General features: G+C 32.8%; 8 protein-coding genes across 15 annotated transcripts; 5 read left to right on the plus strand and 3 right to left on the minus strand.

The window, feature by feature from the left end:
* Positions 1–11,823: 11,823 nt before the first annotated feature.
* LOC114746594 (ethylene-responsive transcription factor RAP2-7-like) lies at positions 11,824–16,304 on the plus strand. 2 transcript variants are annotated; one of them, XM_028934819.1, is made up of 9 exons: positions 11,824–12,754; positions 13,150–13,175; positions 13,277–13,307; positions 13,393–13,480; positions 13,625–13,770; positions 14,070–14,167; positions 14,275–14,405; positions 14,548–14,664; positions 15,780–16,304. In XM_028934819.1, exons 1-9 carry the CDS (start codon positions 12,291–12,293, stop codon positions 16,047–16,049), a joined length of 1,371 nt encoding a protein of 456 aa, XP_028790652.1. In that variant the 5' UTR covers positions 11,824–12,290; the 3' UTR covers positions 16,050–16,304. The 2 variants fall into 2 exon arrangements, with proteins under 2 accessions (XP_028790652.1, XP_028790653.1); XM_028934820.1 differs by having other exon boundaries at positions 15,766–15,876.
* A 3,968-nt stretch (positions 16,305–20,272) lies between these two features.
* Positions 20,273–26,309, plus strand: LOC114746595 (uncharacterized). The gene is made up of 8 exons (XM_028934821.1): positions 20,273–20,750; positions 21,032–21,140; positions 21,652–21,696; positions 22,475–22,637; positions 23,406–23,554; positions 23,642–23,793; positions 25,699–25,813; positions 25,908–26,309. Exons 1-8 carry the CDS (start codon positions 20,341–20,343, stop codon positions 26,043–26,045), a joined length of 1,281 nt encoding a protein of 426 aa, XP_028790654.1. The 5' UTR covers positions 20,273–20,340; the 3' UTR covers positions 26,046–26,309.
* An 898-nt stretch (positions 26,310–27,207) lies between these two features.
* LOC114746601 (uncharacterized) lies at positions 27,208–28,845 on the minus strand. Its single transcript, XM_028934829.1, has 2 exons — positions 28,103–28,845; positions 27,208–27,457 (listed from the first exon to the last, which is right to left on the minus strand). The coding sequence occupies exons 1-2, from the start codon at positions 28,843–28,845 to the stop codon at positions 27,208–27,210; spliced, it is 993 nt and encodes a 330-aa protein (XP_028790662.1).
* A 3,504-nt stretch (positions 28,846–32,349) lies between these two features.
* Positions 32,350–36,623, plus strand: LOC114746606 (uncharacterized). Of its 3 annotated transcripts, none has more exons than XM_028934835.1 (10): positions 32,413–32,430; positions 33,141–33,306; positions 33,382–33,479; positions 33,594–34,068; positions 34,430–34,547; positions 34,659–34,762; positions 35,178–35,263; positions 35,444–35,553; positions 35,829–35,861; positions 36,353–36,623. In XM_028934835.1, the coding sequence occupies exons 3-10, from the start codon at positions 33,389–33,391 to the stop codon at positions 36,434–36,436; spliced, it is 1,101 nt and encodes a 366-aa protein (XP_028790668.1). In that variant the 5' UTR covers positions 32,413–32,430; positions 33,141–33,306; positions 33,382–33,388; the 3' UTR covers positions 36,437–36,623. The 3 variants fall into 3 exon arrangements, with proteins under 3 accessions (XP_028790667.1, XP_028790668.1, XP_028790669.1); XM_028934836.1 differs by having other exon boundaries at positions 33,141–33,269; XM_028934834.1 differs by lacking the exon at positions 33,141–33,306 and having other exon boundaries at positions 32,350–32,430.
* Positions 36,624–38,253: 1,630 nt separating this feature from the next.
* On the plus strand, positions 38,254–40,233 carry LOC114746602 (uncharacterized). Its single transcript, XM_028934830.1, has 3 exons — positions 38,254–38,805; positions 39,671–40,206; positions 40,230–40,233. Exons 1-3 carry the CDS (start codon positions 38,293–38,295, stop codon positions 40,231–40,233), a joined length of 1,053 nt encoding a protein of 350 aa, XP_028790663.1. The 5' UTR covers positions 38,254–38,292.
* On the plus strand, positions 40,200–42,029 carry LOC114746608 (uncharacterized). The gene is made up of 3 exons (XM_028934838.1): positions 40,200–40,903; positions 40,981–41,048; positions 41,446–42,029. Exons 1-3 carry the CDS (start codon positions 40,280–40,282, stop codon positions 41,789–41,791), a joined length of 1,038 nt encoding a protein of 345 aa, XP_028790671.1. The 5' UTR covers positions 40,200–40,279; the 3' UTR covers positions 41,792–42,029.
* Positions 42,030–43,710: 1,681 nt separating this feature from the next.
* LOC114746597 (uncharacterized) lies at positions 43,711–49,373 on the minus strand. Of its 3 annotated transcripts, XM_028934824.1 has the most exons (4): positions 47,946–49,372; positions 47,678–47,798; positions 44,742–47,100; positions 43,711–44,234 (listed from the first exon to the last, which is right to left on the minus strand). In XM_028934824.1, exons 1-3 carry the CDS (start codon positions 49,182–49,184, stop codon positions 44,750–44,752), a joined length of 3,711 nt encoding a protein of 1,236 aa, XP_028790657.1. In that variant the 5' UTR covers positions 49,185–49,372; the 3' UTR covers positions 43,711–44,234; positions 44,742–44,749. The 3 variants fall into 3 exon arrangements, with proteins under 3 accessions (XP_028790657.1, XP_028790656.1, XP_028790655.1); XM_028934823.1 differs by having other exon boundaries at positions 43,711–44,232; positions 44,725–47,100; positions 47,678–49,373; XM_028934822.1 differs by having other exon boundaries at positions 47,678–49,372.
* Positions 49,374–62,038: 12,665 nt separating this feature from the next.
* On the minus strand, positions 62,039–65,379 carry LOC114746592 (probable RNA-binding protein ARP1). 3 transcript variants are annotated; one of them, XR_003740293.1, is made up of 7 exons: positions 65,161–65,379; positions 64,835–64,979; positions 63,901–64,036; positions 63,743–63,785; positions 62,863–63,082; positions 62,236–62,321; positions 62,039–62,101 (listed from the first exon to the last, which is right to left on the minus strand). XR_003740293.1 is itself a non-coding variant. In XM_028934818.1 (6 exons), the coding sequence occupies exons 1-6, from the start codon at positions 65,377–65,379 to the stop codon at positions 62,296–62,298; spliced, it is 789 nt and encodes a 262-aa protein (XP_028790651.1). In that variant the 3' UTR covers positions 62,199–62,295. The 3 variants fall into 3 exon arrangements, 1 of the variants encoding a protein (XP_028790651.1); XR_003740294.1 differs by having other exon boundaries at positions 62,236–62,341; XM_028934818.1 differs by lacking the exon at positions 62,039–62,101 and having other exon boundaries at positions 62,199–62,321.
* Positions 65,380–70,067: the final 4,688 nt, after the last annotated feature.

Raw genomic sequence — 70,067 nt, forward strand, 5'->3', positions numbered from 1 at the left:
AATATCTTTATTTACTAAGAGAGTGGGTGAGCATAAGTGGATAATTAATATCATGAGATTAAGTAATACTCCTCCATCCCTTATTATAATAAACAACTATCAAAATCACGCTATCCAAAATGTTAGTTAAATTTAGTTAAAAATAATAAATATGTAAAATATATGTTAATTATATATATACTCTTATTTATAAAGAGAGACATGAGAGATGAGTAAAAACTTATTGTAAAAAAATAGTAAGTGGCATGTGTTTAACAGGGATAAAAAGTATAAAGACTAATTTAGGATTTATTTTATTATTTCTTATAAAATGAAATGGATGGATTAATGAATAGAAGATTATAATAAATGGCATACGTTATAGATTGCTAGTCGGCCATGAAGAACAGAAAACTGAGCTTAAAAAATAGGCCTTTCTTAAAAAAAATCCCTTGTGTACCAAGCCAGAGGGAGTTTGTTATATATACAATTCAAGAGAATTATTTTTAATAATATATAAATAATGAGGTTTATTTCTCAAATTTCATGTAATTATTTTTTTCCAACAAATTTCATGTTATTAAAACCATAGGCTCATTCATGGGCAACTATGGAAGGAAGTTTTTCTTTTTTGGGTCAAGGAAGGGAGTTTAATCCTCTGTAGTAGTTTAAACATGATGTTTTGAGTTTAAATTAATATTTTCTCAATTACATTTTGAGATGAGATATATAAATAAATGAGTTTGACATCTATTCTTAAACAAATCTTTACATCATTATTCTCGTAAATCCTTGGGTTAATATAATCCTTAGTCTCTCAAATTTCAAAACATAGGTTTTGATCCCTCTAGAGACAAAATAGTCTAGATTTTTATTGTATTGTAGAGACTAATATTTTAAATTAAAAGAAATTTGAGAAATTAAAGCCAGTAGTTTAAAATTTGATGGACCAAAATCAAAATGAGAATAAACTTAAATGATAAAAAATTATATTAACCGTAAATCTTTTTCCCCCGACATATTTCTATTTTGGTCCAAATTTAATGTCATAAAACTTTTTTCACTCTTTTGATAAATTCACACTTCTTTTTTTCAAAAAAGTCAATGATTAGTTACTATTATGAAAAATTAATCTGCAAGTTTCTATAGTTTTCACCTTATTGTAATCATATCTATAAAATATTTTTTGCCTTTCTACTAGTAGTTCCTTATTATTATTGTTGTTGTCATTCATGTTAATGCGATTTGATGTAGAATCTGATTATTAGTCATACGCAATAAACGTCACTATAGGGCCTTGTCAGACATGATTTGGGACCTATGATAAAAGTATTTGGCTAAATCATGTTGGATAATACGTACACTTATAAGCTTCCCTTCATAAACATTCATATTCATAATTATTATAAAAGTTGTGCACATAAAGACAGTGAAAATGTCTCTTTTTTTTGTTAAAAAAAAGTTTAACAAAATATTAAAAATTAACCAAATAATTACTTAGTGACTCCTGCTAATAAATCAGTATCATTGATATACGTAATCCACCGATTTATAAAAAGGTTAATAAAATATTTGTTCTTTATTTGATCAATATAAGAGGCAAAATAATTCAAATTCTTATTAAAATATAGAAATTAAAGTTTTAGATGAAATAAAATTTAAGAAACCAAAAGGAGAATAAATTATAAACGCCAGACATAATACTAACTCATTTACAAGTAATGAATAATATGATTTATTTTTAAAATTGATAAAAAATACATGTTTAATCATTTAACTTTATATAAGATTTTGATTTGGTTTCTTAATTTTATACATTAGACATTTAGGAGGTGTGTAGGAAGCTGTAAAAGTGTTTCTCAAAAGCACTTTTTTGTAAATTGAGACAAATTTCTCTATATATTTACTTCATATACCATAAAATCACTTTTAAAACCGTGGTTTCATTTCCATCCAAGTACTCCCTTAGTCACCTTAATATTGTTAATCTCATATAATAATTTTTGTAATAATCATTATTATTTTAAAAATTAAAATTAACATGTTATTATTTGTTAGTTTTTTGTCAATATTTAAAATTTTTATATTAGTATTATTAAGAAAAATAGCTTTATAAAAAATAAAATTTTGTGTAGTGTTAAAAGATTAAATTTGTACTTTTGCTTTTTAAGTTTGATTCTATCACAATTTAACATCAAATTTAATTTCAATAATTATTTTGAAAAATTGAAAAGATATTTTTTTCTCTAAGTTAGAAGGGCAATGAAAAGTGTGCAAGTGGAGAATGAAGGATAGAGTTGTAAATAAATAAAAGAAGTAAGGGCTCTTTGGGGTAAGAGAATTATTGGTGGGGCCTACTAAAAGATTCAATATGGAAAGTGGGCAAAACACTGATTAATTAAAAATATAAATATGTGGTTTTTGATGTTTGATCGTATGGCCATTCCCACACTTCCACATTTTAAATTATTCAATTTTCTCTTCTTCTTTTTTTTTTGTAAAAATGATATATATATATATATATATATATTAGACAGTGGACTAAATTGGTTGACATAACCATAAATTTGCATAATCTTGACCTACCAAATTAGATAGAGAACCCATTAAAGCAACCCCTTAACGATTCAACCACATTTGGTATATAGGAAAGTTAAGATTTAATCTTAATTACTATTTCAAATAAAAAAAAATATTGAATTACATTAGAAACTTAGAGACTCCCATTAGAAGTAATTGTTTGTGACAGCACCTAAATTCTCTAAAAAATTAGCAGATCTTTCAATTTCTCAATAATGCTATGAAAATCTTATTGACGACAGTAACTACAGAAAATAGCTAATTTGAATTGTATCATGTGGACACTGTCCTTAAAAACTACTCCTCCGGTCCTTAATATAAGACTCATTTAATTAATATGATTATATTAAGGAAGTTATGTAAGTTAGTTAATTCTAAGAAATATAACATGTTTTTCCTAAAATACCATAATCATCTTTCTTAATACCTCCTCTTCCTCTTTTATTTGATTATGGTTGAGGGAGTATCTATAGGGGTAATTTAGAGAAAATTAATAAATATGAGAAATGGGTGTTATATTTAAGACCAAAACCAACTCAATAATTAGGTCCTATATTAAGGACCGGAGAAGTATTTCATAACTACCAGCAAAGTAAGAAGTGACACTCCACAGGATTAAACTGATTTTTCTTATAAGAACATGGTGAGCAAAATAGCTAAAGATAAAAAAATTCAGCCAGGTAGAATATTAGAGGAGGGAAGAGAGTTATCTAAAAGTTTAGAGCTCAAGGGTCCTTTGAACTTTGATCTCATGCCTTCTTATAGGTTGGGAATTACAATACCATTGGGCACATTTAAAAACATTTAATGACAATTAATTCATCAATTAATAGTCATGAACACAATTAAATGAGCCATTTTAAGTAGTAATAAACTTAGTTGATGACTATTTAAGATGAATAAAACCTTGGATTATGAATATTGAAGAGGCATAATTGTAATTAAAATGACATATTAATTAGACAAATATTTTTTTATAAAAGTGTTCGATATTGCATTTGACATGTGCATAAGTGATGCGGGGAAATTGGCAAATTTGTTTCTAGTAGCCCATTATATGTGTGGGCTCGTCCCTCCTCTTGGCACATTTAGTAACTCAAGATCACTTAGTACTTGAACTCTATAATTCCAAGCAATTTGGGACTCTTCTTTTGACACATCCGCACATATTATTTACAACAATAATGTTCTCAATGTTATTTTTTTTTATCTACAACATTCAAATTCTTAGACTTAATTAAAGAGAATCAAATTCCTCCTACTCAATCCAATCATTGTTGATTGATCTCAACATTTCAAGTTAAAGATCAAAGAGAAAATTTTATTTGGAGATTTATCCTTTTATTTAAAGTGTAATAATGTTTGAATTTAATTTAATCGATAATATATTATAATTATACACTATCATATGCTTGTCAAATCAAAATGTACTAAAGAAAATGAAAAGTTAAACAGGCGAAGAGAATCTAAAGTAGCACATGCTTGAACCCCACGGGGTTAGGTCAGCTGGTTGGGGCTGTCCTAGCTTAACCACGGATTTCGGGTTCGAAACGTGGGAACGCAACACTCCAAGGGGTCAGGGGGCGCCGTCTGAAAGGATCCTTGCAAGCCCCCGAATCCGGACTAGTCTGGGGTCGCTGTCACAGCTGAAAGACGTCTATTACCCTGGGATACCGAATGGAGTAATCCAAAAAAAAAAAAAAAATAGCACATGCTTGAAACAACATTGTGCTCCTCTAACGTAACACATGTTTAACCAAAAACTAAAATAATATCTTCAGTTCAACAATAATGGAGGCAAAGGGGGAATATTATTATAATGGTTTTGATTTTTAAAAAAAATAGAAATGAGGGATGAAAAGTTTTTAATTGATTTTTCTTATTATTTTTTCTTACGTTTTCTTCTTATAAAAATTTTATAATCCCAATTATTCTTCTTTTTAAAAATCAAACTCGGTAATATTTTCCTCTCTTTCCATTATCCCTCAACCAAATAGAGGATAAAAGAAAAGCTGTCCAAAAGCAAAAATAAACTTTGCTTGCCAAACAGGCGTGTGATAAAAAAAACATAGAAACAAACATGTTAAGTTGATGGTTGTTTCAACTTTAATCAATATATCTCTTTTATATTGCAAGAACTAATTAGGTTCTTAATAAAAGTGGCTAAATAATTAATATTATCGACAAAGTAGTTTCATTAACAAAAATAAATTATAACAGTGCAAGGCGTAATTTTGAAGTAAAATATCACATATGATTTGGAGAAATTTAAAAGAAATTAATGTAGTTCACACCTTCTTTTGGGTCATATAAGGCTTTAAAAGATACTAGCGCGATTTGGTTGTTGAAAAGTAGGTGCAGCTAAATTATGATATTAAATGTTTCTGCAAGTGAAAAAGCTATAAGATTTATTGATAAAAAAAATGAAAGAAAATATTGTCAACAAAAATGAAGTGAAAGAAAATATTTAATTACATGACTATAATTCACATCCACACACACACACTGAATTTTAAATCACCAGGCTATACATTTTTATTTTCAATATTTAATAATAAAAATACGTAATATTCAACTCTATGCAAACTTGTACACAATGAGCATATAAAAATACATTTTTTGTGAAAATGGCAAAATGATAATATATAAAAGCAATAAAGTCTACGTGGTCATGCATCTATGTTGAAATTAATTTCAATACTTTATTATTCATTTATTTTTATAATAATTTAGAATTTTAATTTGAGAGTTAAAAGAGAAGGGAAAAGTGGGTTGGAAGGGAAGAGAAGAAACTCCTTTCCCTTTAATAAAGTAGAAATCAAAACCCCAATAAATTTAGTTAGGTATGTTATTATTATTTATATATAACTACCTCGTCGGGTTAAAGTCGAGCGAGACCTGAGTCTAATTAGAGTTTATTCTTTGAAAAACGTCTTTTTTCTTAATTTAGTGTCATTATTTTTTCTTATGGTTTTTCTTAGTCATTTTCCGTTAAGAATTTGAACAAGACAAGATTGAATTCCGTATGGTTTCCATGTTTAAACAGGATCCAGAGGTGAGAGAAGGAAGGATCATGTGTTGCTTGTGCGTGGTGATTGGAATTTGGCAGGAAAGGAAAGGAAAGGAAATGCCTCATTTATTAGGGATAGTCAACGGTGTCCAGCTATGCCTGTGCCGGCGCCTCCCGCCTTATCACCTCATTTTCTCTCTCCGTCTTCTTTGGCTCGTTCTCAACCTTTCATTCCCCTTTTTTTTTTAAAATTTCTTTTCCAACAATTGACATCATAAACATAATATATATATATATGTGTGTGTGTATTTAGTGCGTGTTAATAAGCTATTCCTGTGGTCTTATTTATAAAGCAGAGAAAGAAGAATTTTTTTATCCTATTTATAATTCATTTCATAAAATTTTTAGCGTAAATAGATTATTTCATCCTTCATTTATTATAGCGTAGATGATTATCTTTTTTGAAATATGTATTTATTAAATAGGGATAAAGTTGAAAAGTTATTATATTTTAATGAAGAGTTAAATGTATTTTAGATTTTTCTTTATCTGTATAAAATATGTTGGAAGTATCTTATAAATAAGACTAGAAAGAGTACTTCTTTGATCCTATTTATAAATCACTTCTAACATGTTTCACACGGACAAAAAAAACTTTAAATTTTATTAACTTTCACTTAAAATTCAACAACATTTTAACTTTATTCCTATTTAATATATATTATACCTTATGCAAATAAAGTCAATATAATAATAAATCAAGGGTAAAATTACATATCCATATAAAAAATTTCTCTGTGTCCTATAAATAGGACAAAAAATGTCTTCTCTCTCTGCTTTATAAATAGAATTAGAGGAGGTATCAACAACCATGTTAGGTAGATTAAGAAATCATTTTAAATTGGTTAAAATTAGTAAATATATGAGATATGCACTTAACTTTTCAAATATATATCCTTATTCAAACAGAAGGTGAGGGAAAGAAAATTAGTGAGAAAAGAAGATGAGAAGGAATGGAAGTGAAAAAAATACGAGTAGGACATATAAATAATTAGGAATAAAAATAAAAAATGCATTAAATGTTTATTTATCTCTAAAATTTAGCTTATAAGAAGACATGAGCGAATACAATTTTCTTTTTTCTTGCTACAATATTTTACTCCTTTAATTTATCTTTACACATCTCAATAGTCAATAAACTCCACGCACACGTATATGAATGTGTGTATAATAACTCTTTTTCCTTTCCTCCTCCACTTGTTTGGATTTTAAACATTGTTGTCTTTCAAAAATAAATTATGTTATTTATGATTAATTAAAATTAAATAGTTTTCTTTCTTGTACTTGTCATTGCCTTATGGTCTTTCTTCTCCTCCCTATGATCATCATTGGGTGCAGAAATATGAAGAATGTAAAAGCAGTTCATTCAATTTATAAGACCTCGATAATTTGCCTTCTAACAAATCTAATTAAGCATTAATCTCTCGATTAGTGCATAAGAATCGGAGAGAAATCTGAGGGGAAGAAAAGCAAAACCTGGGTGGGGTCAGCATGTAATTAGCTGATGTGGATAAGATTTGCAGAAATCTGAGACTGACAAAAGCATTTTCTTTTCTTTTCTTTTCTTCTCTTCTCTTTTTTTCTTGGCCATACGACAAAAGCATTTTCTAACTTGAGCTTAATTCTTTTTTTTTTCCCCCCCCTGAACTAAGTCAGTCAAAAAAGAAGGCTCCTGCAGAAGTGAGGAAGGCACAAGGTGTCAGCTAAAAGGCAATTGCATGGCTTCAATGGAATTCGTGTGAAATTTCACCCATCTCAAGCATAAGTTTTTGGAAAGATTGCATTAACATCCCATTCAAAAAAATTAAATGCAAAAAGCTCTCTTAAGATCGTTAAATTGATATGAAATACTAAGAGAATTCATTGCAAGATATTTCACTTGTTCAGTTATTAAATTGCCCTCACTTTTTTACATATGTATTGACAATAGAAAGAGCAGTCATTAACAACTTAAGGTACAACGATTAACATTTATATGGTAGGTATTAGCAACCCATGTATTAAATCTTAGCTCTGTGATGCACTAATAAAATGTATTGTTAATACATATTGTCGTAGTTGTTACTCGTTGCATCTTAAATTGTTAACGACAGTCTTTTTTCAGTTGTCAATATGTACTTTAAAAAAATGAAGATAATTTAATAATTGAACAAGTGAAATATCTTGTAATAAGTTCTCTTAGGACTTCAAATTAATTTTATAATTTTAAGGGATTTGTTTGCATTGAATTCTCTTAAGTGGGGCTTTAGTAAAATTGTTCCTAAGTTTTTCTGCAAAGCTCTAGTCTTACTTTTATACCATGAATCCTAATTCTTTTTTTTTTTTCTTGAGTAGGCAAGCAGAGCTTGCAGGCAGGAATCGAACCCAGTTAAAAGCTGCTAACATGTGGTTACCATGCCACTGTGCCACACAAGCGCCAGCCCAATTCTTTTATATTTTAATAACTAATTAATATTATGCACTTATGTATTTTTATCGAGAATTTTATTGTTGTTTCAAAATTCAATTGACTTGATATGGTTGGTAAAGAAATTGTTGTTTGAAAATTTTATTAACTTGATATGTTTTTTTGGCAAAAAAATGACTTGGTACAATTTTTATATAGAAAGTATGAGTGCCATACTGCTATGCAACAGGAACTTTTTACTCTTTTTTTCTTCTCAGAATTTCACTGCACTCTTACGGTAGTCAAATAACTTCCATTATATGGGTGTCCTTCAGGCCCAAAAAAAAAAAAAAAATATATATATATATATATTGGTGTCCTTGATATCTTTCTTAAAAAGAATTCAACCATCACCTGTTGCCAAAATTCCAGAAGAAGTGACAAGGAGTGTTTGAATCCATAACTCTTACCTTACTTGGACTAAGAGAAAATTAGGGAGGAAAAAAATTTAGAGAGAAAAACATGATGAGAAATGAGTTTTCTTTTGCTTCAATGGGAAAACAAATATGAGATGAGGGAAAAGTAGGAGAGAAAATAAGGTAAGCCCATGCCTTATTTTCTCTTTAAATTTTCTCTTCATAAATGGAGAGATCTAGAAAGAAAAACAAGATTTCTGTGATAACCCCTTCTCTTTCTTCCTCTTCATATTTATTTTCTTTTATTATATTTAAAAAATTATTCACCTTTTATTTTTTATCTTAAAAAATATTTTTATTAAATAATTTGGTGTTAAAATATAATAATATGAAAATATATATAAAGCAAATAACTTGATTTTAAGTTATTCGATGATGCTAATGTTAGTATAACATTCCTATTGCAATATTTAATTTGATATAATTTTGAATATGATATATGTTTATTTTCTTTCCTCACTATTTTCTCTCATCTATCCAAACAAGAGGGGTGATAACATTTTTTTTTTAAAGTTTTCTCTTCTTTCTATTTTCTCTCCTTCTATTTTCTTTCCTCTCAATTACTTTGCTTCCCATCCAAACATAACATTGTCTGAAACCCTAATAAATTAATGGCCATCAACCCATCAAACCCGTTTAAGCATATAGTGCAGGAAAAAAAGAAAGTAACAATCTGAAGTTTCCACGACTTTACATCATAGCAAGGGTATATGGAGGTGTGGTCTAGCAATCTAGAACTCATATCCCATCAATTTGTATCCAAGTCAATTTTGAACATTCTCAATTGATTTTCTTTACTCTAACAACGAAATTCTTATTTCAAACAATCTAACAAAATTAAAGGTAATTAGACATTTAGTGTGAGGAGGGGTTATATTATTAAATAAGATTAATTTTAATGTAATTTTTAATTAAGAAAGTATATTTTTATAATTTTAAAAAATATTTTTAATTATGTTAACTATTAAAACTAAGATGTACGAGTAGGTTTCCAAAATTAAGAAAAGTTTGAGTAATTAAAATAAAAATAAAAGGAAATTACAGTATCTTACTCAAATTTTATTAAAATTAAAAACTCTTCTTCCTTTCTCCTCTTTCTCATCTCTTCTCTCTCCCCTTGTCATTGTCTTCTTTCTCTCCTCGCTCATCTCTCTCTTCCATCCTCTTTTTCTTCTCTCTTTTTAACTAGAAGTGTTCATGAAACAGAATAGGATTGTGTTTCATCTCATCCCAATTGTCCCGATTCCAATTGGAACGGGAGGAATTGGGACGTGTTACGGAAATTTTATTTTTACATTCAATAGGAAAAATCATATCATTATTTTGATTTTAATTTTTTTAACTAAAAATAATTAACCAAAAGCATATTCCTTCCAAATATAGTTATAAATATTCGAATAACATGTAATTAAGTAATAATAGTGAATGTTTAATTTAACTAGCAAAAAAGTCATGCCATTTTTTTAGTCTAAATATATGTTGACTAAAATGTATTATCGTATTTTATTTAGTTGACCCTTGTTTAATTTAAATTTTTAAAAACATCTTTTTGTTTTTATAAATATCAAAAGTAAAAAACTTATTTAAATCTGTGATTTCTATTTACTTTTTTAAACTTAGTTTTTTTTTGTTATTAGAATATACAAACAAAAATAATCTATAACAACAATTTTAAAAAAATATGCTTATATATTCCAGGACAAGACAAGACGGGGTGAGGTCATCCCGCTCCCATCCCAACTTCATCTTCTTCATCCTGATTTTGCCCCGTGTTATTATAAATGAGACTGGGGGTGTTTGGGAATGCTTAAAAGTGCTTTTAAGAAGCATTTTTCTGCAAAACGAAATAAATTCCTCTACATATTTATTTCGTAAACCGTAAAAGTATTTTTAAAACCATAATTTAGTTTATATCCAAACACTTCTTGAGACAATCAATATGAACAACCCTACCTCTAACTCCCATTTTCCTCTCATTCTATGTCCTATCTTCTCTCTCTCCTCTATGCCCTCTTACTAATTTTCAATTAGTTTTACTTTTAGGGACATTCTTGTCTTTTTATCATCTTCTTTGCCAATCATTCTTGTCTTTTCATATCTTAGGCATTCATTTTCGTCTGTTGAATTCCATTTGTTTATTTCTTTATATTCCAACTGTGATTGAGTCCGCAAATTTCATTCCCAAGGCAGTTTCTTTTTCCCTTTCGTATCCAATTTATTCCCTTCAAAAAATCTTTCAATTATACTCTCTCCACTTTTATTTATAAACATTTGTTAACAACTTGACAAATCAAGATTTAAATTGATGATATAGAAGTTCTCATATTTATATTATGTCCCTCACATTTATATTATGTTTGGACGGAGAAAACAGTAAAAGAAAAATAGAGGAGAAGGAATACTACCAAGGAAAACTTCCAAAAATAGAAAAACATGTGCTATTTTAAGGAGTTTTGTTAGCTAGTATTCTTTCCACTCCAATTTTCTTTCCATCCAAATAACGGTTTGATGCTCATAGTATCTTAAATATAATTACTTTTAATAAGAGAATATCTGTATTTATAAAAAATTAGTTAAAATTAATTATTTTCTATAAAATAGGAAAAATTAAAAAAAACTCTTAAATTTCAAAATCCCAAATCAGAAATTACTATAAAAATATGTTGTCATTTATTTTTCCAAGTGTAGTCAATTACTATTAAAATATAGTAAACAATATTGTTTTGAAATTTGATTTTGGAATTTCCCCTATAAAATGTTAAAATCACTCTCAAGTAAACTTTATTAATTAAAATAGTTCGAGTATTTAGAAAATTTTACAGTTTCCTTAGTTAGAATATTAAGTAAAAAAATTATTACTTCAGTAAAAGCATCAGAAGTTGTTATAACGGTAGGGAGTATGAAATAATCCTAAATCAAGGACAACTTGAACTTTTTCCGTGCCATTCTATACAATTCATAATGAGATTCATAGGCTTTATAGAATTATAGTCCTGGAAATGGAATCCTCCATGCTTGTTTATTTTTAATTTTTTGTGACTAACTGGCTCCTCTGTCATTTTTGTTTGGAATGACTACATGTGCCCCATAAAACGAAATTCCATTCCACGAACCAAAAGAAAGAAGCATCTCTTTTCTCTTCCTCTCTTCTTTCCCTCACATTTTCCATGAACCAAACGTGGCCTCAGTTCGTTGGTTGATTCAGATTTGCTGGCAGGAACAGCATTGAAGCCCTGGAGCCATATGTGATTGATTAATTTATATATTTAATTTAAAAGAGTGAATCATATGCAAAATGTTATCTCTGACCCATATCCGAAGATAAAGAGGCCAATTCTACGATTCCTCTTTCCATTCCACAGTCCTCTTCACAGTTTTCACGTCCCCATTTCTTTTCTCTCTCTCTTGAGACGAGCAACTTCATCTCTGTTCAATTCTCTCTCACAATTCATCAACAGTTCCTGAAATCTATCATGCCCTCCATTTTCTACATACCCATCAATCTATTACTCTCGCACACATATTCTTTTTTTTGTTTTGTTTTGTTTTTTTCCAATCTTCCTTCATGAACTGATCACACTATCTTCTTTCTGCTACCCCAAATCGTTTCAGAGATACCCACCTTTCAATTTCCCTTCTCAGGGTGGAGTTTCTCTTTCATTATTTAGTTTTCTTGGAGGAGATTCTTGTTTGGTTCATGGGTCATTGTATTTCATAGTTCGTCGTTCATACTTCACTCAGAGTTTTCTGTGAAGATCAGGAGCTGCAGGTGGAAGAGGGCATAAGGTAAGCTAAAGCTATGTTGGATCTCAACGTCGATATGGAAGGTCCTCAGCCCCAAAGGGAAGAAGACTCTGGGTCTGGGACTTCCAATTCCTCTCTGCTGAATTTCGAAGAATCTCGAGACGAAGATTCTTCTGCTTTCGTATTCGACATACTGAAGAGAGAAACAGATTGCCGGGTTGAGGGTGAAGAGAAGGAAACGCTAGAAATCACGACAAGGCCACTTTTCCCTGTGAATAGTGATGACAAGGGACGCAGAGATTGTGATTTCCGATTGGGATTATCATGTTCGAGAAGTAATCAATGGCTAAACCTGTCATTTGCTGAGAGTGGTGCTGCTGGCACGCAAGCTGAATTGAGCGTGTTGCAGCAAAAGCAACCCCAAATCAGGAAAAGCAGAAGAGGGCCCAGGTCTCGAAGCTCACAGTACAGGGGTGTTACTTTCTACCGCAGAACTGGTCGATGGGAATCCCATATATGGTACACAATTAAAGTTTTGTGATCATAGGGTTTTTTCCATTATAAGAAATTTCCATGTTTCTAAAATTAGAAACTACACCTGAGATAGCCTTTTGATCCCTTCCTAAAAGTTTTGACTTAGTCAACACGTTTTCATACATGAAAGTCCAATAATCTGCTGAATTTGGATGCTAAATTTGGATGGATCAACTGTGCCAAGCACATAAATAATATAGATAACTATATATGATTAGGTTTGTCTTATTTTGGATAAATATGTGAAAGAAGTGGATCACGTTGGACCCTTTTATGAAACTAGAGGGATGAAAAGTTTATTAAATACCAAATTTGTGTGTAGGTGTTATGACTTGTTTGATGTTGTCAGTTCACTCTGTTCTTTCTTTCTGTGAATGCAGGGATTGTGGGAAGCAGGTCTATTTAGGTGAGTTAATAATCACTTGGTGTTAAGTTTTGGTTCAGCGGAGATTTGATTGGGTACTTTAGTTTTTCTCTTGCTGATTTGGCATATTGGGTTTTGGTTAGGTGGATTTGACACTGCACATACTGCCGCAAGGTGAAAATTATATTCCTCTGTCGTGAGCGAATAATGGGATTTTTAATTCTTCATTTCAATGTTAAGTTCATGTTTGTCTATGCAGAGCATATGATAGGGCTGCAATTAAGTTCAGAGGAGTTGATGCTGATATAAACTTCAGTCTGAGTGATTATGAGGAAGACATGAAGATGGTACTGATATAATGAGTTAAATGAACAAGATATTGCAATTTCTATTCTTCTTTTATGGTTTTGGTGTTTTTGTGAGGGGGGGCATCATGTTATTGCAATGTCTTCAAGTCCTGATTTCCTGAATAAATTTTGATTGGAATGCAGATGAAAAGTTTGAGCAAAGAGGAGTTTGTCCAAGTCCTTCGCCGCCAATGCTCCGGTATGCCAAGAGGGAGCTCAAAATATAGGGGTCTATCTCTCAACAAATGGGGTCAATGGGAAGCACAAACTAGCCCTTTCGTTGGCAAAAAGTGAGAAACCCTCCTTCAAGCAAACTTACTCTTCATCTTTCGTTTCTCATTATGATTAAGGTGTTTTTGGACTTTGTCTTGACTTTTTTGGGTGCTAGGCAATATTAAGGACGTGTCATCTCCCATTGCCTTGGTGCATTGAGAATTTTTTACAAGTGTTTTGTAGAGAAACTAACCTTACATGTTATAGAGAGATGATGTCTCTTCCTATCAACTAAGCTAATTCCTTTAGGTGATAATTTTCTGTAGTTTAGTTCAACCTAAATGGGTATTTTTCTTTTCCTTTTTTTTACATGTAGGCTTTATGACAAGCTACCCATCAAGAGTGATGGAAGAGGATTGGTAACTAGCTTTGAGCCTAGCAAGGGAGAGAGAACTATTGAATCCAGCAGAGGAGGTACGAACTATGAAGATATCATATTGTTTGGCTCCTTCCTTTGTTTTCTTTATCATGGGTGAAAACATTGCTTCTCATTTAATACTTGATGTTGCCAATTAATGCAGGGAATTATCAAAATCTTGATTTGAGCCTTGGAATTTCTCCACCTTGTAATGAATCCAAGAAGAATGATGCTGCGAGAGGCCTTTCTCTTCGTTATACGGCTTGTGAGACACCAAACAAGGGAGGGCAAATGGTATCATTCTTTTGGCTTTAATTTGTTAAAACTCAGTGTCTTCATTATATATCTATATCCATACCTGCAGAGACGTATATATTTATGGAAGTTAGAGAGAAAGAGAAATGCTGAAGTTAATAATCTTTAGCCCCTTTTACAGGCTGATAGCACTGGTGCTTCATTAATAAGGGGACAAGCCATTTATGGTGTGGAAATGCCATCTAAATATGACCAAATATGCTCTGGCTTGTATCCCGGTTATGTACAGGATTATGAGGTATCTATCTTCCCTTGTTTACTTTTGAGTTCATCATGTTTTCTTCACCCTATGTGCTGATTTCAAGTCCCGGTCTTTTTAAAAAGTTCTTGGTAGTATTTGCTTTAAACAGGAAATTACCTATTTACTCAGTTTCAAAAGCATGACATTAACATGATAATCTGTTGATCTAGTACATTTCTTCATTGTCGTACCTTGGCATAACTATGCATTAGACATGATACCATGGACCTGCTTGACACTGATGATATAGAATATTGACCTATAAGATATATTACCTCCGGTCCTTAATATAAGACCTCATTTGACTTTTATTTTGGTCTTAATTATAAGACCCCAATCCATTTTGTCTCTCATATTTATGCATTCTTTCCCAAGATAGTCCCTCTAATAATAGTAATTCTAGCCAATAAATTTGATTAGCAATAATATTTTAGGAAAGACAATACCTATTTATTACAAATAACTAACTTAACTTATTTCCTTAATCTCCTCAAATTAGTCAACTAACTCTTATAATTAAGACCGGAGGTAATTTCACTTTAACTGACTTTATGGACACAAAAGTAGTTGTATGTAACGTATTCAGAGAGAAGTACAAAGAAGAATAGTGAGTGGCTTATCTGGTTGTTGGAAAAGATAGGAACGGAATGGGGTGATAGAGAATAAAATGGCTAATATGATAATGGCCAAAGGTAGATTTTTGTAAGAGGAAGGCAATGAAGTGACAAAGATGTGGGAATAAGGATTGATATGCATAAGGTCATAGGTTTAGATTCTCAATTATTAAGGAATGATGATTATCATGGGAGAGACTATTTCCATGGTTATGGCCAACCAAACTCTGATTATATTTGAATAAAATCATATCTATTGGAATATGTGATGATTACTATGAGAAAAACTATATCTAGGAATTCTACGGAGTTGAAGCAAACGGGACTTGAACTTACATATATAATCAAACTCTTTTGTACCAGACTCATTCTCTGACAGCAGATACTATAGAAGATTCAATTTGCATTTAACATAGTATCATTCTATATTTGATGACATTATCTAGAACATTTGTCTGTATTTTCATATTCTAATTCTAAACAGTTCATAAATGCCAGGAGAAGGCCATAGAAAAGAGAGCTGAAGTTGTTCCTCTATCAAGATTCCCAAATTTGGCTTGGCAACTTCACAGCAACGGCAGCATCGTGCCGGTGCCGGTTTCGGTTTTTCCCAATGCAGCATCATCAAAATTCAGTTCTTCTAGCAACAATGGTGGACCAGCCCCACATCCAATCAACCCATATCGTCATAACAATTCTACCCACAATTTGTGCTTCAGTTCAACACCAACATCCACGGTTAATGACTCCCCAAGTTGCGAGTCTTAGCAGCTGAAAGATCCATGAACTCAGGTTTGTTCTCTTTCTCAGTGGATCCATAAATGATTTGGTGAGCAATAAAGCTTCACTATAAATAGTAGTAGCAAGTTGTGATTGTAATGATTCTGGCAAAAACAGAAAAAAAATTGTGATTGTAATGAACAATGAAGCATTGTTAATTACAGCGCCAAACTACTGAACTTTACACTCCTTCTGGTGTAGAACGTTATATTCCATCATAATTGAGGTCTTTTTTTCTTTTTTTCTTTTTTAAATTAACCACATCGTGTATGATGAATTTGTGATTTGGTAGGAGCCTATGATAAATACTTATGGGAATGAGTCTGCCTTTTTTTTAAAAAAAAAAAAAAATTGTTATGGATGCAATCTTTAATTCTAGCTATATTTTTTGTGTGTGCGGGCGCATATTTAAATTATCCAACTTTTGATTTGAAAATAGTATAATACTAAAAAGAAAAATTGTTTTGCAACAGTTATTTTAATGCAACAAATGCGTTTGTACCAGTTTTCCAAACTATTACTAAAATGGGTGTGGCAAAATACTTTGTAGTGGCTTTCAGTTAAACCTTCTACTAAATTTAGTAATGGTTTCTAACAACAGTTGCAAAATAGTGTTAATAACTTGTTGTAATTAAGGACGGCGCATAATAAAAAACATACGCAATCAATTAGATTTCAAACTTTGATTGTAGAATCCTAGAATGTTTAATTGTGAACCGTGTGACTCTCAGTAGCACTGAAATTCTGTTTGGTATGAGGGAAATCGAAAGGAATGGAGGAAAAGAAAAATTTTAATGAACTCAATTTGAAAAATTAGATAAGTGTGGTTAAAAGCTTTTAATTAATTTTTAATACTCTTTTATATTACTTCTTATTTTTGTTAAAATTTTAAAACCCCACTTCTCTAACTTTTCAAATCAGGCTTATTAAAATCTTCTATCCCCTCCTCTTTTTTTCATTTATCTCATACCAAACATTACCTAAGAAGCAATAATTGATGTCAATAAGAGGCAGCAGTTGATGTCATTGAACTAGTAAAAATGTGTGATCTCCTATTTCTACCCTTCATTGAAATTAATGACAATAAATAAAGTCTTGTTTAGAAATTAAAAACATGCCAACAACTTGTTGTAATTAAGGAGGGATAAGATTGGGAAAAAAAAATTTTAATTGCCACATTTTCCTTCCTATATTTAGGAATAAATAGTACATAAGAACTTGGCCACAAATGGTTAGGACAAAGGGATTATCTATGTTTTAGGCATTCAAATTGTACCATGTTCATCTATATATTACTCCCTCCATTTTTCATCTAATGGATGAGATCTTCAGTCCAGAGAAAGTGAAGGGACACGCAATCTGAGGGAAGCCAACTCCCTCCATCCGTTGGTGGACTCAAAAATTAGTTGGGGGAGAAAAAATAATGCCCAATATAAATACCGATTATTTTAAAATATATTCATAATTAGTCTGGCAATAAAATTTATTAAAAATTAGATGTTAAGAACTAATTATGACGACAATTTTAAAAAATAAAATTATATCATTATAAGAAGTATTTGTGTTAAAAGTGATAAAATAAGTATTAACAATTGGAATAATGATTTATAAGTTTTTCATATGAATAACCAAAGCTTTCTAAATTACTATGAAGTGTTAATTTACGAGAAAATTCAAACTATGCCGTAGAATAAAAAATTAATTTATGAAAAAGTAAATTTTTAAAAAATAGAGAATATATCAATATTGTTTCTTAAATACCACATTTTTTGTTCCTGTTAAAGCATAGGTATTCATTTATTAAAGGTAATCATATTCGAGGCACTATCGAGAGTCAAATGTGGACACCTCTCCCAGCTTGAATCTGAACCTTCGTTCGTTATGATGTGAGAGATTAGCTCTTTTTACTAGATCCAACTGTTAGTTAAATATCATATATATATATTTGCTAAAGCATAGGTATCCTCCTATCGGAAGCAATTCTATTCGAGACACTGTCAGGCACTAAATGTGGGTACCTTTTTCAATGGGGATTCGAACTTTAGTTCCTCACGTTGTGAGGAATTAGCCCCTTTTACTACATCCAACTCTCATTAGTTAAAATACCCTATTTTTGTTCCCAAGAAAATCATGTTCGGGACTTCGGGTATTTGGGCTAGCTCATAACTGAACAAGTTGGGTCAGAGTTTTTTTGCGCCTATTCAGGCCAGTTTGAAAAGTTCATTTATTTAAAAAAAAAAAAGAATTATAATCAAGTCCCATAAAAAAAATAATTACTAAAAAATTTCAATAACAATCTCAACAGTCTATAATAACAAATCCCACAGTGAGAATGATAACCTTTGAGACTTGTTTTTTAATTATTTTTCTTGCCTAGAATCTCATTGTAATTCTCCCTTAAAAAAATAGAGGTTTTTTTTAATGTTTCAATTTTTCTGGGTTATTCAAGTTTAATCTAAATAATAGGCTCTAGTTTTATGAATTGCCTGGAGAAATCGACATCAAGGAGCTCTAGTTATTTAATATTTATAGAGAAAAAAATACGTTTCGCAAGACCACATTCACGAAAGATTCCTCTAAATGTTCAACATTTGTATTAGGGTTAATTAATCCGTAAGTCTTTATAGTTTTAACAAATTTTAAATCAGGTCCTTATAGTTTTTTATCTTTTTATCAGGTCCTTATACTTTTACCTTTTTTTAATCAGGTCCTTGTATTTATTTTTCTTTTAATTAAGTCCTTATAATTTCACTAAATTTTTAATCAGGTTCACGTAGTTTTAATTTTTATTTATTAATTAAATATAAGCTTAATTAAATAGATTAATGCTGAAATATAAAATATTAATAGTTAAATTAAATTAATAATTATGTAATAAAAAAGTAATAGAATTAATTAATTCAGGAAATTTTTTTAGAACAATTAATTTTTTTGCTGAAAAAATTAAAATCATTATAATAATTCAATATCTTTAGAATATTATTGTTTATAAACTAATATTAAATAATATATACTATTTTATGTTTATATAATAGTACTATTAGAATTTATAAAATAAAAAATAAAAAATTCAGGGACTTAATTAAAGATAAGATGAACTTATAAGGACTTGATGAAAAGAAAAATAAATACAAGGACCTAATTAAAAACAGATGAAAATATAAGGACCTGATAAAAAGAAAAAAAACTATAAAGACCTGATTCAAAATTAGTTGAAATTATAAGAAACTGTGGATTAATTATCTCTTTGTATTATTCAGGTTCAGATAAAATAAAATGTGCAAATTAATTTCATCTACACTTTTTCCCCGGAATTTCAACTACATAATTTACACTTCCCCCCAACTTTCATATCTTTTTTTTAAATCACTTTTAGATCTGACACTTTTTTATTATTATATTTTACTAATGCTAGAGGGAAAGGAGATTTTAGATTTGTTTCTTACTTTCTTTTCATCTGGTGCATTTTAAATTTAAGAAAAAATTAATTTGTTAGTCTTATAGTTCCATTTAATTTTAAATCAAGTTTATATTAGGTCCTTATCATCTCAATTTTAGGCATTAGTTAATAACTCCTTTTACTTATTATTTGTTAATTTATGGAAGAAACAACGTTACTAATTGACGAAGCAATTCTCACTTAACACGTAACTGGATTAATTTTTTCGCATGAATCTAAATAAAATCAAAATCAATCATACTGCATATTATATATAGAAGCAATGAAATCAATATAAGTATAATTTTTTATTTTACGTTAACAAGAAAAAAATTATTTTTTGACCAAAAGAAATAAATTTTATTTAATCATTTAATTGTTTAATTTTGTACTCCTCCGATATTAAATATAATACTCTTTTTATAGTGTAAATTACACTACAAAAAGAATATTGTATTTAGGACAGAAAGAATATTTTGTCACAACTTATATGCCGTTTTGTTAGCATTTGCATCACCTCTTGTTAGGTAACAGATGATGAGTAGAGAAAATTATAAAGAGAGCAATGACCAAAAATGCTGCAAGATCTAATTAAAATTTAGATTAAACTACAAAAATTGATGAATTAATTTTTCCTAAATTTAATTATCAAAAACTAAAAATAAAACATGACGCCGTACTCTCAATCGTCAGATCAGTTGAATGGCGCAGGTCGTTTGGTTTGAATCTTGTGAAGCCATAGGCGTGGCTGTAGATAATCTGGATCCCTAAAACGATCCGGCGGGGGAGAACAAAACCGGCGCGGCGAACTCACACTCCGTGCTCTGCGAAACCAAGAAGATGTGGCGCACGTTGGACGCCCACCTCAGGACTCTGCGACTTCCTTCCTCGCTTTCTTCCTCAACCCTGACCTCTCCATATTCGTCTTCTTCTTTATGCACAATTCTCTCTCAGTCTCGCAGGGTCAAGCCTCAAACCCTCATTCCTCCCAAACCTCAAGCTTCTCTCACTTTTCTCAGAACCTACGTACCCTTAGCTGACTCCTCCATTTCGTCTATTCGACCGACGAACTATTTCGGGTCGAGTTTCGGTTTTCTGGTTGTTCGGTGCGTTTCTTCGGTCACTTCCGCTAATAACTTGACCTGGAATGACTCCGTCTCTTGCTCTGAGGTTGCCGAAGGTGATGATGGGACCGTCGAGGAGTATACTAAACTTCATATTCCTGTCAAGGCTTATTTCTTTTCAACCAGGTCTGAAATTCTCTTTTGGAAATGAATGAAACTGGTTTTGTCGTCTTGGTTTTTCTTTATATTTGTTGATTATTAATTTAATTTGAAGTTACATGTTGCATTATTTTCAATTCTGAAATATAACGTATTACATGTGTTGAATGTTCATCTGAAATGAAAATAAAGTTTTAAAGCGAAATGATTCAAGAAATGGACTCTCGATGGTCAATTGATGAAGTGACTGGACGATATAATTGCATGCTGATTTATATTATTTCTCACTTGCCTTTCTACGGATGCAGTGTTGATTTAAAAAGCTTGGTGGAACAGAACAAACCGAATTTTGTCCTGCCATCATCACGGATGACTAACTATGTTGTTCTCAAGTTTGGCAATCTTTTGGATTCCAGGGTATGTATCACTCGACCTATTCTCTTGGAGTATGTTTAGAGGCAAAAAAAATTATTTGTATTCACTATAACTTAATATGTTGTGTTGGATAAAGGATTTAAAGTAATAGATACTTTTCATTATGTAAGAGCAGGAAATATTTAGTCAAATGGCTTTTCTTGTATACCTACCTAACTTCATGAAACTGAATCGATTAGTGCCTTATTGAATGGATTAGTGTTGGATAAAACATAATGGCATCTTGTGATTCTTGTAGCCAATCCCACCCAAGCCTTTTTTGCTTGTTGTCTTGTATCAAGATTTGTAGGCATGTATTTATTGCTTTAGGCTTGGTCAAATTTCTTATGTGTGAAGATTTTGTTCTTGTGCACGGTTCCTTAGGTGTATTCTCAGCACTTAAAATTGTTGTTGACGTTTTGAAGAAATATTCAATAAACCCCTACGTTGGAGTGGGGTTAGTATATAGTAGAAGTAAGAGAAGTAATTTTTATTGTTAATTTTGTTGGCACAGGACAAAGGCGTCAAGTATGACAACTCAACAATATATAATATTCAAGTACTCTATCCTCTACTTAATAATTCTTCCTTTTGTGCTTGTCCTATATTGTGGAGCCTTATTTTGCATAATGTTGGCTTGTTATAAATATTGGTTTTGGTAGCCTTAAGCTCAGAATTTGTTGAACAAAATGGTAGATCATGATGCTTTATTTGCAAGAATTTATGTATTCAAGTAGTTAAATTTGTCTCACCTGGTCCCTTTTTTCAGAAATTCCTCTATGCCATCAGATGGCAAATTTGAATACTCATTACAAGGAATGTAGGCAGCGCATTTGTTTGATCGCATTTTACTTGTTTCAGCTTTTGGGTTGTGCTTGTGATTTTCCCTTGCGCCATTTTATTTGTGCATTGGTTATTCTGTTAGCTTGAGTACTAATTCTAGTGGCATTGTTGACTGAACTATTTGTTGCAGCGTATGAAAAATTGTTCAATTGTATATAGTGAAAAAATAATATTAATAAAGAAATAGTTGGTGTGATCAATTTCATGCTTAGTATGAGAATCTGAATTCCAGTTCTTAGATAGCAGGACTTCGTTAATAAGCCCAATATGGTTTAAAAGGGGGGAAAAAATTAGAAACCAATGTTCTAGTGTTGCTTATGTTTTTCTTTTCTATTTTACGTTATAGAATTACTACTATTATTGTTATAGACCCCACGGGGTGACTTGGAGAATTGTATCCCTTGTATTGTTCTGGTTTATGCTGGCGAGAATTTTCTGTGAATATTTGTAAGTTATATTGCGCAACAATATATAGAAACTGCGTTTTGTTTCAGGCTCCGGGTGCTCCCTGCTTGAGTGGAAGCAACTGCTATTACATGGTTGTTTTCCAGTATGGCTCCATTGTTTTGTTTAACGTCCCTGAGGATGAGGTTGATGGCTATCTTAAAATTGTAAAAAGACATGCTTCTGGGTTGCTTCCTGAAATGAGAAAGGATGGTGAGCTCTTATATCAATAAATATTTATAAAAATCTGAGTTACGTCATTCTTCTATTTTACAAGGTTATCCTTTTAAATGGTTTTCAAATATATGAAAAAGAACAGTAAGTTATAGAATGGATTAATTGTAGTACAGATTACGTCAAAATAGATGGGTCATGCAATGCCAATGGAGCAACGGATGTTACTCCAGCGAGTTGTTGCAAATTATTTCGTGACGATATTTGTCTTTTGGGCCTCTAGTCTCTTTAAAACTTGGTGATGGTTCCAAATTTTTAAAAAAATAAAATCTTTCTGAGTTCTTTGAATCATAACCTTGTCTCTGCTGATTTTATTATCTGCATGGTTCAACTGTCCATAATTTTTATCATTTAAAATTGCAATTTCTGTCAGAAACCTTAATGATGATAGGACAAACAGTTTGCTCCCTCAATATTAAAATTGTTATTGATATCAAGATTGTTGTTGGCAGCACTGAGAGACTTGGCTAGTTCAATTACAAACTACTTATGTCTAATTTCATGCTTATGGGGAGCCTGAAAACATATAGCTTATGAACAATGATTATTTCTTTTATCCTAGCATATTTCTGTAGAGAAAATGTATAGCATTTTTTTTTAAATTTTTCTTGATACACCATTTTGATGTAAGAACATCTGTTGACTCTAATATGAAGTTTGTGGATTCATTTTTTGGGAGGACATCTTACAGGTTTAATGCTATGATTAACATTATTTTTTATTTTGCTTTTCCAAAAAAAAATGTAGAGTATGAAGTGAGAGAAAAACCTACTTTGAGCACATGGATGCAAGGTGGGCTGGATTACATAACGTTACAGTACTTGAATGTCGATGGAATCCGTACTATTGGTAGCGTTCTTGGTCAAAGTATTGCACTTGACTATTATGGACGGCAGGTATGCTCACCTTATGTTAAAGTTATCTGACGTGGGGATTTGCTGTTGGCTCTCCTCTAACCCCACCACCAAAATTTTTTATGCTAGGTTGATGGAATGGTTGCAGAATTTACTGACATAAACCGTGAGATGGAAATGACTGGAAAATTTAAAATGCAGAGGAAAAAGCTATTCCAATTGGTGGGAAAGGCAAATTCAAATCTTGCTGATGTAATTCTTAAGCTCGGACTATTTGAGAGGTAATTCTTCTGTTCATAGGCAATAGATATGGAAGTTTGAAAGAGTAATATCGCTTGTTTGCTATTTTCAAGTGGTAGACATACAATTCCTAAGTTGTGAGTAACTTTTCAAGAAGCGAATTGATTTAACGGCAAAATATACTATTGCTGCAATGTTTAGGTTAAAATCGGGTTATAGGATACAGAATATGAAAAGAATAGAAAGACTGAAAGAAGGGTAAATAGAAATGGTAAGGGCACAGGCAATGTAGTAGCTAAGGAAGTAAAGATATACGAACGTGCTAATAACATCTCAATTAACCAAGAGTACGCGAGGCCTTTCAATTGACTGAATGGGCCCTTTTATTCCTTGACTCATTATAATAATGCGAACATATTAGTTAACCTGAACCATAACTTACTCCAAACCCTTCACTACAAGGACTACATTTCCTTGAACAGCTATAGGCTCTGCATTACAGATTTACAAAGTTGATAAACTATATAAAAATAAAAACTTATAGTTCTTTGTGAAAATCATGTGATATCCCTCCTTGCCCTGTCTTGAGAGTAGGGGCTGATTTCCTTGTATTGATTGTTGACATCTTTGATTTTGCTTCATTGTTTTCACTGCTTTTCTTGCATTTTCAATTCCAACCTAGGCTTCTGATATTCTGGCTGATGTTGTAGCCGTGTTTCCCTTTTCATGTCTCCCCTGCCATGAATAATTGTTTAATCAGAGGCATCTTACTCTGATTCTTTTCACTTCCGAACTATCAGCATACCAGTTTTAATATAAATTATGCAATATAAAGTATATAGCATGTTGCATTATTTACAAGCCTTGCACAATGCAACTCATTTTTCGAATCCATGCGTTGCGTGGAAATCGTTTTTAGTTTTTTAATATTTGTAATGTATATTCAACCAAACCATAATTATTTCAAACGTTATTGCAATACTGTTTAATTACAATTATTTATTGTACCCTCATTATTAAAAGGCTTAATCATGTCATCAGTTGCGAACATTTTTTATATCTATGTTCCATTCTTAGCTATTCTCTGACTTGAAGGAGAAGGACACTGACCCATAACATGAGAAGCTTCTGTTTCTCTTGCCTTTCACAGTAAGAAACCCTGGATCATTTGGAGTTATACGTTATGATTATTTTAAACTAAACCCTCAATACCTAGTGGCATCTTTGTGTCAGATTTAGATGAGAAGCTACACTTATGGAAAAGCAAACCCGTAATGAGATCCTAAACAATCACATAACTTGAGAGGTGATTCATAGATTGGTAAAGTTATCCTCAAGTTCATTATTATGAAACATATTCAACGGAGATTCACTTAGATGTGTATGCATGTCAAGTAAAAGTCAACTTTGATACTCATATATATTATTGTCACGTAAAGGCAGAATTTTTTCTTTTCTTTTTTATTTTCCCCTTTTTTGTGTTAAAATTACTGAGGAACTTAAGCTCTCTGTGTCTCTGTCATGACATTAACATTGTTTCTCATAAGTGAACCTTAAGCACCTGCTGGTCAACAAATTGAGTAGCTGTGTTTGGTTATGTATTTGTTCTTCAGCTTAAAGAAAACTTTTGGATGCTGTGGTACATTGGGTTTGTAAATCTCATTTTCTAGTGGTTGATCTCATTCCGTTTAAATGCCTATGTTTGTGCCAAGGATAAACATATATAGCTTTTTGTTTTTTGCCCAAAAATATAGCAGTTGATACACACGCGCGCGCGCGTATTCAAACTTGTTTACTTATGTTGGTCTTTTTATGATTGTCATTGTTCAAGGCCATGTATTTAGAGCATCAATACGAATATTGTATTTTGAAATCTATGGGAATGCTTTGCGACAAACTGTCATATGTGTCACTTCAACTTAGAATCATTTGAATGGTTTCAACAGATCAGATATTGCTTGGAAAGATGCCAAATATGCTCAGATATGGGAGTACCTCAGGGATGAATTTGAACTCACTCAGAGATTTGCAAGTCTTGATTTTAAGTTGAAGTTTGTGGAGGTAAGATTTCTATCATGATAGATCTGCAGGTCTAGTCTTTTCTTACTAGATTTGCATTTGCTAATTAACTCCCATTCCCTTTTTCATTCTGCAGCACAATATTCGTTTTCTTCAAGAAATTCTTCAAAATAGGAAGTCAGATTTTCTAGAGTGGCTCATCATTGCACTGATAGGTGTGGAAATTCTTCTCTCCCTGTATGATATTTTCCAACGCTCCACCAAGAATCTCTAGCCTTTGTTCTTTAAGTTTTGACATGAAAAAATGACATGCTTCCAAGAAAGACGTAGCAGTAACTTTTCTATTTTGTTTACACACTGCTGGCTTATCTACAAATACGATTTTGTGTCCTGTGTGTATATATATCTCTCTGTTCAAGCCTTTATTTCTTTACTTCAGTTGTACTATTCATTGTGTAATATAACTTTCTCCAATGTGTCCAATTTCTTTTTGCTAAATGTAAATGGATTTTATGATACAAGTATGCAACTTGTGCTATGTGCGTCCACGGGACAAAATTTGTTTTAAATTGATTAGTTTTACACTGACTTACTGGAGAGCATATTAGGCTATCAATTATCAAAATGAGTTTTTTTTTTCCCGCAATAATCATTAGTATGAAACGAGTGATTCTTTTTTTCAATTTCCTTTTGTTGTCCTGCCTCCAGTTTTTGATATAAAAAAAATAGATAACTAATTTGTGAATATTAAGCAAGTTAAGTTAGTTATTTGTAATAAGTTGATGTTGTATTCCTTAAAATGTACTTATTAATTATGTGTATTTGAACTGTCCCTTCATCGAAATTTCCCAACATATGTAATCACCATAAAGATTGTTTGAAGTGGATTGCGGTCTTATATTTAGAATTAAATCAAATTTTCAACTAACTCTGATATTAAGAAGTGGATGCAGTATTTTTATACAAGAGAGAGATTAAATGTCATGTTAGTGAATTCCCACTTTGCCAACGATGCTCTCTGAGGTTGGTGTACTTCAGTTTCACTAACAAATATTTTAAGTTTTTCATTGGTGGTTTATAATGGCAGTTCACCGGGATTGTATATTCTGAAACTAATGAAATTTAACTGAACTTGCTAGCACGGCTTCTAAAACAAATCTTTTTCTTTTCAACATATCAAGAGAAGAAAACAAATCATTTAGATTCAATATTTCTGAAGGCTAAAAGGCTGAAACAATTTGATGATACCAAAAAAAAAAAATCTCAGAAAAACAATTAACACATGCACACTCAAATGCGTTTGAATCCTCTTAAATTTTTCTTTCTTTTATACAAAAAAAAGGCGACAGTCAAAATTAAAAGGGAGAACAACACTTTCTTTTGGGTAACTGAACAAGGCATATTTTTATTGTGTGGCCTCCATTAAAGTGGTCAGTTTAAGAAACAGATGGATCCAAAGTGGCCGGAGACATGGCCGACGGCGACTTGGTGTTCCTGGGAACATATTTTCTGGCCCAGAGATGCTTGCCGTTGATGCAGAATTTGGATTTGCGTGTGGTGCCTTCAATGATGGCTTCCATCACATGCATGAACTCAGGACGAAGAACCAGACGCGCATACAGTGGTTGCCCCCCCACACTTTCCGCCTCTTGCATCAACACAGCTTCTATCATATCTCCATATCGTCTGTTCATTTTTTTTCAACACCCAAAATTATCTCTCAGTTTCACCAATAGCAAAATACACAAATACCCTTATAGTCAGGTTGCTCTCTTATAAGTGGGAGGTTATTGGTTTGATATCACTTAAAATCTACTGATTGTTATATGCATGCCCTTCTAATTTAGGCGGAAAAAACTAATGATGCAACACACTACCTTCGATTCTAAATATAAGAGCTAGATGAGAAGTTCATTTTGATTCTAAGTACAAGACTTCGATTCATTTTGTTTCTAAAATTCATATTTTTTGTGTGCCAAAGTATTCCTATTAATCTCACATTTTAAGGAGAGTTTCATTAGAGAATAATTCCAATACATATGACTAATAAGAATATTTTAGGCTCTCAGAGGACTAAACATAGGCTGATCTCTTGATTCTTCTTTGTATTTTTTCCCCTTATCTTCAAAACCTTGTACTTATCTTTTGAGTAATAATATTTTTTTTTACTAAAAAAAATAAGGGTATTTTAGGAAAGCTAATACTTATTTATTACAAAAAATTAATTTAACTAATTTTCTTAATATTTACTGATTAAATATTTAGCTCTTATATTGATGACTAATAATTCAAAAGACAAAATATTTTTAAAAAAATAACTGGAGGGATCACCTGGAGAAGAATTCACGAATTTCAGATTCAGAAATGGGGTATCCTTTCGAGAATGTCAAGAATATGGTCCTATCATCTGCTGCCACCACCATCTCCTTCCTCTCGCCTGATGCATCACCTAAACCTTCAGTCACCACTTGCAGTGGCTGTGCTTGTGGCGGCACCACCGCAACCTCAAAACCATCATTAACATTGTATCCCCCTCGTTGCTTCATCATGTACGACGTATGTTCTTTCTCAGCCCTTTTCTGCAGCAAACAATATTGCACAACAATGTCATCAAAAGCTCTGTCGCAAACATTGTTCATTAATTCCATGATCGCTTGTTTTATGCCGACTCCATTCTGGTGCACGAAATGGAGGTTAATGCCACTGTTAGTGATTTTCTGGGTCAAAGGCAAGTCATGGTATTTGAAGTTAACGTCATTTTTGATGAAACAGTACTGGTCGGTACTATGAATGCAAGTGAAGATCAAAGCTGCTTCATTTGTGAGATCAGTGAGCAAAGCATCAGGCCATTGAAGCAACTTGGAGACGAGTTTGAAATCTTTGGTCGTCTTCTCCAACCATAAGAATAAAGCCATGAACATTGAAGCTTGCCTTGGTTCTTGACCGATATTGGCCACTAACCTGAGGAAGAGCTTGCGATCTATGCCATGGAAGTTCTTGAAATCTTGTTCTGTAATGATCACTTTAGAAGTTGAGTCTACAAAGATGGAAGAAGAAAAAGAAGAAGAAGCCATTGTTGTTATGAGATGCTAGCTAAGATGTGATTTGTTATATACATTGAAATGAGTGATTGGAGTTACTAGTACTGTGGTAAGCTTTAGAAGGAAAACAATATATGAGTCTCGTGTTTTCCATTTATGCCAAATATGTTAAAGTTCTTATGTTCACACTACGTTTACTTAGAAAATTAAAATGTGATAAATAGTATTTTTCTTTTTATAATGATATGCTACCATAGGTTTGTTAGCGCAAAAAAAAAAAAAGGTCTCATGTCAGAATAGGGGGAAAAAAATCCTGTTGCGATAAAAATTTACAATATTTAGGCATAAATTATTTGGGAGTATCATATGTCAAATCGTTGTTATAAAACATTGAGAAGTTTGGATTTCGAAATGTGAAAATACTTACAGTTTATAATTTGTATAACAAATTGTATTATACATAATAAAATACTTCTCGAATTCTAAATGTATGAGCTATGTATATCGCAAGAGGTCAACGATTGCACGAGTTATTCAAACAATTCCAATCAGCCCCTGTCACTATGGAAGAACATATAATAACTATTTATACCGAAACAAATGATTATTTTGTTTCATTAAGAATTGGATAGGTAAGAAAATTTTTTGTTGGGTTACGTGCTTACTAATTAGTGAATTGATTTTGATTCTAAATATAATACCTTAATTCATTTTAATATTTATTGTTTTTCCAAACTAATTAATGTAACTTTTGACCAAAAAAACTATTTTATACAACTTATAAATTGATATATAATTTAATGTTATATAGAGGATATTTTAGGGGGATCATGTCATATTTATTCAAATTAAGTAATTTATTTTGCTTTATTAGTCTATTCAAATGAGTTAAGTAGCATTTATATTGAAAACCGGAGGATTATATGATAGAAGAGGAGAGTGTTCCAAATATATAGTTATTCTTAAAGCAGTGATAATGGATGTATAATAGATATTGCATATTTAAAATTTTGTGCAGTGGAATTCCTTTTCATATATTCTATTTTTAACAAAAGCAAGCAAGGCCTGGAGCGGAAAAAATTAATCTTGTTCTTTTAAAATACTCTCTATAGCTTCAAGTTCAAAAAATACTATTATATGTAAATAATACTACCCCCGGTCTTTTAAGACCTCAATCCATTTTGTCTTCCTCCCCACAAAATATTCCTATTAATTATAAGGTATTTCTATTAAGAAATAATTCCAATAATTCAATCCACAGGATTGAAGAGAATAGTTTAGAAAGACCAATATATATTTATGACAAATAACGGACGTAATTAATTTTCTTAATAACCTCAAATTAGTTATCTAACTCTTATATGAATAATAATATGTAATATTATGATAATACATTGTATATCTCGTATTTTGTGTGATAGAAAAGGGAAGTATAACCCCCTCCCTGGATGACATCCAACTCCCTGCTTAAATGGATATAACACACACACACACACACACTAACATATAATTAACATCGATTAGGATTTAGGAGAAAAATAGAAGGATCAAAAACGGAAAACATAATATAAAAGTTTTGTCAGAGATTGTGATAATACCATATGTGGCTATGAAAGATTTATTATATTAATGAATCCAATAAAAGGCATAACAGATTCATTGTAATTAAGTTTTTGAATTCGATGATACATAATACATTAATGAATTAATCAATTGGAATTGCATATATTACCTATTTATAAACTGAAAAAACAACAAAAGTCCGAGCAATTTCCTCAATTGAATTTGTCTCTGCAATTTGAAGATCCATTAGATAGCATTTCCTTGTTTTCAAATCCAAGTTTTTTTTTTTTGCTAAAGCATATATATCCTCCTATTAGAGTCAATTTTATTCGAAGCATTGTTGGGTACTAAATGTGGGTACCTCTCTTAATGAGGATGCAAATCTTGGTTTGTCACTTTGTGAAGGATTAACCCCTTCTGCTAGACTCAACTCCTGTTGGTTTTTTCAAATCTAAGTTGCGTTCAGTGCTTTGTTACTTCACTGCTTTTAGTTTTTATCTGGTGATTGTAGGATAATGAATTTGGACCAAAAAAAAAAGGACAAAAAAAGAGAGAGAGGAGCAAACTCACATCTAACATGCTGGGGTTAGCTAAATGCTTTTCTTTTCTTTTTTTTGTTGAAGAAATGCGTTTTTTCAATTCACCCATTTAACCTAAACTCATAAGTTGACCTGTATTCTTCTTTCTAAACCTTTCGACTCCATAGAAGCCGGCCAGAGTATCATTTTTATACTTTTGAAAACATTTCATTGCATATAATAAGAAAGAGCCATATATAGTACAATTTATTTACATGGAATAAAACTTACTTATATATCAATTAATTGGACAATACCTTGTTATTTTTATCTTTTTGCAAATCATTATATGAAGAGTAAATACTATCTCTGGTCCTAATTATAAGACCTCATTTGTAATCTATAAACAAAGTCTTATAATTAGGATCAAAAGATGATCCAAAAAATTACAAAAAAAAAAGGAGATGGAGAGTAAATTAAAAAATGATTAAAGAATTACATCCTCATGATATAATAAATAGACAATACTTATGTTAACTTCTTTATATCTATTGTGTCAAGTTCTTTAATTATACATAGTCATATGTTTTTTTTAAAAATATTAGCATTTAATAGTATTTAATTATAAATTCATATGAAACAAAAAAGGATACATAACTATGCATGATTGGAGAATTGATATAATAGATATAAACAACTTGACCTAAGCTTTTTTATAATAGAAAAACAGATTCTGTTTTTTTTTTTTGGCCAGGACAAAAAATTTCCGATGTTCTTCACTGCATTGATCGGCATCCGTTCGCTTTGCCTGCAGTTGGAAGATGTCAGCCGTTAGATTAATCTGACACATCTAAAACAACCAAAGTGGCAGGATCCTCAAGACGCAATCCTGGCCGCTGAATGCTGCGGTGATTCGACTTGGGAAGTGGTTGGTTTGATTACCGTTGTTTTGGCCACTCAAAAGAAACCCTTTTTTTGGCCAAAAAAAAAAACCTTCAAAGAAACCCTTTGAGGCAGTTTTGATTCGATGAAAAGGGACGGTTTGGACTTGCATCGTTCAATGGCTTGGATTTCTTTTTGTGAATTCCACACGCGTCTGAGTCCAAAAAAAAAAAAAAAGAGAATTCCACACGCGTGGATGCTTCAGATACATCCAATCAATCTAACGGTCCTAAATTTTTGAGGTGCAGGAGAAGAGGACGAACGCTGAAGAAGAGGGAATCTGAAATTCGGAACCGTTGCATCACTGGGGGCTCAGGGGCGAAGAATCTGTTTCTGTGTGCAGTCATAATCTCATTAAATTTTCACTCTTTTCAAAATCGACGATCAGACTCACTCTTATGCTTCGCTATTAGCTCCATAGGCATAGCTTTTTTTCTCGCATTGTTTGACTTTTAATCTTTACTTCATCTTGCTGTAATCGTCGTTGACCTCCAGAGCCTGGACACTGTTTTTCTCTCATCAGAAGCATGGAGGTGGACTAAGGCAAATTCAAGGAAACAGGGGGCTCTTCTGAGAAAAGCTTCCAAGAACGGAGGTGATTTCCTCTTTGTCTATGGATTCTCTGTTTTTGGGTTTTAGTTGCAGAGCTAGTGTTTTGATAGGAAATGCTTATAGTACAGCGCTGAATTTGATCTCTAGAGCATTGAAAATTGAGCAACAGTAATTTTTTTAAATTGAAATCGAGGTCGTGATTATTTGACCAAAAGAACAAATTTCATTGCATGGTATTATGTCAGTGGGAGTGATACCGAGTGCTAACCCGTATTTCCCTTTTACCGAAAATGAAATCTTTCCATGAGTTTCAGTGGGCTCACGTGGTACAGTATCTTTATTCATGTATTAGCGGTTGTTTCTTGAGCGTTCTCCAAATGCATAATTTATTACTTGTGAATCGATAATTGATAATTGATAATTAAGTAATAACGATTCTAACTTGAAACCTAACTCAATCATGATCATTTGACCCCCAAAAAGAAACAAGATTTAGATTATATGGTATTATATCAGTGATACTGGTAACGAGTGCTCTAAGCATCGACAATGAAACAGTGGGCTCACACGGTATAGATTTTTTTTTCCTTGTTCTAATTTTTGTTTCTTTAACAGATTCCGAGTGCGTAATTAACTGTTAATTCAGTCTGTAAGAGCTAAGCGAGGTGGATAATTTGGATTACCTTTTTGGCCATCCATGTTTCGCTCTGATAAATTATCTATTTTATTCTGTAGATCTATTGGTACGACTAGGATTGACTTTGGAGTATGCAATTGCATTCTTTCGTGACAGCTGGAAGCAGAATAATATAGTTCCATAGGTGCAGAAAAATTATATGCATTAGCTTCTCTACTGCGGCACTTCATGGAATGCACATAATAGTTAGGCGCCGTGCACATGGGTGTTCGTTGCCATTAAGTACAGCGAGACTTGAGAGGATTTGATCCTTCGACAAATTGCTTTGTGTAATTTTCTCTTTTACATTCTTGCCAGCTAACAAATGTCAGTTTCAAGGTTTCTCTTCAGTAACGGCATCCTCTTGCACACCCCAGATGCTCCTCCAGTCAAGGTCCTCCTTGAAGCTAATCCAGGTAGATACACGAGTAAAATTAAATCGTACACACTATACTAGACACTTATTTTTCTCTCCTTTGATTTATTTTGATTTTAATTACCATTTATCTTTTAGCTTACTTCTATTCCAGGTGCTTACACAACCACACGGACTCATGACCGTGGTTCCTACTTATTATTTTGGGAAAGACACATGAAAAGACTTTCAGAATCCATACATACTTTATCAAACTTAGCTCCACAACTTCTATTTAAATCTGACAAATCTACCAGTTCGTCACCATCATCAGTAAACTTACCAATATGGCAACCCACAGTTCAGATGCTTGTTAATGATTCCATTAGCAAGGTCTTACCAATTGCATTGAAAGAGATAAATGATTGCCAAGAACTGGCTATTACAACTCTTGTTTGTGGTAATTTGGATGCACTGAATGCACAGAAGACTGTGGAATGTGAAGAAAGATTAAGTAAGACTCTTGAGGTGCATGTTCATGTTGAGACTTATATTCCCCCTTCATTTGGTATAAGGGATAATGGTGTAAATCTGGCTTTGGTGGGCTGGGGGAGGAATGTCGCATCTGCAAAGTATTCAGATTGGGTAAGGTAAGTTTGTGCCTAGAAAACTCAGACACCTTTGAAAGGGAGTACTGCCCATTTCAATGCATGTCAAACTGTCATATTGGACACGACACGACACTTTATATCACATTTAGATGCTTAAAATTTTGTAGTTCACTGTCAATGTCAACGTGATATCATCCCATATCCGTGTCCATGCTATCTAAACTTCCCTTTTGGAATTGGAAGTCTCATAAGTATCAACTTCAAGCCAAAAATTTTGTTGGGATAAACTATGAATATACATGTAATACTGAAGTTCTTGTCAATTTGTTTCCTAGGTTATTGCTGCCTGCAGCGTTTATGTTCCTTGAAACTGTTTCCTGGATATTTGTCTATATTGCAGGTTGAGGCAGAGTCTGGAAAAGCTCAGGCCTCCTTCAGTGACTGAACTGTTGCTGTCAAATGATGGTGATCAAGTGCTTGAAGGTTGTATAACAAACTTCTTTGTTGTTTGCGGCAAGGTTCGTTTCTCTGAAAATATAATGATGGATAATATGTATGCTTGACTTACGGTATCATTTCCTATTTTATGTCTCAATTCATGAGATTCCCCTCTGTGTGATTGGTAATAGGATACGAGCAATGACAGTCACAGAAATGGAAACTCTTTTCAAGTACAGACAGCTCCTATCAGTGATGGCGTCCTTCCAGGAATTATACGTCAAGTAGTGATTGAGTATGATGTTCTATTACGAACCTTTAAATTTATCTACTGATGCATCTTCCTTTCCTTTCCACCATTTGCATTCAAAATTTATTGCTCAAGAATTTACTTGAGATGCTAGATTTGGGGGCTTTGTCTCATAGTGGTTATCGTAGAAATACTCACGTCATTTTTCTGGAGTTTGCAAATCTTAAACTCAGTTAGAAACAAAAGAGAACCTGACTTTATCCAATAAAAGCAGATCATCTTGGTCACTTATGAGTGATGATTTCAGCGTTATATGAAACTAGAAAGATTGCCTCGTCAAAGATCTGGTAGTAACATCACGCCATAAAAGATAGGGTAATACCATGTTTGCATAGAAAAGAGATGAAGAAACATCGTTTATTTGCTTGTGTACCATACCACTGATCTTCTATGTATACAGAGTATGTAGGAGCAATGGAATCCCATTTCGTGAAGTTGCACCATCATGGTCAGATCGTGAAGTGTGGGAGGAGGCATTCATCACAAGTATATATTATTTTTCTTTTAATAATTCTATGTTCTGGTGATGGATCCCAGTCAATGACATTTGTTTTTTTTCCCCGATTCTGAATATTTATCATGTATTTCGGCACAAATTAATGTGAAACTTCAGATCCTGGACTCTATTTGCAAACACGATTCACTTTGGACCAAATAATATTGCAGATAGCTTGAGGATTTTGCAGCATGTGGATAGTGTTCAGGTTCCGACTGATTGGCAATCAGTCCATTCCAAAACGTGGAAAGATGTTTCATGGGAAAAGAAGCAGTTTCAGGTGCTAACTTACTAAGATACTGAAATTACGTACACTTATAGGGCTTGTCTGGTACGGCATGGGAAGATGATTTCATTTGTCAGTGCGCAAAGAATATCACATAGTTAATCATACTCTGGTCATCATCATTAATCAGCATCTATTTACTTTCATTACCTTTTTCTAAGAGTAGGTACTAGATACTTATATTTTTGTCCACGAAATTACTTCTTATTTCTTCATCCTATTTCCCTTGATTCCTTTCATCTCATGCACCAAATCACCTGTTACTGCAGGGGAGACCTGGGAAGATCACTGCTATAATCCAGGTGACTTTATTTGTTAGACAACCAAAAGCAAAACTTGTTTCTTCCTCCATATGATTTGCCTATGCGCTTTGCACAAGCTTTGTTATGCTTTGACTTGTACTACTTTTGGTTCTTAATGTAAGAACTAACTAAGGGTTGGATTTGATCTTAAATGTAAAATATCAATTTATTTTGTGTCCCACATTTATGATTTTTTCCCTAAAATATTCCTATTGATTGTAAGAGTTTCCACTGAAAAGTAGTTCTAGTACACATGATTGAAAAAAGTGGTTTAGGAAAATCAACATACATTTGCTACAAATAACCAACTTAACTAATTTTCTTAATCTTTTCAAATTACTTATCTAACTCTTATATTAAAGACCAGAGATAGTATTATACTAACTTGTGTTGTACATGGGATATGATCATACCTCACTTGCCTTACTTTTTCTGAATCATATTTAACAGCAGTGATACAAAAGCCAAGTTGTCTTTTTTATTTTGCGCAGGAACTGATTATGGAGAGAGCAGCACAGGAAGGGTACGCAAGCAGTAACTTTATGAAGTGTGATCAAACTTCTGCTGGTATGTAATGGTATTAGTAATGCAAGATGAGAGGAATAATCTTCATTGTGATTAGTAAAGTGGTAGATGAATAATTGCTACGCCGATAGTTCTTCCTCTCTGCTGTTTATGGCTTGAAGCACATTCTTGTAATGAAGGATCGAACCTGTGATTGTTTTTCATTTTATCCAAAAGGATATTTAGTGTTGTTGTTGTTGTGAGGCAAGCCCCCTTCCCGGGGCAGCACTGTTGGGTCAATCTTTCTTTTATTGTTTTTTTTTTCCCTTGAGAAGAAGACAGAATGGTATTAATAATAAATGAAAAATAGTTACGAGCTAACCTGAACTATAGGATTAAAACGGCAACTAAAAAACCTATAAAAGGAAGTAGAAGCTGCTTGAAAAGGTGAGAGTAAGAACGCATGAAGCATAGCTGGTCCTATATTTGCAGTGTCACCCCTCACCGCCGGGTACGTGGAATTAGGAAGCCTGGGACGTAAATATCGTTATCCAAGAATTAAATCATTTATTTTAAGAGAGAATGCATTTTGCATACACAATTAATGTTATTGACTAAAAGTAAATAATAGGAAAAAATAACTGTAATATAAGCTAAATAAATATTACTTAAAGGTTTATTTATTAACATGCATTCAAGTTATACAGCAGTCAAATTTTTTACCTGTTTAATTTTTTAACAAAAAAATAAAATTAATTTTACATGATTTATTTAAAAAATGAATTGTTATGAAATTTATATTTTATATTCTAATATTGAATATTGATATTGGTATTTATGATAATGATGTTTGATTATTAAAATACATTTACCTCTCCTTACCCCAAAAAAAAAAAAAACATTTGCTTCTCCTCTGCTCGGTTTTCTTTCAAATTGATTTAAAAATAATTTAAATTGAAAATGTAAAAAGTAATTACATGTTTTAGTAATTTTTGTTATCACTATAAAATGATTTGCCCATGCACGTCATATGGCTCCAAATTCGGATTTTTACTAAAATTTTAGGGTAATTTGATCAATAACAACCCATTAACAAAAGGATGAGGTAAATGGATGAATCGATGACTTACAAATTACTAGTCAGCTTCTCGGAAGGTTGCTTCAACTTTTTTTTTTTATTTTCCTTTTTCTGTTTTTTGCCGTCAATCTTTCTCTTCCTTTCTCTCTTTTTAAAATCACGGAATAGAACAAGTGTATGTATCTCTAAAACATTATTGTCTATTCCATTTTTCACGCATGATACAAGAATAACTTTTAGCCAATTTATTAAAATTGGTATTATAATTTTTTTCCAGGCACAGATATCATTCCATTAGAGGTAATTATGTTCGAAACATTATGAAACACTAAATGTGGGTATATATTATGACGAGAATTCAAATATTGATTTGTTATGTTGTGAGGAATTAGTCTCTTCTATTATACCCAACCATACTGGTAATATGAAAATTATTTGAATCCAGCACCAGCATGTTATATGAAAAAATTTGAAAATTCGGCCATACTATCCATAAATAATAAAATGGCATTCATTACTTTGCTCAAAAGAATGCATCCACTATGCGTTCAAAAAGTATTGTTACTTGTTAGCAAAAATAGAAAAGGCAGTGTTGATTAAGGTTGGGGACACCAAAACAGATTTAAAATTGGGCTTAACTTCCGGCCCAATTTGATGTAAAATTGGGCTTGACTTCGAATTTTGAACAGAACCCAAACCCAACTGTAAGAATCTTTTGAAGCTGATGATGGCGCGGGATAGTGATTTCGTACTTCACATTGGCGATTCAGTTCCTTTCTCCTTCTCGGTGCAAAGGATCCCCAATCCACAATCTCAATCCTCTTCTCGGAAAATATAAAGCTTGAAGCCATGCCAAAATTACCCGATATACTGCTTCACCTGCGTCGTTCCCATGGTGACGGAGCTGATACTCGCAACGACTTCGATCTCTGTGGTGTGAAAGTGAAATTCAAAGATCTCTGTCTTCTCTCTGATGATCTCTTCAAGCATCTTCACGTCAAATTTGAACATTTTTTCTCCACTTTGCGGGATCTATCTGAAAGTGGGTCTCGTCAAGTGCCCGGATTGCAGTCGAAATTGTGGGAAATTGTTCAAGACCTAACGTTGGTTCTCAGGTCCTGTCTCATTATTTTGACATTGCTCGAGTCTGAACAGCAGTCCCTGCTTAAAAAGTGCCGCTATATCTGTCAGATTTTGAATATTTTTTATTCCATTGAGGTGAATGAGAGAAATGGAAGAGCCCAAATTACATTTGAGAATATGGGCTCCTGTGAATTCAATGCTAGCAGTGCCGAACTTTCCACACCTGCTTCTTTCGAGTTAAATGATCCTTGCCGTCCATTTCTATGTTCAGTGCTGGAGGTAATGCTGGTTAGCGGTTATTCTTTTTTCCTTTTTTCGGCTATTGTTGCGATTATGCCTTCTGCTGTAACCTATTATTTCGTGCACCTTTTGACCGTTCAATGTTCATAACGCCTGATGGGCAAATGCAATTAGTTTTTTTTTTTTTTAAGTTATTTACATTTTTTTTCCATTGAAAACCCACGTAGTCAGCTGCTTGTGATCTTCTTTCTTTTTTGTGAAATGTACCAGCTTTCCCTCATCAGGGTTTGAGCGACCCGCTAATTACAATTTAACATCATGAGGTGTTGAAGATTTCTTAAATAATTCATATTTTTACCAACCAGAACAGCTTTGAATAGAATAATCCAAACTGCACTTTGAAAGAACCTCTGGTTTAAAATAAAAAAATAAAAAAAATAAAAATAAAAAAAAGGGAGGACGAGGAGGAGGAGGAACGAAAAGCTACTACTACTTTTAGCAGAGAATTTTCCCGGGTTGTACTTTTATTTTATCCCTAAGTAGATTTACTTGTTAAGAAATGTTAAGCCTTCTACTGGGCCATAGCATCCACTTCTCTGTTCTCCATGAACGGCCACACGTCAGACTAGTATTATTTATATTTTTTACTGAAAAAGTTTGGAGCTTTTCAGGTTTCTATTTGTCTTTTCTTCATTGCTCTTTAATTTTATTTGTAGGTAGCCTAAGGTAATAAAATGTGTAAACTTTTCCTTTCCTCGTGTTTTCCCGTCCTTTTTCTTGTTTTGATTAACAAATCTTACCAATTGTATGTGTCTGTTTTGTTCATAATAATTAGTATAATTGAGTAGCATGATGAATTTTGGTCAATGCACTTGGAAAATGACTAAACATGATGTTATCTTAGGCATTCGCGGATGAGTGTTTAAAGCATCCATCTTTAAGGAAGTACATTATGTACATGGAATCATCTTCTTCGATCAGAGAAAAGGATTCAACATTTCACTTGAACCATGGTTATATTGCGAGTGTCCTAGAGATAACATCTGCCCATTTTATGCTGTCAGTTACTGATGAGCAAGCACTTGAGAAGTTCATCGCCAGATTACTTCGGCCCTGTGGCAAGGATTCAAGAGATATTGAACTAAGTTTAGAAGCTTCCATATCATTGCTGCTCAACCCTATTTTGCTTTCTGCACCAAAGATGTTCCAGGCACATGTAATTTCATTAGTTTCTGAAGCCATTGGTCATGGCTTATCTTCTCAGAACTTGGTTGCGGATAGCCTTGTGGACTGCTACCTTGCAGCATTTGAAAGATCAGTCATTCTGTACTCAATGCATGCTTCTAGTTTGCAGACGGATGGTTATTGCATAGGATTCAAATGTTCTAATCATTCTTATCTACTTCGAAGAAGCCAGATAAAATTTGAAACCTACATTCAGCAAGTCACAAAGAACAATTTAGATGATCTTGTATCAAAACTGGATGGTTCATGGGATTCTTATCACTGCAAAATGTCATCCAAAACGGAAGCCAACCGTTTGACTGAATATGTTGCTTATATGAAAGAAAGCCAACATATATTTCCTGATTCATGCAGGAACACAATTTTCTCCATCTTAGAATGCATTATTCGTAGAACTTTCTCTGAAAATGCCGCTGGGGATGAATTCTATACAAAGAAAATAGCTGGTGTTCAGGATATATGCCTTCTCACATCAATATTGAGGTTAATGAGCATATCACTAATTCAAGCCACTCGGTGCCTAAGTAATGGTGGTAATTCAGGTTGCCTGAAGACTTTGGAAAATGCCTCTTTGCCTGAAAGATATGATTTCTTGATCAGCACTGTCAGCTGTTTCCAACAGTGTGATATATGTTTACCCATTCAAAACATGTTGTCTGATGTGATGAAGAGTCACCGTGCAAGGCCTAAACACTCCAAGTCAATACTTCACTTTTCGGGCTTGTTATCTTCAAGTTTAATTCATGGATTTGATATCTTGGCAAAGGCATGCATATCTGTAATTACGGCACTGATGTATCTATTCATATTTGTAGAGGGGGATTTAATTGCTTCAGGATCATTGAAGGATCTACCACTGCCATCAGAAATGCCAGTGGTTAAAGCTAGAGAGGTGAAGTATGCCTTCAGTTTTCATATACTTGATAAAGAGTTTGTATTTCAAGCTTAAAATCATTGCTGCTGTTGCAGGATGCTGTAAACAAAACTAGCTACAAAGTTGCATCAGAGTTTCATAAAATTTGGGCACGTCATTCCAGGTACACGATGCTATTACTAAATTACACAAATTCAATTATTCTATCACGATAACTGGATTTTCATTGTCCATTTAATCATATGACAATTAACAAGTTTATTTGAGTTAATGAATTTATGCTGAATTTTAATGTACTCCTTGTAAAATCTATCACCTATGCTATCCGCTACTGATATCTTTTACGTTCAGTTCCCTGTATATTTCAACAATTATTAGATTCCGTCAAATTAATGGTATTTGATTGATTCAGTCTTTCCCGATTCTACCTTTATCGTGCTGATATTCATCGATCATCAAAATCTGAATATATGAGTTGATAACTGTTCAACCTTAACTTCATAATCCTTTCTTTGCTTTCTTGACTCCCCAAGTAATTTTCTTCCTTTTACTTCCCACAGAATGAATGCCCCATCAAGCTTCCAACAAGGAACCCAAGAGACTGAAGCAGAGAGTACATGGACAGTGCCAGTTCTTGATCCTTTCTCCTTTGACATAGAAGAGGAAACATGTAATGGTGAGATGTTCCTTGAATGCATTCTTGAAAAATCCAGAACATCTGATTATGCTGATCTAGTGGACTTCGTTGAGTGCAAGAGAGGGAAAGACTATCATGGCTGGTTGAAGAACCGAGAGAAATACCGAAGATGGAAACGTCACAAAGTGGATAATATGAGGAAGAAGAGCAAGAAAAAGTTGTGGAAGGTTCTTAAGTGTTCGAAGACATCACTTCCAAGGAAAAGATGAAACGCCAGAAGGGGTGAAATATATGGTACATAATCTGTGCTTCCATGCTTCTTGTACATGTCTAGTAGTAGCCTCCTTTGCCTCTTTTGATTAACTAAATATTAAGTCTAGGCTCTAGAGGTTAGAATTATAAAATTTATGTACGTAATGATCTGCAGGTTGTACTCCTCCGGTCCTAATGATCTAGAGGTTGTATTCAATCTCTTTTGTATTTCCAATTTATAATTTGCTCTTTAAATTGTCCTTATTAATTTCACTTATAAGGTGTTTTATTAAAAGTTACTCTTTCTTATCCTTTTTATAGGAGTTTATTAACTAAATTACATGGTTTAAAAGTAGTTAAAATTAATTAAAAATAATAAATATATAAGAAATGAACTTCCTTATTTATAAGAGACAAGTAAGAGAAAGAAAGTATAAAAAATGTGGTAAATCATTTAATTAATGCAATATATAAAGTTCTTTTTTTCAGTGAAACAAATGTAATATATAAAATTAATTAGGGGCAAAAATGATAAAAGACCACTAGGTAATTCAAATTTCAGGATCTTATTTTTATAAAAAAAAAAAAAGGACCGGAAGGAGTAGTTTTCAATATAAATGATTAAAATGGTAATTTAGAAAGTTCAAATATATTTCTTATAAATAAATACTCAACTAATTTTTTAATATTTACAAATTAATTATTTAGCTTTACATTGTAAATTTTCTCTCAATATGATGAAATTGTTTTTTTTCCTTTTTATGTAGAAAGTGAAACTGAAGTTTTACCAGGGATATAGGTCCAACGAGACAAAAATTAGGTTCACCGGCTCCTTAAATCTCTCCCCAGCTTGACCCAAATGGACCAAGCTTGGGCCCAAATATCTTGTTTCCCGTTTGTGATGGGATTTGCTTGCAAAACCCAGCTATTGGTCACATTTAGACTAATTAGCCCTCAAAATATTTCAACTGACTTTTTATATGTAATTAAATAAAAAATGAACATGAAAAAAATACCTCTAGGGGAAAAAAAAAATCTTCCCTTCTATCATATCCTTCTCTGAGATTTCATGTTATCAGACAAAATTAGATCCTCAAATTCATCAAAATTTAGAACTAAAATTAAAGGATGAAAAAAGGGCCCCCGCTTTATTTTGGGGGGGGGGGGGGGTTCCCTAAAAGAAAGCTTGTAACTGTAAGTCAGCGCCATGAACCCCCCCGCCCTCAAAAAAAAAAAAAAAACAGATGTCCTGCCCTACTCTACAGGTTAGTGCCCAAGTATACTACGTTCACCAAAAAAAAATTGCGACATGCTTCCATAGTCAATTGAATAAATTATTGGAAAAGCAAAATCGACAACAAAAGCTGAAACACTCCAGTTTTGCGAATTCCCTTTTGCCTGGATTCACCCTGTTAGTCATAGTCTGGATTTATTTTTTCAAAAAAAAAAAAATCGATCTGTTTATATATATATATAGAGAGAGAGAGAGAGAGAGAGAGAAGAGCCAAACAAAACGATAGCATTAACATCGGAAAAGTACCCCTGATGTGTTCTGATATGAACCTGGACGTACAAATAAAAAATGCTAATATGAATACGTCAAAGGCTATCTCATTTATTTGGATCATTTTGTCACGCACTATTTTTTGGGCTGATATTTCACTACACCAATTAGCTGCTCTTATTTTTCCGGGACCCGACAACTGGCTGCTACGGGTCCAAACAGAGCCTGTGAAGAGTTTGTCAGGAGAATGTAAAGTCACGAACAGACGAAGCGTCTCTCTTAAAATGATCCAGTTTTATCCCTCGCGTTGTTCACATCAGAATGTTCAAAGTCAAATTTTGGACAAAATGTGACTTGCACAGGTGCAATATTAGGTCATCGAAATTGCATAGAAGCAACACGGCCATCTCATAAACCAGAGTGACCATATTATAACTCATGAAACTGAGGTCTCATTATATTTAGGCCTTTTATATAAAACCTCAAACACTGAATTACAAAGACATCAAAAAAGGAAGGAATAGTTAGACAAATCAGATCACCCAGGCTTTTGGAGACTTGTATGCGCAACATTAACTTCTATTCTTACAACATAGAAGCATGCCTACCAAAGACTACTATATATTTAACATAGAAAATCATACATGACAAGTAATCAGCCTAGGACTACCGAGTTTCATATCGAATCCCAAGTTAGAAATGGCGGCTATTGAAAATGCTTACAGAAAACTGGGCAAAAGAGAAAACTAAGGAACGACAAAATGGTGCATCCTGGCTAGCTACCAACAAAAGTAATATTCTGAACATAATAATGGATGACCAGATGTATTAACACTCCGGTTACCTCCAGCAGCCTATCGTGGACAACCAGATGGAATTAACAGTCTCACACAGAAGTTCCCTCAGTTAAATGCATTCTCTGCCAAATCCTTTTCAGCTTATATACGACTTCATCCCTAGTATGAGAATGGAAAATGCGATTAATTTTTAACTTAAGATTGCAATTAGAAATGCAAGACCAAGTATAAGATACATAGTGTACACAGCAGCAAAAATATGAACTCCAAAAAGGCAAAAACAATTTTCAGTTTTCACCAGGAAAAACCATAATCACACCTTGGTAAGAGCAGTTAACATCCAAACAAGACAGGCAATTTAAGGAATACAAAATTCTATTTCTTCATACTGAAAACCATATTACTTGACATTTTTAAGTCAATATCCAATTGAAAAACAGGTTATACCTATCCAAGATTCTACATAACCATCCTGGCCTGGATAATAGTTTCAATTTATTCAACAAGCCTTATCCACTAGGTGGTATAGTTTCAATTCATGATGCTACAAGTCCAAGTGAGTGAACAGAGCACAGTTACTACATTATCAACCACGGACACTGGTGCAAGCACTGAGATTAATCATTACAGATGTTGCAAAGAATACAGCAGTTCAAAGGCACTTACCAAAGAATTCAGACCATATTAACTTCGAAATTGGAGAGATCAAGATGCATCTCTTGGTCATGTGTTGTGGCGACAGTTGAAGCCTTAAAAAGTGCACTAGGGGTATAGTTAAGCTGGTAGTTTACAAGTATTGCTCCAAATATGTTGAACTTTTTAGCACTGTTGAAAGCAACCTCTGCATCGGCACACTTTTTAAAAACCACTCTGGCGCGGCTGCCCACTGTGTCAACTTCTGTTTCAGATTCCTTAAGAGGTCCAAAACGCCTAAACATCTTATTAAGGTTTGTCTCTGAGGGAACAGAATCCAACTCCGCAAAGTTCATAACAAGTTCAGCAGGGGATTTATCATCTATATAACCAGAAGGTTTTTCAGAAGCCTCCACATTGCTGACATTACTGTTGTCAGAATACCGTTTCCTGGAGTAGGGCCTACGACTCACTTGGACAGGTTTCTCTGGATCAGGAAGCACAGATTGATTTTCTTTTTTCCTGCTTCTTTTTGATGGCTGCTCTTCAGAACCATTTTGAATGACTCTATCTGTCCAATAAGTATCACTCATATCCTCAAATTCAAATGTTTCAGGTAATCCAGCAATGGCCTGTTTCTTCCTTTTAGGACCAACTTTATTCGGAGGGGTGATCTCTCTTTCAGAATAATTTCCTACAACTATTGAGTTCCTGAAATCAGAGAAGAAACTTACAATAACACTCGAGAACTTACAATGTTCTACTGGATCTTGCGCTGCCCACTGAAGTAAAGATAGCAAATCATTAAGTGATGAATATTCTGCTGGGTCAATTGGCTTCTTAGCCTCCTCAAGATTTTGAGCAGAAACATCTTCAGATGCATCCCCAGAAAGTACATCAGTGTCTTCATCTGGCTTCTGGGGCCTTTCACCAGAACTCCTCACTGCAGGAGACCCTGTAAGTTGACTAGCAACCCTACGAATACATTCACCAATTTTAAATGATGGTTTTGAGGAACTGGAAACTTTTGCAACGGAAATTGTTTTCCTCCCATCTTGCATCCCAGGGTCATCAGCATATGGATCGACAGTCCTCCTTTTCTTGGAAGCAGTAGGGGAAACTAGACTGTCAATGGCTTTCTCATCCAACCAATAATCATCTGGAGAATCTAAAGTCCCACCAATTAGTTCTGACAAGCTTTTTTCTTTCTTTTTAGGATACATACCATCCTTCAAATTATGTTTACGTTTGTGGTAAGAGCTGTTGTGGATTTTTGAAACTCTATGACCAGCAGAAGCTTGATCAGCATCCTTGCTTAGAGGAGTTTCATTACCCTCGCTAGCATTATTCTCAACATCTTGCATTGAGCTGTCTATATCACAGTCCAGACCTCCACAATATTGAAATTCAGGCAAGCAAGAATAACCCTTTAAACGATAGAATGCAAGCAACTGAGCCTTGGCAATCCCAAGCTCCAATCGATCAAAGCCACCAGTTGGGCACTGAGATAAATTTTCCAAATAGTCTAGTAGTTTATTGGGAGAAAAGGAGTTTGCATCCAAAGATTCATCCGATGCATGTTTTAAACTTGTTTCTTCTCGAATCCCAGCATTTTCAACAGTCTGGAATTTGACCTGGTCATAAATATCTTTTGGTACGCAGGAACATGCCAGCCCAAATTCTACTCGTCTTGAGACTTCATCTATAGCACAATCTACAGCATTATGGAATGATTCTGAATTGCTCTGCTTTTCAATATTGGAGAAATGTGCTCTAAAGGGCTTCAGCTGAGATGCTTCATTCCAAGCAAATGTTCTGTCCCCAAAATATGCCACCAAAAAGCAGTCCTTTTTATAATGCTTCATAGCCTTCTCTGACGCATCTGACGGATCAAATATCTGTCCAGGCCACCATGGATGGCTTCTCACCTTACCCCAAACCATATCTGAGACAGAAAAGTCACCTTCCTTTTCAGGTGGCAATATAGAGCTAGCCTGACAAAATCCTCCTGAACTTCCAGCCTTCGTAGCCATGTGCTTTAAGGCTTTCTCATCCATTGAATTGTGATGGTCCTCACTGTTATCTTCTTTAACTTCAATTTCCTGACTTGCATGTGAATCTGATTTCTCACAAGTATCACCTAGTTGTACTTCAATGGTCTGCCTAACATTTGATTCAACCTGATCATTACTTGTCATATTCTGGTTGACATGCTTCAAGGACATCAACTTCTGATCATCTGCAGACAATGGTGCTTCATCATTGGATTTCTCCTCCGCAGTACCCATTGACGAAAAAGTCCCCCCATCAGCAGTTTGATTATTTTCTACACTCCTGGAGTTTGTAATAGCCTCTAAATTATTGCCAACCACACCAAAAGATACCGATGTGCCTGCATTAACAGAATTACAACTTCATTATCTTCACTCAAGAATATGTTCATTTACAGCTGAAATTTCAGTCTCAACCACTAATTAAGATGAAATATTCGCAGTTACAGCCAGGGATGCTCATGTGTGGGTTGTTTAAGAATGGAGGGAGTTTTCAACACAAATCACTCATTGATGTGCAGGTCACACATGTGGCAAACAAAATTCTACAAATTGCAAATATTCAAGTCAACAAAAATAAAGCATTCAAAATTAAAACGTCATATTCTATTAAAAAAAATAATTATAACATGAATAAAATAGTTAACATCATTAAAAGAACTAAATCTTCCATCCTTGAAGTAAAAGTTCCATCTCCAATCACAGCTTAATGCCTTAACACAAGCAAATTATTATTTGTATAATTGCAGGTAGAAGGGAACAGATTTAAAAAGTCACACTGTCTAATTTATTAAGGAAGACTCTTTTTTTTGGAGGGGGTTAGATTAGGCTGAAATTGCTTCAGCCCAACCCCGTGCTATGAGTTGAAGGAACTGTAACCTACGCCAAAAATGTGATCGGGGTCGCTAGTAATTTTACCTTGAATATTAGCATTACCACTCCCTCTGTTCACCCTTGCTGAGTGATCTTCAGCTTCCTCCTCCTCCCCTTTATGCAAAATAACATGTTTGACATCAGAAACATTTCCATCTAATCTCCCCTGTTCCCTTGAACCAGAATCGACCAGATCAGGATCACTATCGATATCGATTTCTATGCTATGTTCAGAACTTTGTGGTCGTTCAGATAAAACACACCCTGTAACTCCATCTCTCTTAATCAAAGAAATTTCTCCAACATTACAAACCTGAGCATCTCTCTCCATGCTTGAAACCGCTGTCTTGTAATTTTCAGAATTTTGTCCTCTGCCATGTAAAGCAAGGCTTTCTGAATGGCAGTCTTTGTCAATCTCCATCCCCTGCCCAGTATCGGAACTGACATAAGAAGCATCAGAAATCATTTTCTTTTCCATGCATTTTTCATTCCTAATACACTTGTCGGAATTCAAACAATCCTTGTCCGCATCTACTTCAACACCAGAAACCACTTTTGGCAGACTGCCTGAGTTTTCACCAACTTTATCAATATCCATTGACTGCTCTTCAGCTGACTGTAACTTTTCATCAGTAGCATTAATCTTCATATTTTCATCTTTGTCATAGATACAAGCCTCTTCCTTTAATGTTTTATCACCCTCCTCATTAGCAATTTTCTTCTGTCGATCACATGATTTCAAGGTCACATCATTTCTCCCCTCCCTTGCTCCTTGATCTACCAAGTTCTTCTGCTGCTGACTATCCTTTTCAACTGATTCACTATGCACATTTTCTCCATTTAATGAACTAACAGCTGTCGAACCTCCTAAAGCATTATCACATGAAGGATTTGTCAACTTATCATCCGGAACTGCAGCTTCCTGGGCATCATTGTGCTCAAGTCTGACATCCTCCGCCATGGGCAATTCTGTTCCTTCAAGTGTGGAATTGACAACTGCCAAAGAGCCGCTAACTCCAGTTCCCGTTTCTTCTTTCTGAGCTCCATTTTTCAAAACTGGAGCTCCCTGCATATTTGGCACATCTTCACCTCTCTCTACGTTGCCATCCTTCAATGTTCCCCTTGCAACATCCTCCTTGCCCAGCGCTGCAACATCATGTTGGGCTGTGGGATTCTCACTCTTAGATTCTAAGGATTGCAAATGGGAAGCCTCAAACCCGGCCTCAGCCTCATTACCCACCCCAGAGTCTCCACCCAAAGATTTCATATCATTACCGCCGTCGACTGATCCGCCACAAGCCACTTCATCACGCAGCTCTGCTTCATTTCCACGAGTGCAAACACCATCTATGTACACATCAGAACCCAATACCTCCACCATTATGTCCTTCTCGCTGCCCCCTCCAGCATCTTCACCACCCAACCCCTCAACCTGACCCTGACTAGCACAGTGCACAGACTCCTCTAGGGTTTCACGAGCTCCGTTCTCATTAAGGGTCGCAGTGGATTCTGAAATTCTACATACAGAGACCTCCTCCTTCGATTTTTCCATAAAAAGCGTATCTGAGTAAAGTGCAGAACTCTTCGGAAGAAAAGGAGAAAAAGGAGAACCCCTCTTTTAGCAATTTTCGGAAGAACGTAGCAAAAACCTAAACCAGAAAACTGCGTATAAGTTTTCTGTGCCCTAAGCCATATTCAAAGACAACGAGGGAGAAGAAAACCTAGGAGTCAAAGTTATACATGTAACAAAGAAAAAAGACGAATCAAAGGGCAAAAGAAAAGATGAGTAGAGTACCCGGTTAGATCTTCAGGTAGTGAAAGCTGAGAAATTGTTTGAAGTTTGGAGAGAGAAAGAGAGAAGACTAGGAAGCGAGTATGTGCGCGCGCGTGCAGAAGCATAAGGTGGGGCTGCGGGGACGCGAAAAACAAAAAATGAAAAAAAACAAAAGGGAAATAAAAACGTAATTCTCACATCCGAATATAATGCGCTTTTGCCCTTTTCACCCCTTTTGTGATACGTGTCAGTGCTGGGACGGTTTGGTTATTTTTATATAAAGATAAAGAAATTAAATAATGGAAAAACATGGTAAAGTTTGTAAATTTTATGGGCATTGAACTTAACTAGACACTATTTTGTCCCAAGAAAAATTAACTAGACGCCTGACCCCAAAAAACACTCCCTTTTCCTCATAACCAATGGGCGTTTTCATATCAGAAAAATTAATGAGGTTTTTCAATTTTTCTTATTGGACCCTTACACTTCATAATTATATAGCCCCTACAGCCATGATCTGTGTTTAAAGCTGATTTACATACTGACTAAATGATATTACCTCCTCTTTTAATTATAAGAACTAGTTAACTAATTTGAGAAAATTAAAAAAAGAAGTTAAGTTAATTATTTGTAATAAATAGATGTTATCTTTCCTAAAATATCCTTACTAATCAAGTGTATAGACTAGAACTACTATTATTAGAAGGACTATCTGACGAAAAGATACCTAAATATGAGAGATAAAGTGGATTGGAGTCTTATAATTAGGACCAAACTAAAAGTCAAACGAGATCTTATATTAAGGATCAAAGGTAATATGTAGGTTTTTGAAAAGTAAGATTTTTTTTTTCATTATCAACGTTTAAAAAAAAAACAGTTATGTTAACGACCATTTCATTGCATCTATACATGATTTGTAATCCTATTGATTTTGATTTTATATACATCCAAATGGCAAAATTAACACAAATGTGTGTCGTGAATGAGAGCCATGTCATCAGCTACTAATGTTGTTTCTCTTACATTTGAAGTGTTCAAAGGCATGAAAATATGGATTAGTGTTTGGTTACAGAAGCCACAACAAGCTCCTGAAATCCACTTTGAGAGCTAAATGGAGGCTTCTAAATACAACACAGTTTCACAAGTAGTACAGTTGCCAAAATGATAAGAAAATCCAGCAATCCAAGTGCCCTTACCAGAGTAGAGTCATGCAATTTATGGAGGTCAGTTTTAAAGATGAACTCATTCCTCCACCGCCAAAGTTTCCATATTTTCACTCCCTATGTAATATCCCAATCATTTTCCATGCCATTTCCAAGATTCCTTTTATGGTTCATTGCGACCAAATTAAGAGAAATTGAAAAGAATTGTTAGTGAATAGATCATATAGCTTTGAAATATGAAGAATACTTTCAACATCATCATGACACCAATCACACAGATGTGCAAACTACAAAAAAAAAGGGGGGGTTTTGCAGCGGTTAATTTTATGTGTTTGCAGTGGTTTTAACTGCTACTAACGCATTTGTAGCGATTTTTAGAACTGCTACGAAAATGGGTGTGGCAAAATTACTTTGTAGCAGTTTATACAAAACCGTTGCAAATGTGGTCAAACTGCTATAAAATTTTGCAGCGGTTGTCAGAAACCGCTACAAATGCATGTCAAAACCGCTACAAATTTCATCCAAAGGTAATAGTGAAGTACTTCATTTGTAGCAGTTTTTTTTTTCAATTTGCAGTGGTTTTTTTTAAATTTGCAGCGGTTTTCAAGAACCGCTGCAAAATATACCGCCAAAATTTTCATGAAAATTTTGAAAATTTGGCATTTACAGCAGTTCTAATTCAAAATTTGCAGTGGTTCCCAAAACCGATACAAATGCACATATTTTTTTAAAAAAAATTATTGTCAAATTATTATTTGTTATTTATCCATTTTGTTACTTTTATATGTGATTCTATATTATGATTTATTTATTTAAATATTTTTTCATAAAAAAATTATATAGATATGTGAGAAATAATTTTTACATATATATAATTAACCAGTAAATTTCTAGAAGACAGAAAGATGACTATTTGTTTTGTGGTAATTAAAAATCCATAAGAGAGATAAAAGAATTAGAAGAACATGTAAGCATGATAATAAATGTAAACAAGAAACAAAATTAAATAATAAACTTTTTACTTTTTTACCTCTAATAAACTGATCGAGTAAAAGAGAGAGAGGAATGAGCAGAAGAATGACAAGAAAGAAGAATGAAGAAAGGAAAGAACAAATGGGAAGTAGTGAAGGGGGTATTTATAATGAGTACGTAATATTAGCAGCGGTTTGGGTAGCAGTTCACAAAACCGCTGCAAATTATTTGCATTTGCAGTGGTTCTTTCCAAACCCATAGCAAATTATTTGCATTTGCAGCAATTGTTTGTGAAACCACTGCAGATGTAATATTTTATTAAAAATATTTTGAATATTTACAGCGGTTTTAAGAAAACGGCTGCAAATGCATTACGTTTGCAGCGATTCTGACAAAACCACTGCAAACGTTTTTGAAATTTGTAGTAGTTTTAAGAAAACCTACATTATTACGTTTGCAGCGGTTCTGTCAGAGCCGCTGCAAATGTTTTTGAAATTTGCAGCGGTTTTAAAAAAACCGCTACAAATGTATTACATTTGCAGCAATTTTGACAGAACCGGTGCAAAATTTTGCTACAATTGTTCCCGCCACATGAAGCGAAGGTTATGAACCATAATTTTGTTGCAGTTTCAAGAAAACCGTTACTAATACACAAAAAATTGCTACTAATGATGTCCTTGCAATCAAACTGTTGCATATTAGTAGCGGTTTTTGCATAACCGCTGCAAATGTATAATTTAGTAACATTTGTAGCGGTTATTTGGAACCGGTACAAAACAACCGCTGCAAAGCACAGATTTTTTTGTAGTGGCATTGTAACCAATGCTCCTCCTTAAATTGGTAGGAATTATATATATATAAATATATGAATATATATATAAGTACAAGTATGTTCCCATGAGAGACAATCCTATTTGAAGTACTGAGGTAGTAAATATGAGTACCTCCTTTAGTAAGAATTCGAATATTAACTCACCATCACGTTATAAAAAGCTAGTTCCTTTCACTAGACTCAATCCCCATTAGTCGGTAGGAAGCTTTTTTTTTTTTTTTTTTGCTAAAGTATAGATATCCTCCTATTGGAGGCAATTCTATTAGAGGCACTGTCAGACACTAAATGTGAACGCCTCTCTTAGAGAGGATTCAAATCTTGATTCATCATGTTATGAAAGACTAACTCTTCCGCGATCCAACTCCCGTGGTAGGAAGCCTTTTTGAAAGACTAGTTATATGAAAAATCAAATTCTATCAGCCCCATTCTATTTCCTTATTTAACGAGTTTTGAGTTTCAGGCCCAAAAAACAAAAAAAAACAAAGTGTTTTGCACGAACAGGTCAATGAACTAAAGGCTTCATAATCATGGGGATTGTGGTTTGGCATCACTCTCTCAGTGGCTGACTTGACGCAAAATTCTGAAACTGTTACAAATTTGTTGACATTTGTATTATGCCCCTTGTGATAGCCTCGTTTTGTACCGCCCAATGGACACCCCCGGGAGGTTGGGGGAAGAAAGTGAAACTTAAAAATACAATCCCTTAAATAATTACTACTCTTTCCGGTCCTAAATATAAAATTTATTTTATAATATAATTTTATATTATAAAATAAATTTTATATTTGGAATCAGAGAAGTATCATGCGTAGAATCATATTAGAATTTTCATCTTTGATTAAAAAAATATATTAGAATTTTGATAAGACTACATTTAAACAGAACCCTCTCTGACATTTCAAATTGTGATTCTAAACATGCCGGCAATGTTTTTATGAATAAAACTTGTAGGAACCATTTTTAACTCAACTAACACTTAACACTTTCTTAAATTTTTATTAAATATGAGGTGCCGTATCCAACTCTCCATGAGTACAGTGGGTGTATTGAGAATTAGACTAGATATATTGATCTATCATTGATTGAACTGATAATGAAATTATTAAATTAAAAAATAATATTATATATACAATAATATATGTATAAGAAATAAAATATTAAAATATTAAATAACATTAAAAATACAAACTCATAAAATCTAAAGTATAGCCTTCAAAAAAAATTTCATGGCCAGTTAATAAGCTCACATGGTAATGATAAAATCTAAAGTATCAAAAGCAGTCGTTAAACTCATAAAACAATGACATTTATTTGGAAGAAAAATTAAATCCAATTCTAAAAATTCGGTTCAGGTTTCTAGTTCAACTTTATGTTATTATTATTTTTGAAATAACAACTAAGCTAAAACAATCAGACTACTAAAACCACTAGAAACATAAACATCGGACCATTTATTAAGATAAATAATAATTGAATCGATCTGACAATCCAGTCCAATCCGGTTCTCAAAATGATATACTCCTCCAGTCCTTAATATAGGACCCAATTGTTGAGTTGGTTTTGGTCCTAAATATAAGACCCATTTGTCATATTTATCAATTTTATCTAAATTACCCCTATGAATACTCTCTCAACCATAATCAAGTAGAAGAGAAAGATGGGGTATTAAGAAAGATGATTATGGTATTTTAGGAAAAATGTGTCACATTTTTTATAATTAATTAACTTACCTAATTTTCTTAATCTAATCAAATTAGTTAATGGGTCTTATATTAAGGACCGGCGGAGTACTTATTAGAACTTGGTAAGTGAAAGTTGCTCGAGTGGTGAAGCTATCTATGGTTAAACCAATGAAATGGCGATCCCTCTATTGCCTCATTTGGTTTGTGGAATGTGCAAAAATGAGAATGATTTTGTTATTTGGGAGAGAGAGGCTTGAGTTATTAGGATTGGAAGAGGGGAGGGGTAAGTGGAGACAGGAGAGATTGAGGGGAAGGCTATGGGGTGAGTGGGGCAATTTCCTTATATTTTTATATACCTCATTCCTTGTTACAAACGTCTCAATTCTCAAGCATTTTAGACAAGTGTTTATAAAGTATGTCATTTTAAATATTTTTGTGCGAACCAGTTTTTTTTTTTAAAAAAAAATTTATTTACGTACTTTTTATCCCTTTTCCAAGAAACATGTTTTGTTTTCTTATCTATATTATATGTTTGAATCATAATTTCAAATTCATTATGCTTTTAATTCTTTTTTAATATAAATACATGATATACGATGCTACTATTTGCGCAGATTCCAGCATTATTACCCCAATTTAGAGCAACTCTATTCCAAAGATATTGTTTACCTTTATGCAGAGTTATTCTTAAAACTTTTTAAATTAATATGATTGAGAGTAAGCAGATAGCAGAGTGTTTTAAAAATTATTTTAATTAAAGTAAAACAAATATACAAAAGAAGATATTTTTAGCCAATTTAAAAGAAAATTGTTGAACTACTATTTTTATTTAAATTTTATGGAAAATATAGAAAAATTATCGGTAAACCTAAAGGACATATGAGCAATTACGTGCTTTTTACATTGTTATTATATACATGAATGAGACAATAATGCGAAATTTACAAAATTTCTAAATATTTTAATCATTCTTCTAATACAATTTTATTACCATGAACCATAATGTGCAAAATTTACAATATGTTTTATACTGTTTTATCATAAATCATGTTAAAAAATTTTGAAAATCATAATATTTTTCTGAAAATCATAAATCATGAGTGAGTCTCACAACGGGGATTTCTGCATACGCTGAGACTTGAATTCAAGACCTTGCTTAAACGGTACCAAATCGCTTACTACTTGAACCAACTCCCGCTATCACTTACCTGAAATTTGCATCTTGTACATTTGTCACTCTTTAATTGGGCTCTTGAATATTGGGCCTTTAAGGCCTTGTATGTCCTTTGTTTGAAAGGCCCAACAAATTGGAATATATTTATTGGGCCAAGTCGAGGTAACTAGATATTTGACCCTAGATAAATCTTGCATCTTCTTGGGCCAGGAGATAAATCGAGTCTAGCAAAAGTTGACATTAATTTTACTTTCTTTCATTTAAAATAAAAATAATACTACCTCCAGCCTTTAATATAAAAGTTTGTTTGATTTTTAATTAGACTCTAGATATAAGATTTCAATCCGTTTTTTTTATATTTATCTTTTTTTTTTCCAAAATAGTCCTTATAGTTGGCACATATTAAAGGTTCTATCAAATGGTAGTTCTAAAAAAGAGAATACTTATTTATTATAAATAACTAATTTAACTAATTTTTTTAATCTCTTCAAATTAGTTAACTAAATTTTATATTAAGGACTGGAGGTAGTATTCAAACTAAGTTGGCAGAAAAAAAAATATTCAAATTAAGTTTTATCCGTTCAAATGACTACTTAAATCGTATCCTCGATGAATCAACCATCCTGATGTTATTTACTACTCCTCCGATTCTTAATATAAGACCCATTTAACTAATTTGATTAGATTAAGGAAGTTAGGTAAGTTAGTTAATTATAAGAAAAGTGACACATTTTTCCTAAAACACCATAATCATCTTTCTTAATACTCCTCTCCCTCTTCTACTTGATTATGGTTGAGGGAGTATCTATAGGGGTAATTTAGAGAAAATTAATAAATATGAGAAATGAATCTTATATTTAGGACCAAAACTAACTCAAGAATTGGGTCCTATATTAAGGACCGGAGGAGTATCATCAAATAGCTTGACTACTTTGATTAAAAAAATACAAAGGCACTTAGAGTCAGAGTTGTCCTGGAGCTTACTTTGAAGTTGAAATTATTTGTTTTAGTCCTAAATATAAGATATAATTGAGGACTTTGTTTTAGCCCTCAATGGAAAATCACAATTTTTTTTGGTGAATAGTACGGGGCTCTAAGGCCCAATATTATTGAATCTTCACTGATCTTGGGAGCGCAACACCCACCCAATCAGCAAATAACAACCTTCTTACAACTTGGGGAGGACTTTCAAAAATCATCTCCTCCACATCTATCTTAAGACTATAGCTAGCAAAGCAATCCGCGACAGTATTGCCTTCCCTATATACATGCTGTATCCTAACATTCACAAATCTATCAAGTTCAACCTTCACAATTTTCAGTAAGCTAGAGTTACAATCAAAATCATCAATTATACTATTTAGAATATTAACAACAGCTAGGGAGTCACATTCCACAATCAAATGCTTGATCCCAGCCCTATAAGCCATCTGCAATCCAGATATCACAGCCCATATTTCAGCCTTTATAGCCGAGCAAGACCCTAATTTTTTTGAGAATCCCTTGATCCATTTCCCATTGCACCCCCTTAACAGACCACCACATCCAGCCAATCTATTCCCACCCTTTGAAGCTCCATCCGTGTTTAATTCACCCAACCATTCTCTGGAACTTCCCATCGAATAAGCCTCTCATATCTCTTACCAACAAGCCCATCAGTGCAGCACAGAGTATTTCTAACTTCAGCTAGGTATCTTCTAACCACAGCACTTCTGTCATTTGGCATTTCAAAACCATTCTCAAATAAACTTTTGTTTCTCCAATTCCATAATAACCAGCAAGTAATTCCAAATTCAACAACCTTCCTCTCATCTTTATTGCTCAAACACCATCTGAACCATTCTTTATCCTTCAGTAGGTAAAAACTTGAGTTGTAATTACTCTCTCCTAACTGTCCCCATAGCTCTTTAGCACAAGTACAATCCCGCAGAACATGCATACTAGTTTCAGGTTCCACATTACATTTGTAACATAAAGCATTACCTCCCATTAGCCTGCTTCTCCTTTCTGCAGTAAACAACCGATTGTGACTAGCCACCCACAGGAACACTTGAACTCTTCTAGGCCCCTTCCAGTGCCAAATCTTCCTCCACAACACATCCACCTCACCATCCTCCTTCTTCAGTAAGTTGTACATGTCAGCCACACTGTACTTGTTTTGTAATGTTGACCCCCATCTAATTACATCATCTCCATAATCAGCATTAGGAGGTGGTACAGCACGTATGATGTTCCTCCCTTTTTCCGAAACACACATGTCCAGCTTTGCATAGTCCCATTGTCCATTATTATGCACCATATCCTTAACTCTACAATCCAGATTTATATTGTCAACCTGGACTGTACATTCATCTTCTAGTTTAACTCCTTTATCAACCCAATAGTCCCTCCAAAATCTGATTTTCTCACCATTTCCCACTTCCTAGCACACAAATTGATTCACTTGGGGTCATAGACGAGCCACATTTTTCCAAACCTCAGAATCTGTGTTTTTGACACTACGTTCATCAATTAGGGTCATACGTCTACTATACTTCCCTATTAAAACCATAGAGCACAGGTTACTCTGCTTTGCAACTAAATTCCATCCTACTCTGCCTAAAAGAGCATCATTCATTACACCCAAATCTTTTAAGCCATACCCCCCTTTCTCCTTGCTTGTACCCAATAAATCCCAACCAATAGCATGAATTTTTCTTCTTTCCTCATCACTATTCCAAATAAAGTCTCTCTGCAATTTTTCCAATTGTTTCTTCACACCTACAGGTATAAAGGAGTGCTGCATATGAAAATTTGTCAATTGGTTTGTCACAGATTGCACAAGAGTAAGTCTCCCTGCCAACGATAGATTCTGTTTTTTCCACCCACTCAACTTATTCTGCATTTTACCACTCAATTTATTTTATCTCCTGAATTTCAATTTTTTTTACCCAGATATCAATATTGAATAAGAGTTTTCAATAAAAAGAATAGTTTCGATATTGAAAGGATCCAAGAATATATGAGAAAAACTAACATACATTTTTTAATGAATAAATGACTTAACTGATTTTATGAATCTCTTTAAATTAATTACTTCTCCGGTTCTTAATATAAGGCCTAATTATTGAGTTGATTTTGATTTTAAATATAAAACATATTTATCATATTTATCAGTTTCTCTTAAATTTACCCTATAGATACTTCCTCAAGCATAATCAAGTAGAAGAGAAAGGGATTAAAGAGGATAATTATGGTGTTTTAAGAAAAATATGTCATATTTTTTATAATTATCTAATTTACCTAACTTCCTTAATCTAATCAAATTAGTTAAATAGATCTCATATTAAGAACCGGAAGAGTATTTAACTTCTACATTCAGGAAGGAAGGGAATATCATGATTTTGGTCCTAAATATAAGACATATTTTTCATATTTATTAATTTTTCTTAAATTAACCCTATGGATGCTCTCTCAATCATAATCAAGTAGAAGAGAAAGGGGTTAAGGCATGTCATATTTCTTATAATTATTTAACTTTCTTAATATAATCAAATTAATTAAACATGTCTTATATTAAGCACATGAGGAGTATTTAGCTTCTACATGTAGGAAGGAAGGGAATATCATGCAAAGAACACAATTTAATCTGATTTTTATGATTTAAAATTGTTTATTTTAGTAGACAGAAAATTTAAAGTAATAAAATCTAATTACCAATTCTTTTTTTTAAAAATGAATGTTGATCTGAAAAAATATAAAAAGAAGGAAACTTCAAATCTGATTCCTTGTAATTAGATTTTGCCGGTCTAGATCTCATTTTATTAGTAAAAACAGGATGCTCATCGCTATAATAAACACTAAATCTTATTCCGAAATGGGACTTGTGTTTTATATGAAACCTAAAAGAATTTTCAATTTTCGTAGCTTCAATAGTATGATTTTATTTTAGTACAATTTTTTAATAAATTTTTATATTATGCATAGACAGATCATAGATGTGTGCACTGAAACAAAGCTTGTTACCAAATTATTGTGCGTAGAATAATGATTTTTGGGCGGCATGTGTGATTCCATTCCTGTATTATTGCCAGGATGACTTATTGATGAAGGCAAAACATAAAACTGTTAACAACCAGAAAAAGTCACTTATCCCATAATAGATACCAACGACTTTTTCTTTAGGAAAAAAATTAAACCCATGCCAATGTAAATTTAACTGACATATAATTAATTTTTTACTTATTAAATTTTTTTAAAAGAAAAAGGTACAAAAAATCACATGAAAGGGTAATTCTTAACATACTTTTTTTTTTTCCTTGGACGCATTGACAGCATAATAATGTGCCCCATACTACAAATATATCACTCATGCTGTAAAGTTGGATGTGCAGGCTGGTAAGTCTCTGCCACCTGTTTAAGGAATTGTTAATGAACAAGTTGCATTATTTAGTTTAGGAAAACAAACAATCTATAATGAATCAACCGGAATTGATTCTGTGCTTCAAAATATTCAAGTGTAATTAGTAAAATTTGAAAATTTAATATGAATGTTTCCTTTTGTTCATACATATAAAAAATAAGAGAAAGTTTCTGAAAAAGTCGGATATATAAATTCCAATTCAGGCATATAACACTTGAAAATGACAAGGAAGGAAGTGAGGCCTAAATTTTAAAATATTGTGAAATTACTTATATGCCCTTCTATGACAAAAATGACATTAATAAAACTGGAAATAGCAAGTGTTGAATTGTCAAGTATTAAAATTAAAATGACAATTTTCCAAACTTTTTTTATTCTCCATTATTTTAGTTAGTTAATTAACAAGTTGTGAACTAAAAATAACAAGTGTTGAATTGACAATGACAAATATTGAATTGAAAATTACAAGTTTTATAACTTTTATTGTTCTCCATTATTTTAGTTAGTTAGTTAGTTAATTACAAGTTGTAGACTAGAAACAACAAATGTTGAACTAACAATAACAAGTATTGAATCGAAAATGTGTTTTATCACAAAAGGGCAAATGAGTAATTTCACAACATTTTCAAAATGCTAGTTTATGTCTCACTTCCTTTCCTGTCATTTTCAACTATTAACTGTCTAAATTAGAATTTCATATGTTCAGACTTTCTTTTAAGAATTTCCCCCCCAAAAAAAAACACAAAATTTCCGCTTTTTATAATAATACAATGATGTTTCCATAATACAATAACTAATGTGCGGAATATCTGTCACTCTTATCTGATGCTTAATATAAAGATCTTTTAATTAATTTGGATAGATTAAATAAACTAAATAAACTACTTAATTATAACAAATGCTGTCTCCAATCCTTAATATAAGATAAATAACTAATTTTTGGTTATTAAGAAAATCAGTTGAGATGGTTATTTGTAACAAATGTGTGTTTACTTTTCTAAACCATCTTATTTAATCATATGCATTGGAATTACTCATTGATGAGAATTCCCTTAGATGTACATTCAATAAACATATTTTAGGAAATAATTATAAATTTAAAAGACAGAATGGACTGTGGTATTATATTTAGGAACAAATTCAACATGTTTATTAGCTATTATATTAAAAATTAGAGGTAATATTACCTTTCCCAAAAATATCTTTGGGAAAGCACTTTTAAAAGATGCTTATAACATCAGATTATATGTTATATAGCTTATGAGTTAAATAAATACTAATTTGAAGAAAAATTATAATTATGAGCAATGAAATGAATCAAAGTATTATATTTAGGAGGTGTTTGGTTAAATCAAAAAACACTTTTAAAAGATGCTTTCGTACAAATTAAGGTAAAATTTTTCTCACATAGTTATTTCATATACCGTAAAATTATTTTTAAAATTAAAATTTGGTTTCCACCCAAACATCCCTTTAAACTAAAATTAACTCCCTAACTAGTGGTTACATTTACTATTAGAGGAGTATATTTGTTAATCATGACTTATCAACATTTTTTTTAATTGGAGACACATGATATTTTACATCGAAGTTATCATTTTTTTCATTCAATTTCCCTTTTTTCAATTTAATTTTTTTCTATAAACCAAATGATCCCTTTTAAAAGGAATAAAATTAAGATTTATATATAATTTATTTCTTATACAAAGGCATAGAAATAGTATTGTCAATACATGTTGCCTCCGATCAAACTATGGCTGAAAGGTAAGTAGAAAAATCAGAAGAGAGAAATAAGCGCTAGTTTGCTGGATCAGTGTTTGCGACACTTCATAGATTTCAATGCAAGTTTGCCAAAACGTGGTACGTTCCACAAAGACATATATGAATATATAGACATACACGCATATTACGTTCCAGTGTTCTGTGAAGCAAAAGTGAGGGGCAAAACAAATGAAGCAAAAGTCAAATAATTAAAAGAGAGTCAATAAAAAGCCACAATGAACGGCTAATTGAAAAACACCAAATGGAAGCGTGAGAATTTTCATCATCCCTGTTTATTCAATACTTTTCATATATATATATATATATATATAAAAGATTCTGTTTATATGCTTATCTAATTGAATCAGACTGGAGTATTGTCAAATCCAATTAAGAGTAACCTCTTAAAGGCATTTTCTGTGTTCACACAGATTTGAACTTAAGCCATCATACTTAAATGGCCAGAGTATTGTATACTAGAATAAAATATATGAGATTCTCTTAATAATAAACGCCTCAATATTCTTTTTATCCAACTCTTTCGGAAATTTATACAAATAAAAACGGAAAGCAAACAAGTATGAGTTGGATCACAACGTTCATATCTTTAGCTCATCAACAGTTCAGATCAGTCTAAAAGTTCACAGCTCATGCTGAGATGTTAGAGAGAGACGGAGGGAGAATGAAAGAATCTCATCAATGACAACACCTAATTAAGATTAAGATTAAGAATTAAAAATTGAAACAATACATAAATAAATTAAAAAAAAGAAGCAAAAAAAAGAACTGGAGAGTAGCTAGAGACACAACAGATGAGATAATAATGTTGCTCTGTGCACCCACCACCTTCCTCTCCCTTTAGTTATTTGCCAACTGTGCAATGCACTGCCCTGCACCTTTCCTTCAGCCAACCTTTTTCAAGCTTTCACCTATTCCACACCCAAACAAACTGTCTCTTTAATATCAGTCTTTAATTTCCCAACTTCGTCTCTTTTCTTCATTCTGAATGGTTTGTCTAATTATATGCAAAATATTATGATATATTATTATTAAATCTAAATACAATTAGTTTTTTAACAAATGTGGGTCTTGCATGCTTTGCATTATTTATCATAAACTATGAACGGTCAAGTTTGTTAGAATTTTCATATTATATACATGCATGAGGGCCTCTCTAGTGTAGTTGGTTATACTTGTGGTAGTGTGCCCATTAATACTTAATCTTTAATGGGTGATAATTCAGGTGAGGATTGAAAGGGGGGGAAAATGAAAAAATCTGATTGGTGAGTCAAGGGAGGGGTGATATGGTAATTTGAGATCACGTGGGGGGTGACACATCCGTCCTATGGGGCGTAATGCAAACGAACCGAGCCCAATCACGATCACAGGGTCACGTGACCACAATGATTCGTGTTGCTGCGTACAGACATTGACTGGGGTTGGGGGTGGGCATGTTACCATGTGACGCACCTGTGTTAGGAGTGATGGACGCGGGCTTTGACATGATGGCCACGTGCCCCGCTGTGGGTGGCTGGAATATGTGAGCAGGCAGGCCCATCGTGTGCGTTTGATGGTACTGATAAAGAGGGTACATCGGCATCAATGTGTTCCCACCCACCATAGCCTGGCTGGGGTACAGTGGGGAGTAGTAACCATTCATGTAGGGCCCACCGCCAGTGTAGCCTAGCTTCTGTACACCATCACCGTACTCAAGTAAATCTCAGTAACAGAACATTCTATAAATACAATAACTAATTATTATATTTTTATTTTTAAAAAAAAAATTGCACACTTTAGAATTAAAACAACTAAGTACAGATAATATGGTTAAACTTTAATAGCATGACACACTGATTCTCTCTCCATGTGGGCACACTGCAAAACCACCAAATGGTACTCCACACCCATGTGTGAGGGGTGCTCATATAATTTTTAATTGCCAAACTGTGTAACAAGGCTTGATATTGAAAAGAAGTATTCCAACAAAAATTTATATTAACATAATTCCTATCCAGCTATAAAAACACTTTTCGAATTATGTAAAGGGAAAACCATATTGAAGGTACCTATACTTTCTCTCAATTTTTAATTTGGTACCTATGTGTTTTTTTTCCTTTAATTAAACATTTAATTTTATCTTTTTAGCAACATTAGCTCTTATAACTTTGTTCTATTGATATTTTTAGTCTCTACATAAGGATTAATGATGTTAATAGAGGAAAAATAAAGATTTAGTTAAGAACAAAAAACACATAGGTACCAAATTGAAAATTGAAAAAAAGTATAAATACCTCCAATATAGTTTTCTCTTTTGTAAAATCAAAATGAACAATAGCAAAATATACCATACCTGATTGTAATTTATGTCAGTTGGAATGTACGTTGGGGTGTACCTGGAAATGAAATGGGGTAAAATATGAAATTTGTTTGGTGAGTGTGGAATAATTACAGAATTACATGTTTAATTTTTGAAGGAAAAGAAAGGAACCATAAAAATTTAAAATATACCCATATAGAGGAACAGGTTGATGGTGGTGATGATGGAAATGTGAAGCAGGTGTCCCCACCGGATAATACCACGGGCCGTGATTGGCTGGCGGGGGTGGTGCATTTTGGGAGGCCCCTGGTCCTCCGCCATTCGATGCTTCGTTGATAACAACACAATTTCAGACCTCCATGATGACCACAATTACAACGATACCATCTTTGTAAAAGAGGGGGAAAAAAATCCATCTAACCTCATCTTTTTTTTCATTTTTGTTTCTAACAATAGCATTTCATAGTCAAAACTTTTAATTTTTTTTTAAATATAAATATCTTTCTGTTGAAGACAATCCTTTTTAAGACACTATCAAATACTAAATATAAATACTTTTTTTTAGAGCGGATTCAACTCTTAGTTTGTCACGTTGTGAACGACTATCCCCTTCCACTAAACCCAATCCTGATTAGTCAAAACTTTTAATTTAATTCTTAAGCAAAATATATTTTATTTCACCTTTTAAGTGAGTGAAATAGTTTTAATAATGTTTTTTTATTATAAATTTAATAATGTGCTTAGCTAATTGAATCCTAGTATGAATTGATGGGCCAAAAAAAAAAGCAGAACACTACAATGAATACTAATATAACTTCTAAATTTTCTAGCTGTTGGGATTGTCATTGCATTTTATTAAAAAGGAAGGAAATTAGAATAAAAATGAGAAACAAATTATAATGAATCAAATTAAAAGTCTTCGTAGCAAAATAAACATACTGTCCCATAAAATGCAGCACAGGAAAATATTATAGTGGTAGTCAACAGGAAAAAAGGAAAAAATAGACAGGAAATGACCAACCAGTCCAAAAGGTATCTCCTAATTTACAAAAAGCGTCGTCTATTATTTCCAGTCCGGAGTCTCTCCGATACTCTCAAAGTGAAGTAGCAAGCAAACAAGCTTACCTTGTTGACGAGGCGGTGAAGTGTTGGTGGACCTAGGGCGTCGCGCGCCGAGCGAAGCCAGATTGCAGTTGGCTCGGCGGCCATTGATGACCGGCGTAGGATCCTCACAAGCCTTCTTCGCAGCTTCAGCTTCCTTAAAGGTCACCTACATCAACAGCATCAATCTCAGAAACACAGATTCATCATCATCAAGAAAATCAAGAAGCTAGCAATTAAATCGAAGTGAAGTGAACTACTAACAATAAGTGATAATAATCCTCAACATCGATCAGGATCCACCATGAATTGAAATAATGAAAAGTGAAAACAAACCAAATTAAACTTACGAAGCCATAGCCCTTGGATCTGCCGGTAGCCTTATCAGAGATAATGACAGCCTCGAGGATCTCGCCGTACTTCTGGAAATGCTCTCTCATAGCGTCCTTGGGAGTCTCCCAAGCCAATCCTCCAACAAACACTTTGGTGAGGGTGGTATCACCGAACTGACCAATAACGCCGGCGTTGGAGTTGGAATTAGCAGCAGCATTGAGGGCCACCTCCGGCATTGTTCTCCGATGAAGAAATCGAATCGGCGATGGATCCAGCAGACAGGTATAGGACCAGTGTGCGCGTTGGAAGATGAGAGTATGAGAACGGTCAATAGGGAGAGGGAAGAAGGGGGAATTAAATAAGAAGAGGAAATGAGGAAGGAGAGAGAGAAGAGAGAGAGAGGACAGAGAGGCAGACAGGTAAGAAGAGTATGGTATAGTGAGGGATTGAGGCGAGTGAGGAACGTGATCGCACACATATATACATCAGAAAATGCTGATCAGTGACACCGCTCCGATTCACTCTTCTCAGTTCTCATGATCTTTTTTTCCTTGTGAGTTGTGACTGTGTGTTGTCTCTTGAGAATTTTTGTTATTTTATCATTTCCCGTTTCCTTCACGCGCCACGGTCAAAGATCCTACGAGACTCTCGGCTTTTTCGCCAAAAAAACAATTATTCAAATTTTTATCCTCTACTCTCTCTCGTCTTTTTCATAAGAAATTTGGCCATTTAAGGTTGTAGTTATTTTAATTTTGATCTCTTAAATTTTAAAATATAAGTCTTTAAAACATTAGTTTCTATTATTTAATAAAAATTTGGACTATTTTGACCTACGAGGAACTAAAAGCTATAATTTAAAATTTAAAGGAATAAAACTAAAATTCGTAAAAATTTAAAGGGTGAAAAATTATACTACCTCCTGTCTTTAATATAAAACCCTGTTTAACTTTTAGTTTTGTCCTAATTATAAGACCTCAATCCATTTTGTCTCTCATATTTATGTATTTTTTTCTAAGATAGTCCTTCTAATAGTGATAGTTTTAGCCAATACACTTAATTAATAAGGATATTTTAAGAATGACAACACTTATTTATTACAAATAACTAACTTAACTTACTTCATTAATCTCTTCAAATTAGTCAACTGGGTTTTATAATTAGGACTGGAGGTAGTATTAACCCAAATTTATTTTATTAAACTCATTATTTTTCTTATTAAAAGCCTGTTTAAAGCACTGATGAATATTAATAGCTCGTTTGGTTCGATTCAATGAGAAAGAATTGCATGTAATTAACACAAGTGACTAATTCATGCGTTTAGTTGGGTTTATTTACTCCAAAAGGAATTATATTTTGTAAGCGATTACTATAAAGAGTGTTATGTTTTTAGAACTAATTAATGAATAATGATGCAAACTTTTTGTGTAGAAAAAACATGTTTTCACAATGCCCCCAAACTTTTCTAAGTTGACTAGAGTATCCTGAGTGGAAGATGTGATCACTTATTAACCCAGTTTCAGTGTGTATAAAATCATACTGATTACTTGCCAAAAAATTACAGGGGTTATTATAATATGTGTGTCTGTGTGTGTATATATGTCTGTATGTATATTATATGTAGGCGTAATTTTAATTAATTAAAATTTCATTATACTTAAATTAAATCATACATGTTTGTATATAAGTTAGTAAAAGAAAAAAATATTTGCGATAAACAGACAAACTGATTGTAGCGGCATAAAAACAAAGTTACTGTAGTATATATGTTTGTATATTGATATTGACATGCAATGATTCAATTCATTCAGTTCCAAATGTACATAAAAATTATACTCGTTAATTGTTTTGCCGGAACACTTGTTATTGTTATTATAATATACTCCTTCGATTTTTAATATAAGACCTATTTAACTAATTTGATTAGATTAAAAAAGTTAGATAAGTTAGTTCATTATAAGAAATATGACATGTTTTTACTAAAACACCGTAATCATCTTTCTTAATATCCTCCCTCCCTCTTCCATTTGATTATGGTTGAAGGAGCATCCATAGGGGTAATTTAGAAAAAATTGATAAATATGAGAAACATGTCTTATATTTAGGACCAAAATCAACTCAACAATTGGGTCTTATATTAAAAACCAGAGGAGTATACAAACAATTTTAATTAATTAAACTTTTAATATTTTTATTGTATATATGGACTTGATAATTTTGTATATATATTACCTTTTCTGTACGACCAATGTCTTTGGCACGAACAATGTCTGAAACTTTAGTACTTCTGTTTTTTAAATCAAAGAGGGGGTTCCTTATAAAATAGCATCACTACGTACAAAACAAGATCTAGTTTCTTCTCACAACCTCCCCTTTCACAATATGAGGCGGTTGATTTAGGATAGAAAAGCTGCTTTTCATAGAGAGAGAGAGTTTAGCTAGATAATCAGCAGTAGAAATTGACTCCTCCCTAAAAATATGAATTGGTATAACCTTCTAATCCTTGTGAAGCAAGAATCCAACATCATCAGTAATATATCCTTGAAAGGATGCGTCCATTCACATCCTCTACCTAATATGAACAAGGCTTCTATATTTTGGTAGCCTCTGTCCCAATAAAGGAATAGACCATACAGAGGTAAGCTTACAGCTGAATCCTACTAACCATTGGTCATAACTGCTCCAAATAGCAACTCCACATCCACTTTTACCATCCTGTAAGATTGAACCACCCACTCCTAATTTAACGAAATCATCTAGAACTTGAGGTGTGAAGTCTTTTCCTGGGCCGACACTACAATAAGACTTGCAATATTTATCATCAAGTCTTCATCCCAACAGACACTGAAGAAATTGCCATCAACTTTAGTACTTTACTTTGACAATTGGGATTTCTTCGCCTCAATTTAAATACTATTGACAAATCTGTATTCTTATTAGAAAATAAATGTTTATTCTGCTTTTATTTGTTGTATCGAATGAATGATATATTATTTAAAATACTTGTTGTTATATATTACGCCTGATTATTAATATAAAAACTAGTTGATAAATTTAATTTAATTATAAATATAATATCTCAATTTATTTTGTCTCTCATATTGATTATATATAACTAACTTAACTAATTTTTTTAATATCTCTAAATTAATTATTTAACTATTTTATTACAAAAAAATATTGTAATTTTCGTTATCCAAAAAAGTAGTGTAATTATTTAACTAATTTTCGTAAGGTAAAGAAAACTGAGACGTGGTTAGTGATGACCGATTTAAATTATCTCAATTTTAATTTTTAACCCATTGGACAGATTTGAGGATTAAATTTAGTTCTAAATATAAAACCTAAATCTATATTGTCTTCTTAATTTATCATTTTTTCACTAATATATTCCCCTTGATTGTAAGGGCTCCCACCTAGAGATAGTTTCAGTGCATATAATTCAATAGAACAATTTAGGAAAGTCAGCACATATTTATTAGAGATAATTAAATTAACTAATTTTTTAATCTTTTTAATTAGTTATCTAACTCCTATATTAAAGATCGAGGTAGTAAGTCTTGTATATAATACTAACATCAATTCTCTAATTAGATCCACACTAAAAAACATGATGAGTACTATTTTATTGTTTTCTCCCTAAATTCGGAATGCAAGAATATTTGTTTTGCTTTTTTGAATTTTTAATTCTTTTCACCTGGAATTTTTTTAATTTTGTTTGAGCTATATATATAAACGAAAAGTATGGAGTGTTACAGGGATCCAACATTTGCTACTTTGATCTTTAATATAAGAATTATTTAACTAATTTGAAAATAAGTAAGTTAATTAATTATAAAAAATGTGATATTTTTTCTTAAAATACTATAATCAATTTTCTTAATATCTTTCTATTTCATACGTAATAATGATTGAGAAAATATCTATAAAATAATTTTAAAAAATAATAAATATAAAAATATATTTTATATTTAAAATAAAAATAAACTTAATAATTAGATCTTTTTTTATTAAGGATGGGACAAGTATAATTTAAAAAAGAACGAAGAAAAGAGCCAACAAGTTGCGCGTAAGAACGACGCTCCTCTGGTGAGTCTGAGGATCCTCAGCCAACTGCTGTACGGCTGTTAATGTGCGCCTTCTCGAACCACATGGCAGCAGTGAAAAGTCAATAACACCCTTCAACCTATTATTAACTCGTGTGTGTGAAAAATTTATTACAGCCCGTAAAAATGATCATACATTCACGTTGATATATATACATACATATATATATATATATAGAGAGAGAGAGAGACTAATACCCGTTAAAGCCTTTTTTGTGCCGGGAACCTGGGATCACGGGGCCTCTTTGCAATGTCAAAATTATAATTTAGAATGTGAACCGAAAATATAATTTACATATCAGTAACTTTATGCAATTAACTAATAATCCTCTTGATCCAAAAAAATAGTTCTAAATATAAACCTTATTTTATACTCCTCCGGTCCTTAATATAGGATTTAATTTTTGAGTGCGTTTTGATTCTAAATATAAAACCCATTTGTTATATTTATCAGTTTTCTCTAAATTATCCCTATGGATACTCCCTCAACCATAATCAAATAGAAGAGGGAGATGAGATATTAAGAAAGATGATGATGGTGTTTTAGGAAAAATGTGTTACTTTTCTTATAATTAACTAACTTACCTAACTTCCTTAATTTAATCTAATTAGTTAAATGGGTCTTATATTAAAGAACGGAGGAATAGTATAATTTATACTATAAAATGAGGTTGTTATTTAGAGTTGGAGAAGTATTAATTAATAAAATTGGATTTTCTTTTGCCAGGAAATAATTGGAATGGACTAATTAGCCCTATATTTCGTTGATGTGTTGGAAACTTCACGGCTCACCGTGCGTCTTTACGGTATTAGCCTATTGG

Source organism: Neltuma alba, unplaced genomic scaffold (genome assembly GCF_004799145.2).
Source record: "Neltuma alba isolate B1F8T4 unplaced genomic scaffold, ASM479914v2 tig00005074_pilon, whole genome shotgun sequence".
In the NCBI taxonomy this organism is placed as follows: domain Eukaryota; kingdom Viridiplantae; phylum Streptophyta; class Magnoliopsida; order Fabales; family Fabaceae; genus Neltuma; species Neltuma alba.

Excerpts from the sequence above, each read along its gene's own strand:
- LOC114746594 (XM_028934819.1), top strand. The coding sequence starts at position 12,291 with ATGTTGGATCTCAACGTCGATATGGAAGGTCCTCAGCCCCAAAGGGAA. Across the intron at positions 13,771-14,069 it reads AGCCCTTTCGTTGGCAAAAA|GCTTTATGACAAGCTACCCA; the intron begins GTGAGAAACCCT and ends TTTTACATGTAG. Across the intron at positions 14,665-15,779 it reads GTTATGTACAGGATTATGAG|GAGAAGGCCATAGAAAAGAG; the intron begins GTATCTATCTTC and ends CATAAATGCCAG.
- LOC114746595 (XM_028934821.1), top strand. The coding sequence starts at position 20,341 with ATGTGGCGCACGTTGGACGCCCACCTCAGGACTCTGCGACTTCCTTCC. Across the intron at positions 21,697-22,474 it reads CAACAATATATAATATTCAA|GCTCCGGGTGCTCCCTGCTT; the intron begins GTACTCTATCCT and ends GTTTTGTTTCAG. Across the intron at positions 23,794-25,698 it reads AAGCTCGGACTATTTGAGAG|ATCAGATATTGCTTGGAAAG; the intron begins GTAATTCTTCTG and ends TGGTTTCAACAG.
- LOC114746601 (XM_028934829.1), bottom strand. The coding sequence starts at position 28,845 with ATGGCTTCTTCTTCTTTTTCTTCTTCCATCTTTGTAGACTCAACTTCT. Across the intron at positions 27,458-28,102 it reads ATTCGTGAATTCTTCTCCAG|ACGATATGGAGATATGATAG; the intron begins GTGATCCCTCCA and ends AAAAATGAACAG.
- LOC114746606 (XM_028934834.1), top strand. The coding sequence starts at position 33,389 with ATGTCAGTTTCAAGGTTTCTCTTCAGTAACGGCATCCTCTTGCACACC. Across the intron at positions 33,480-33,593 it reads CCTCCTTGAAGCTAATCCAG|GTGCTTACACAACCACACGG; the intron begins GTAGATACACGA and ends CTTCTATTCCAG. Across the intron at positions 35,264-35,443 it reads GGAGGAGGCATTCATCACAA|ATAGCTTGAGGATTTTGCAG; the intron begins GTATATATTATT and ends ATAATATTGCAG.
- LOC114746602 (XM_028934830.1), top strand. The coding sequence starts at position 38,293 with ATGCCAAAATTACCCGATATACTGCTTCACCTGCGTCGTTCCCATGGT. Across the intron at positions 38,806-39,670 it reads TTCTATGTTCAGTGCTGGAG|GCATTCGCGGATGAGTGTTT; the intron begins GTAATGCTGGTT and ends ATGTTATCTTAG.
- LOC114746608 (XM_028934838.1), top strand. The coding sequence starts at position 40,280 with ATGTCATCCAAAACGGAAGCCAACCGTTTGACTGAATATGTTGCTTAT. Across the intron at positions 40,904-40,980 it reads CAGTGGTTAAAGCTAGAGAG|GATGCTGTAAACAAAACTAG; the intron begins GTGAAGTATGCC and ends CTGCTGTTGCAG. Across the intron at positions 41,049-41,445 it reads ATTTGGGCACGTCATTCCAG|AATGAATGCCCCATCAAGCT; the intron begins GTACACGATGCT and ends TACTTCCCACAG.
- LOC114746597 (XM_028934823.1), bottom strand. The coding sequence starts at position 49,184 with ATGGAAAAATCGAAGGAGGAGGTCTCTGTATGTAGAATTTCAGAATCC. Across the intron at positions 47,101-47,677 it reads TGGTAATGCTAATATTCAAG|GCACATCGGTATCTTTTGGT; the intron begins GTAAAATTACTA and ends CTGTTAATGCAG.
- LOC114746592 (XM_028934818.1), bottom strand. The coding sequence starts at position 65,379 with ATGCCGGAGGTGGCCCTCAATGCTGCTGCTAATTCCAACTCCAACGCC. Across the intron at positions 63,786-63,900 it reads CAACCTGTTCCTCTATATGG|GTACACCCCAACGTACATTC; the intron begins GTATATTTTAAA and ends TTTCATTTCCAG. Across the intron at positions 62,322-62,862 it reads GTCCATCACTCCTAACACAG|GTGAAAGCTTGAAAAAGGTT; the intron begins GTGCGTCACATG and ends GGTGTGGAATAG.